We start from the raw sequence: 71,685 nt of genomic DNA, 5'->3' as shown, positions 1-71,685 counted from the left end.
GAGAGAGAGAGAGAGAGAGAGAGAGAGAGAGAGAGAGAGAGAGAGAGAGAGAGAGAAGTGTGGCGTGTTGAGGATGGAGAGATTCTGCTTTCAAGGTAAGGTTTTGAACGATCACGAAGTCAACCTTAAAGTATTTATAAAATAAGAGTCGTGTGGATTTAAAAAGCGAAAGGAACGCAGACACAATGCTAAACTAGTCTCAAATGAAATTACCTATACGAACAAAATAGAGGCCACACGTATACTTTGGTGATTCTAATCCGAAAACTCTAACGTTTTCCTGGCCTTTTTAACGATTTTGATATTTAACTTTCCAGGCAGGTAAAATATCAAAGGCGTTAAAAAAAACCGATTTTGTTATTTTATTTTCCAGGCAAATAAAATATCAAAATCGTTAAAAAAGGCCAGGAACACGTCAGATTTTTTCGGACTTTGGTGATACATGCGGACTATGAAGGAAGCGACCATTGCAGACAAAATACATAACCCACGTTAATTTTTTTTCTGCAATGACCGCTACCTTCCTAATCCGCTTGAACCATCAAAGAAAGTATTTTATTGCTTATATTAACATCTTTCTTTTAACATATTAATGGTAAAGAATAAGTGAAAGTAACTAAATTATTGTTAATGTACATAAGAAATAGCAAAGTCGTCTTATAACGTGTTAAAAGGGAATTTGAGTCCGACATCTTCATGGTTATTACGTGCTGTCCGTGATTTTTTTTTTTAGATTGTTTAGGGTCTTCACCAATAGATAAACTGGTTAAAACTGGATCGTGAAGATTTCAGTCCTGTAAGTTGCAAAAGAGCTATGAATTGCTATCAATTTCCGTAAGAAATAGAATGACTCGGCACTTAATGGATGAAAATATTAAGTAAATGTAAATAATTTCACCTAGTCGGCTTATTAAACAGATGGATAGCTCTTTTTTACAGTATGTCCCCGTTTTAAAATTCGCAGTTTATATAGAATGACCATGTTTTCATAAATGTATTCATAATACAAGGCAATTGATTTTCATAAATATGTTTTGTTTTCTCGCCTAGATAAAAAATCTTATAAACTCAGAGCTTTTACTTATTTTTATTCAAACTGAAGAACTTACATGTTCTTGCTGATATTATTAAAGATACATGTAGATGTATTAATTGCAGTTTTAATCCATTAATAGTAAAATAAAAAGCTCACAAATTTGAGCTATTCCAACAATAGATATAATACATGTATTTCAGGTACAAAGCATTGCTTCTGAAAAAGAGAAGAATGATCCTTAAAATCGACAAGCAAAAAAAATCAAAAGAAAAAACTCTTACTCCTGTGTCTGGTGGGGGGGGGGGGGGTGACAGAGGTTGGGGTTTATATATACATGTAAATTCAATTTTATTGTTAATTTCCTTATTTTCACTTTCAGTTTTTCTACCCCCCCCCCTAATAAATGGAAGGACCAACTCCTTGATTTTATATATAAATATCAAAAATATTTGCTGCAAGAAAAAGTTGGGTCCCACTGCGATGCTATGTGCCTGTAGTTTGTTCTGCAAGTACTTCAAAATACATCCGATATATTGAAAAAAGATTGTCTTGTTTTTTATTTTCAAACCTGCATACATTGTGGCCACTATACTATAATAGTGTCCCTTATTTGAAACTTGCAAGATGTCATCAATATTGCATAACAGAATATCAGTATGATGTCCAAATTAATGTCAATAAATATAATCTATAACAAAGAGCTACATACAAAAACATACATTATATGTACAGATCACATGATAAAAATAAAACAAATGCTTGGACCACGAATACGATCCCTGCTTTTCCAGCAGCTTAATTTTCTCTACTGTCTCAACACATGTACACTGATGGGCACTAGTTGGCAGATTAGCGAGTCCACGACAAGGTATTCTGTCATTTTGAAGATCAAGCACAACGTATGGATGAAAGTGCAAGACTACATGACTCGGAATTTATAAAAGTAGCAAAGTCCTTTGCTGAAGTTCCAATTAAATATTAGGGATAGCACATAAACTAGTATGATGGCAATACATGGAAATAACAAGTTCCGAGTGTTCTTCAGATATGGCAGGGCTGAAATCAATCAAAGTACACATTTTGGTCACTAAATGTCAAATTTAATAAAATGAGAAAATTTCTGCCATGGTTTTTGACAAATACAACTCAAAAGGTTTTGTTTTCAATGTACCCACTGATCTTTAAAGATCTAATAAAACCTTACCACTGTATCCCAGAAAGGTTATGTAAATGTAATAGGTCAAGGCCACTAGCCACAGTGTGTTCCCAAATAACAGTCCAACATAACTCTCTCCATTAATTACTGAAAGACATCAAGTAAATTCTATAGTGGTTTTGCATTCACAATGGGTTTCTCTCTAATATAGCAAACAATGTAAGTAATGCAGATGGTGAAACAAAATAAAAATATAATGGTCATTTCCTGCATAATTTACCTAAACAGAAGGGTGAGGACAAGTAATAACTTTTTACTTACAACCAAGAAAAGCCAGTTGAAACAAATGAAGAATCATAAGTAAAGGATAGAAAGCATTTAGATGAACATCAAATGCATATCCCCACTCCACATCCTGGCCTCGAGGTGGGGCCTGAATCATGTATTTGTTGGAGAGAAACCTGAAAACATAACACATCTATTGTTAGAATTCATTTACCATTACTGGTAGATGCAGCAACATAATGTGAAAAACTCAGTACATTAAAATTTAGCCCCCACCTACTCCTTTTGTTGGCAGCGATAGGAAAGGGGGTTTACTTAAATCAGACTGCAGATTTCTCATTTCATATACGGTAAATGTATCATGACTCATCATTAGCTTGTACTAGCGAAATGACTATCTGACACTGCAAGTTATTTGAAACCAATTTTAAATACATTTTTTAAACTTGAAATTAGATTTAGATACATCTACCAAAACTTTTACAACCATTTTATTTCTACATTTTGTGGGTTTCAAGACAGAATTTTTATTAACATAAAGCTGCCTGGTCCCATTTTTTATCAAATTTTGTGTATGTATTTAAATGATGGTTTTGCTAAGAATGTGTATAACAATAGTCATTGCAGTTTTTCTGGTCAATTAAGCCATATTTCATTGAGAAAATGATGTACACAGTTTGTTTACAAAACAAACTTGACATAAAAGGTACCAAATTATTTCTACTTATCATAATTTGATCAACGTTGAAGTGGGTTTGATTGAATTAAGACTTTGATATCCCTAAATAAATTCCTAATGTTTTTGTAAATCAAAAATAAACCAGTGTACATTGTACACTAATATTCTGAAGTTTGTTTTGTTTACAACCGATGCATAATATGGGGGTTGAATAAACCTAATGTAATTATTGGGGGACTAAACCAAACAATTCCCTTTTCTAAACATGCCCATGATGCATTTTGTTTGATTTTTGTGTTCCAATAAAGAAATTATTTTTATATTAACTTCAAATATTTCCAACAGTGAAAGGAGACCGATTCTGCTGGTATACATAGGCAAAAGTTTATAACTTTCTAAAATAATTGGTTTGTATGGAAACTTATTTAATACTGAAATAGCCAAAAAATCTGACCATGCACCTTTAACCAAATAGTTGTCTCACTTACCAGAAAAATGTAGCTATGACCACACCCACTCCTATGCAATCAACAAAAACGACCCACAATATGAGTTTAAGGAAACCAGAGAAATGGATGCCGAGTGTGAAAGAAAATCCAATGGAGGAGACTACAAAAATGAGAAACACTTTGTAAATGCATTACATTGGTTAAATATCATTTAAAGAAATAAGAAATGAATTTGGACACACATACAATGCATGATTAAAAAGAATATTCTTGTTAACATAATTCTTGTGTAAAAGGGTTTAAACATTCTAAATTTCTTACCCACAAGCCAAAAACTAAGCAACACTAAAAATGCTGGATCATCTCTAGCCCACTGGTCTTTTGTGTCTGCAAAACATCGATGAATTTGTCAATTTTGATGTATTCCGTTTTTTCTTGTAAAATAATTCAATGTACATTATACAAAATATATAAATATTGATCATTTGTATATTTTGCTAAAGTCAAGATAAGTAATACAGTTTTCCCTAAAATTCATAAGCTCCTGTCTACTTTTGGGATTCTGAGTTTTAAAATTCAAGTAACGAAAACAGTAAAGAGATATTGCATAATACTCACATTTTCTGTATTGAAAATTCCTATATCTAAAAAAATAAAACATGATAGATAAATATCAATAAAGTCAAAAAATGTTTATGCTTGAAATAAAATCAGGATTTTATGTATAGCACATGCAGACTGATTTTTTTAGTTTTACCCTAATTTGTCATTATATCTATAGGTGGCATACAGTTTTCAGTGTAAATGGACAGTGGATTATAATTTGAGTGTACAATACATATAATATTAAAGGAAACATTTAATCTCAGATGAGGTTTGTTGCAGAATAATTATATTTGGACTGACACCTTCAAAGAAGACAATCCTTTACAACTTCTGTCTGGAAACTCTGTTCAAACAGCACTCATGAATCAGTCACAAGTCTAAGTGAAAATATCTGTTACTTACAAGCTTCAATTTTGCAGCTCAACATCCTTCTAATTGTTACCATTTAATGTGCATTTCTCACAATGACCTCAGGGTTTTAAACAATTTATTCAGCTGGTGTGTTGTTTTGATTTTGATTTTAAATTTCAATGCATATTTTGTACTTGTTAGAGCTGCACAATTGAAGCAGGCATGACACTAAATACATGTATATTGGTTTTAACGACCAAATTCTATCATCAAGCCACAGGATTAATTTTCAGTTCAGGTTTTGTAATGATTGAAGTGTAATCCAGACTGTGATATGATTAATGTGTAGGTCTTCATTAAAATGGTTTTAAGGTCATAACACACTTTAAACTCAAAATAGTTATAACCAACAGACAGTAACACAGCTCAGACCTGGTATTGGGTTCATTCGCCCTATCTACCAGGTACCTGTTTGTCTAAATCCGTTCACCCACGTTTGCTCTAAATGTTTGCCCTGAAACTTGTTTGCTCCACCTAAACCTCGTTCATAAAATCACATCATTTTAAGATGAAAATGTTTCTTTCACATACTCTTTTACTTTTTAAATAACAAATTATATTTTACTTTTATATCAAATTGCTTCACTTCGAATAACTGTTTCTTATATTTAATGATTTTTATTTCTTCAAAAACACGTAATTGGTACAATTATTAGATTTTAATGCCGTAAATTATTGATAACTAGGGCAAACGTATTCTAAGGTGAATGGAGATACATTCCTCAGACCTTGCAAACCAAGTATTTGTATTCATAAACGTTTTTTTTTTAGTTTAATCCTTACACTTTCTGTGGTGATACGAAGAGATAAATCATTTGCCAAATGGCATATTCAAAATCCATCTGTTTGAACTTCAGAAGTCGTCTGAGATATTTCTGTCGTTTGGCTGTTGCTGTCAATCTCGTCTCCTGCTTGCCCTGGGCTGGATCTCCATTACTGAAGGAGGAAGAAGTCGGGGAGGCTGGAGGGGACATCCTTGTGTAATTACTCATTTTTTTTCCTTATAGTGATCAATAACTGCAATGAAAATAGTATTCTTGTTAATTACACATGAAACATTCTCTAAATATGTAACAGCTATGTAACAGTGTACTGCTAGCATAAAAGTGGATTTTTTCTGGTCAACTTCAATAGCTTTCTAACATGTTTAGCTTTAAATGAAAAGTGGAAATGGTCGTCATATATCATTTATCTTAGAAAAATACCTCAAGACTTTGTTTGTAGAATTCTACAAACAAATCATCACAGCATTTCGATGAAGCAGATCTGAAAAATCATAACACTTTTCCTCTACAGCGTCAAACTTGCGCATGTGTCAACACACTCAGGGTTGATGGGATGTTTGAAAATCTTTGATGTTCGCTTTGATAAAAATAATCTGCCCCGTAAAGACTTATTATTTACTGAGTTGCAATACAACAGAAACTGTTTTAATCAACTAATTCTTTGATTAAAAAATTAAATAAATATCATGGTTCTTATAAATAACGTTGATCCTATTTCCGGAAAAAAGGTTTCTATCATTAACGACTCTTTGTTATTCAATATAGTGTCTGAGTTTACAAAACGTTTCAAATTTTAGTAGCCAAAAGTGTATTGCAAGGGTGTAGTACACAGCCAGAGAACTTCAGTAAGCTGTCTGTTTTATCATGATTGTAAAAGCTGTAAACTAGGCGTGAATTAATCGTTTCAAAAAGTGTAATTTTCTGCATGCATCTGATTTACGAGACTTGTAATTGTGATCTGACAGTCTTATGCAACATACACATAAATTATGAAAGGTTAAGACTCAAAGTAATACTATGTTATCTAGGGGGAAAACATTTTTTTCTCCAAATTATTAATTCATATAGCTGATATAACCTTTATATTTTGATGTGATTTACTTGAAACATTTTAAATTGTATTATATAATAAAACATTGACTTGGTAAAAAGTAAACTCACAACAATCAAAATAGACGTGTGTTTAAAAAAACCAAAAAAAAAATGACAAAGCAAACATCAAGAAAATTTCAGTCTATCTTATCATTTTAAAGAATTGAAGTATTGAAACTCATTCTTTATGTCAGAATTTTTATATTTAAGGATGAAAATGGGATTAAAAACAAAACAAAAACATCAGCGATATTTTTTGAAGTTCTTTTGAATTGGACCTTTAATTCAACACTCCTTATAAAACTGTTCCCAAATGTTCCTTAGACCAATAGATTTTCTAATTACATCTTCAAATTTATCTGATTGAAGGTCCACAATTTAAACATTAATTTAATCATCTACCATTTTCTTTCAGTACTGAATGTGTTATCATTTGTAATGACCGAAAATAAAGAACAACAGGAAGATGAACTTCTTGCACTTTCGAGTATATATGATGACACAGTGATCTCCCTTGTTCAGGACAATAATGACTGTGGGGGCCAGTTCTCGGCCAGATTACACTTTCCAGAAAATTTCCAGTTGGCTGTGATTACTGATAAAACCGATGGTAAACATTTTTATGAAAATAAATTGAATTATGGTGAGTGTATCATTGTTAAAATTTATGAAAGGAAAATGATGTACTCTTTTTTTTTACTTAAGGAGATCGCATGTACTTTGTGAAGTTTCTGGCATGTGTATTAGGCTTATGGCTTTGGGATGTCTGATATTTGAACTACCGGTAATGCTTATGAACTGAATTTTGCAATTAATATTTCAGATGAAATTAAACCCGAAGAATTTCACACCTTGAAGCATCTTCCTCCTCTGATATTAGACTTCCAGTTACCGCCTGATTATCCATCTGATAATCCACCTCAGTTCACACTGTCATGCAAATGGCTTAACAGGAAACAGGTAGGGGATAAAGTATACTAGAGTTTGTTAGAATTATTTCCTTTACAATCTTTTTGCATTCTTGATAATTCAGTTTTATAAACCAGTAGAAATACTCTTTGTTCAGAGATGCATAAAGAGGATTAAGTTAGTATATATAAATTTTTCAAGAAAATATGTACTTTTTTCAGCTGTCCTTGTTGTGTGCAAAGCTTGATGAATTATGGGAAGAGGACAAAGGATCAGTGATTCTGTTTACATGGACAAACTTTCTGTTGGACGATTCTTACAGTTTCTTAGGACTTGAAAACCCATTAATCATTTCTAAAGATACGAACAGAAAGGATTCGGCTTTAGACTCTCGAGCCATTCAAGACATCGCTTCCTATGATCGCCTGCTTCCAGTGATATTGGAGTATAACAAACAAGCCATAAAGCTTGATTTTGATAAATCATTTTTTCCGTGTCAAGTTTGTTTTGGGGAAAAGTTGGGCTCCCAGTGCATAAAGTTTCTAGACTGTGACCATGTGTACTGTAAATCTTGTATGAGGGACTACTTCAATGTACAGATTAACGAAGGCAATGTCAAAGGCCTTATCTGTCCGTATGATAAATGTGAAACTCAGGCCCACCCTTGTCAGGTGAGGAAATAATTGTGTACACTGTACATGTTCTTACAGTACTATACTGTGAATTCCAAATATAACGTGATTACTTAAATCCGTGACACTGCTGTTTTGTATGAAAGCACAAGAATAATTATTAATATTCTCAGAAATAATGGCAAGATTTAATATCCAAGAGGGGTGCTTCTCACGATTTTACGCGGAAATAAATTCCTTGCGTTTAATTAGTAATTTACAGTACTCATTACTATGTGTATTAGAAATTATAAAAGTTTTTGCATCAACATATAGATCTTTATAATTGATATCAATGTAACTACAATTTTAACACCTTGTATTAATCATATGCATCAGGTACAAGAGTTGGTCAATCAAGAAGTGTTTGCTAAGTATGACAGAATGTTACTGATGACCAGTTTGGACCAGATGGTGGACGTCGTGTACTGTCCCCGCCCAGCTTGTCAGTACCCCGTCTCTGTGGACAAGGAGAGCAACTTTGGCAACTGTCCGTCGTGTAGATACGTCTTCTGCATTCTCTGCCAGTTAGTTTATCATGGGTTATCTCCCTGTAAGATCAAATCAGGTAATTCTCCTTGTACAACCGGTAGTTTTCATCTCTTTGTTTTAATGTCGTAGGCTCTTCATCTTATACATGCTATGTTTGACAATATTTGCTATATTTCTTTTATATAATTATTAAGCATTTACCAGTAAACTAGTAATGTACATTGTGATGACTTTACAGTAGTTGTAAACTTGTTTTAATTTTGGTCTCTCAGATGGACTGCAAAAACTTAGGGATGAGTATAACAATGCTGATGAAAAGACAAAGAAGTTACTAGAGAAACGATACGGCAAACAAACCATAGAAGCAGCTGTAGCAGAATGCCTCACAAAAGATTGGTTGGACCAGTTCTCCAAGACCTGTCCTAGCTGTGGAGCTAGTATTCAGGTCAGCTCAGAGATATCTTTTTACTTCCAGACAGTCTATTCTGGTTAAATGCAGCAGCAGAGAAATAATCTCTTGAATTATGAAGTCTTTCTCAGTTTCTTACTTCTATCACTGTTTGCTTGATATTTTGATGTGCATAAATACCGATTTCACTGATGATAGGTATGTGTTTTAAATCAACATAGATTAATATAAGAGAGATTGCTGCTAATATTTGCACTAAAACATCTCTTCAAAGGATGACAACAGTAGAGGATTTTCATTAATGATCTCCAAATTGAAATGTACCATTTTCAAGATAAATTGCCCAATGTTGATCAACGCTTTGCTTCTTTGTTGTAAAGAAAATCGATGGTTGTAACAAGATGACATGTATGAAGTGCCGCGCCCACTTCTGCTGGCTGTGTGAAGAGTATCTGCCCCGAAACAATCCGTACAGTCACTACAACACACTCAACAGCCCCTGCCGAAACAAACTGTTTGAGGGAGTGAATGAATTTGACGATGAAGATGACTTAATGTGGATGTAGATAGCCTGCTATACTGTGTATAGTGTTCAAAATTAATGATTTTATGATATTAATTGCGGTAATTTAATGGGTTGTTCATTCTACAATTGTTATTCTTTATGCATTCTTGAATGAGATTCATGTTAAGCAGACTTACCTATTTATAATTATGATAATGATTTATTATATAAGAAACATGGCCAAGATGCGCTATTTGTGATAATTTCTAAATATTATGAAGATGTAACTATGTTACATATGTACTTAATTTTATTGCTGTTTGTCAGGAATGAAGAAACTCTAATTAATATAATATTTCTATGAAATAAGCATATAAATTGTTAATGCAATAGAATTGTGATAGGAATTTCTAGAACAAGAGGAAAAATTGTTTGTGATTGTTTGAGATGTGCTTCGCAAGTAGCTGAGTGAGTGAATTTATGTGTGTTGAATGATTCAAATTATCTAATTATGGAAATCCTTATGTTTTAAATATATATGACTGTACATGAATTAATGATCAAAGTAATTTTTAATAAATATTACCTGCCACTTAATTAAATACCAGTGAATTTTAAATTCTTTTTCCTCGGTATTTTGCACTTTTATTTTAATCTTCACTGCAGAACAAGAAAATGATAGGGTTAGGATTGGTTGTTTGTATTTTAAAGAGGGGAGTGGGGGTTTTATCACACCACAGATAACCCCAAATAATCAAAAGATCCCAAATGGTGCATTCATGTTTCTTATGAACTCGTTATAGACCCCAAATTGTACTAAGAATAAACAGTAATTTCCTCTAGATAAATCCGAATGTGATTACAAAATCTTAACAAACTGCAGTGATGTAAGCAATAAAATGTTTTTTTAACTGTTTTATTCAGGTATAAAGTGAGCATTTAAAAAGAAAATGCCTGTACAATTACATACATGTGGTAATTAAGCACTGAATGCTTTTTTTTTTATGTCGTCTTTCCTTTAACACACTAAGGCTGTGCAGACAAATTGAAGACTGCGCATTAGCTCATGCGCAGTGAAAAGGCTTAAGTTTATTCACAGGAAATTGAACGTTGCAGATTTCCAATGCAAACATGAGGGGAAATATACACTGAATGTAAATATATAGCAATGATATTAAAAATGCTTTCTTTGGTGATACATGCAGGGAGTGAGAACTGTAGATTCCTAATTTGACGCGAGGAATTAATTCCACGTAAAATCGCGAGAAGCGGTTTTAAAATCTCGCTTTTATATTTCAGAAAGTTTTGAAATATAGGAAATTATAACCAAAAAATTGGTGATCGCGATTTTATGTTCTCGCGACTTGATACAAAACTGTGGAAATGCAGAATTATGTTCTCGCATAAAATAAGGAATTTACAGTATTTGGGAGAGTTGAGTGAAAAACTGAGTTAGTGAATCACTCTACCTCTATCTTTCACTTGCTCACCCCATTCTCCTCCTCTTACCTCTTTCACATCATTTCCACTCAATCTCCCTCTTCTCCCCCCCTTTCACTCATTTTCTCACCCAACTTACTCTCTTCCTCTGCTCTCCAAGTGGGGTGAGTTAGAGGAGGGAGTGTGTGTCTCTCTCTCTCATCCCAAACTCTTCCTCTCACCTTTCTCCTTCCCACCCTAGTGGGATGAGGGAGAAGGGTGAGTGAGTATGGAGTGTGGGGAGACAATGTTATTGGTGCACTTTCCCTACTTCCGTTCTCACCCCACTCTCCTCCTCTCACCCTACCTACAGGTATACATTTCCATCCCCGTGGGGGGAGAGGGAGAGAGCGGGCTGAAAGAATAGGGAAAGTGGGATAAAGTGAGTGGGGTAAGAAGGAGGGGCGAGTATGTCAAGGGGGTTGGTGGAGTTGGGTGAGAAAATAGGGAGAGAGAGAGTGTGGGTGAAATAATAGGATAGAGTGGGGTGAGGGGAAAGATAGAGTGGGGTGAAAGAATTAAGAGAGAGGAGTTAGAGGGATGAGTTCATAGACGAAGAGAAAGAAATTGGAGAGTGGGGTAAAAGACCTGGGTAAGATAGTAGGGTGAAATGGTGGAATGAGAGGGTGGGGAGATAGGGAAAGAGGGTAATGACAGTGCCAGGTAAGAGTGAGGGGTAAAAGAAAGAGGTGAGAGAGTATGTGTAGAGAAAGGGAGCGAGTAGGGTAATAGAATTAGTGATAGAGTGGAAAGAGGTAGAGTTATGTTAGAGATTGAGGCAAAAAACAGATGAAAGATACAGAGAGATAGGGGTGAAAGAATAGTAAGAGTTTGGGGTGAAATATAGAAGTCAAAGAAAGTCAGAGAGTAGGGGTAATAGTATAAAAAAAGAAGTGAGAGAGACAAAGGTAGAATGTGGTAAGAAATTTGCATTGGAGTGTAAGGAGAATAGGGTTGAAGGTTGAGAAAATAGTTAGGTCAGAGAATGGGGAGAGAGTGTGCAGAAAGAGTGGGGCAAGGATGAAAAAGTAGGATGAGAGTGTAGGGAGAGTTGGTTGAAAGAGTGGGATGAGAGTGAGAGAAAGTCGATCGAAATAGTAGAGAGAGTTGGTTGAAAGAGTGGGATGAGAGTGAGAGAAAGTCGGTCGAAATAGTAGGGAGAGTTGGTTGAAAGAAGGGGGTGAGAGTGAAAGTCAGTTGAAATAGTAGGGAGAGTTGGTTGAAAGAAGGGGGTAAGAGTGAAAGTCAGTTGAAATAGTAGGGAGAGTTAGTTGAAAGAGTGGTGAGAGTGAGAGAAAGTGGGTTGAGATAGTAGGGAGAGTGGTTGAAAGAGTGGGATGAAAGAGAGTGGGTTGATATAGTAGGGAGAGTAGAGTATAAAAGTGAAGTAAGACTTGGTGAAAGGGTAGGGTTAGAGAGTGGTGTGAGTGGATGATGGAAAAGAGTAGGATGAGAGAGAGAGAGAGTGGTGTGAGAGGGATAAAGAATGGGTTGATAGAGTGGGAGTAGAGAGTACATGTAGTTGGAGTTAAAGAGAGAGGGAGGGAGGTGTGAGAAGGATGAGAGAGTTGTTTAAGGGAGTGGGAGGAGAGAGTTTGTGCAGAAAAGGGTAAAGTGAGTGGGTGAGAGAGCAGGGTTAAAGAAAAGGATGATTGTGGTTGAAATTGATTTTTCAACAAATTGGAATAAATTTTATTAGCACACACCTAAATCATGTTGTTATAGTATTGCCTTACCTGTGACTTTGTCATTGATCAATGGAAGCTGCATCCCGCCATATATTCTTAATTTCATTTTAAAGGAAAACAAGAGGTCCATGGGGCACATCACTCACGTGAGCCACAATAGCCATTATAAAATCAGCTTAATGGACTCATATACAATATATCTAAACAATGTAGTAGAATAGATCCTGAATAAAAACATTTTCATATTTTCTCCAGATAATCTTATTTAAAACATTGAGCCCCTTTTGTAACAGGCTGATGTTAAAGTCATATTACATTTTAAGCATTGCAGTTCTCAAGAAGATGATTTAAACAACTGTTTATATAATGTAAACCTACATCAAACTTTGAACCTCTTGTGGGCCCAAGAATTGCCCAGGGGTCTCTGTCTAAACAACTAAGAATACAAAGTATGTGAAAAAGCCTTATGGAGTCATATCTGAAGATTCGACCCTCTAATACAGCCCTACCATACCCCTGAAAATCATGACTCTGACAAACTCAAATCTACACTATCTGAGGTTGCTTTTTTAAATTTGTAGCTTCACTGACCCATTGTTTTTTTTTTAGAAGATTTTGTTCTCTATATATTTCTAAGTAAAATACAACCCCCACCCCACCCCCACCCCCATTGTGGCCCTACTCTACACCCACGGATCAATTGGCATGAACAGTCTTGAATCTACAGAATCTGAGGATGTTTCCACACAGGCTACAGCTTTTTTGACCAATTGCTTTTTGAGAAGAAAATTTTAATTTTTAAAGATTTTTCTTGATATATTCCTTTGTAAAAATTCGATCTTCATTGTGGCCCCTCCCTACCCCTGGGTATAGTGATTTGTACAAACTTGTATTTACACTATATGCGGATGCTTTCCAAACACGTTTCAGCTTTTTTGGCCAACTTGGTTTTTTTTTTCAAGATTGTCCTATATGTTCCTATGTTAAAATTCGACCCCCCCCCCCCCATTGTGGCCTAGTACTGGGGATGATGATTTGAACAAATTTGAATCAACACTATCTAGGGATGCTTCCACACAAGTTTCAGCTTCTCTGGCCACATGAATTATGGAGATGGTTTTAGAAAGTTTAGATAGAGACCGACAAATTTCCAATATTTCTTAATTATCTCCCTTTAAAATAAGGCGTGCGTGGCCCTTTATTTTAACAAACATGAATCCCCTTCACCTAAGGCTCAGAAGAATGAGAATACTGCAGAATGCTACAGAAGAATTTAGTCCAAAATGTAAAAATTTTACAAACAGACAGACGGACAGATGCCGGACTAAAAGTGATCAGAATAGCTCACTTGAGCTTTCAGAATTTTAACGTTTCCCTATACATGTACATCTAATTTAATATATGGCTGTTCTTTTCAAGAGGTCAGAATATACATGTGGAAGTCCGATAATTTTAAGTAAATATCGATCCAATTCGCAGACACCAAACTTGCCGATGTCTCTATGATGTATAAAGCGAACTCATATTGAGTGTGAATACATGTCTGTTGACAAGCTTAACACAAGGCCCTTCGTTTTAACCACTGTGACATGAACATTATGTTTGGTTTAAAATGATTTATTAAGAAACAAACATAATTTTTCGGGATTTTGAATAAACATAAAAAAAATCATTCATTTCAACACGATGAACTGCATTTAATTGTCATTCTAATACATTTCATCTAGATTTCTACATATCAAACACATCTAATACATTCAAAACATATCAAGTGAGATTACATGGTCAAAACAAATCTAAACAAAAATCTACATGCAATCATCATTTACATTTTATTCAAGAACATTGAAACATGCATGGTCACAAAAAAACCCCAGTCAATTCTTCACAAATGAGTTCGGTGCGTCAACGTTTGATGCCATCTTTAGTTGGTAACGTGGTCCTTTCAATGTTTCCGACTAAAGTGGTGTTGACAGGTGCGCAAGCATCCACAACTCTTACGTGGTGTGCGTGCCGTCAGAACGGACGACCGTCGGTAAGGGTTGGTGGGGCAGTAACTGACGGTGTGCGCGTGCTCGCCTGTGGCACCACACCACGGACATCGGTACCGGAACAACACTGGACACGTCACGCGTCCGAGGGCATCATGCAACTGATGGCTACCAAACACTTGTCGAGACTCCCCGTTCTTTTTACAGAAGTTGCATGCAGTTATCCCGATTCTTGGAAGGGGACTCCATACGCCGCTGTCGACCGGTGGCCTCGGTTGGACACTTTGCTGCCCGGGGGTCGCTCCTGCGCTGAAGGTGTCCCAAGTGTTCATGAGCTCTATTAGGCGACTCAAATTGTCTGTCACGACGTCCTCGCTCGATGTAGCTAAAGTTCTTTCAGTTTCCAATGTACTCTTTATTGCTCCGTTGGTTAACTCCTCCATTTTGTCTCTCTCCCTCTTTTGTCACAAGACCGTGGGAAACTAGCTACAGATACGCTGAACTTTTGCCCCTGTTCCATATTTAGAAATTGACTCCAGCAGCAAACCGATTATGTAACCCAGCAACAAATCTGAAACGACGTGGCTTGGTGTAAGAAGCTGAACTGGAACCTCCACTTTGGAGGGTCAAGGGGTATATATTTTGGTATAGAGCTCCACACCCAATCCTCCCTAATTGGAGGGCCGAGTAGGCGTTTTACACCAAGCCGTTTTGTTACAGGTTTTGCGAAGTTGTGTAATTTCTTAGATCAGGTTTTTAAATTTATATTATATTTTTAAGAGACTTTGATTTTTTATATTGTTTTAAATATTTGTTTAGATATGAACTGCAAAACTTGGCTCTAACCTAGTAAGTACTAGTACTTTACTCGTTTCTCCTCCAAATCTTTTGCGAACTTCCTAAACATGGCATGGTGCACACTAGGTCACGTGATAGCCAACCGTTAGTAGCTAGCACTCGTTTATAAAATAAGCGTGTGTATAAATGATTACTGCACTGTAATGTGTACAACTTTGCATAATGTAACCAAATTACCAAGTACTATGACAATGTATACATGGAATCATCTTCGATTTATTTTATTTTTTGGGATTACATGCATTACACATGTAATGAATGCTGCTGTTAACGATTTAAAAAGTATCACTATGAATTGTTTACTGGTCGATAATTGTTTCATTTATAATATAATAACAAAGGTATTTGAAATTTTGACATTTTTGAATATAAGAACATGTTCTGAAATGTGTAGCACGGAATATATGACATTGTGGGTTGTGTCTAATTTTTCCAATGGACGCATTTGTTTTAATCGACTCGGACAGACATATCGTTTCTTTCACTCAGGTCATGATTTTGTGACCACGTGATCCCATTCTGTGAATACATGTATTTCGCTTTAAACCAGTGTCATTTTAACGAAAGTTCGAGGTCTTGTTAAAGCTATTTTGACGCGTTCGCGTCAATAACTTCCGTCAGAGCAGACAAAATGAATAACGCGTGTTCACGTGTTGATGTGATACTTTTACCACTGTTTACCCAATCATGAAAGTTTAGTTACAGAGAGAGTTGTTAGAGAGAACGATTGGAGTAAAACAGTAAAAAACGAGAGAATACTGTTCTCGATCACGAATCATCCTTTTGAAAATTGGGGGGAGGGAGTCATCCGAAATCTTGACAAGCTAAAAAATCCACCACAATCCGCCAATCTGCAAAGTCTTAATCTAAAACTTTCTGGTTCTACATGATTTACCAGAATCCTCGTTAGTTGACGGTAAAATTAAATTCATTTATAAGCCCATTTTCCCCAAGGTATGAAATATAATGTATATTTTATCTGGCGGCCGCCATTGAATTCCTGACTACGTTCGAATTCATTACGAACGCAGGATCTAAATTGACAGCTCCGATCCTGCGTTCGTAATGAACGTAGACAGGAATTCAATGGCGGCCGCCAGATAAAATATACATTATATTTCATACCTTGGGGAAAATGGGCTTCTAAATGAATTTAATTTTACCGTCAACTAACGAGGATTCTGGTAAATCATGTAGAACCAGAAAGTTTTAGATTAAGACTTTGCAGATTGGCGGATTGTGGTGGATTTTTTAGACGTCATAGTTTCTGGCATCGTCTCAAGCCACGGGTTTTCAGACGATGAGTTTCTGGCGGCTCAAATAAATTTCAGGCGGCCACCAGATTAAATACTTTTTAACATGGTGATACATGGCACCAACAGTCTTCCTTAAAAAAATATGGGTACATATGGCGTTGTGTTTATTCAGTATTTGAAATAGAAATTTAGCCTTTGTAGGGATATGATAGTCATAGCGGTATGCTGTGATTAGGTTGCATCATTAATCTGCGAGCTACTGAAGTGGAGTAAGGGACCTCATTTGAATTACATTATTTTAAAATTAAATATTGTACTATTTCGGTTATTACTTAATTCAAAAAAGTGCACAGATGACTTGTTATTGTAAATAATTTATTTCCAAGAACAAGCAAATTAACAAGATTAGGAAGTTCCTGCTTTTTCATTGTCCAGCTGCAACTGACGAACTTCCTCCAATAATTCATCTTCATCAATGTCTTCATCAATATCATCATCGTCATCATCCTCATCATCACTGTCATCAGATTCATCTACATCAGAAATGACAAAAATTTTAGTTCAAAATTGAAAACTGGCACTTGATCTTTAAAAGTTGATCTAGCACTGAATAATAGTGTACAGATATGCAATACATGTATATGCTTTGAAAACAAGTGGACAAATGGAAGTTTTTCCCACCTGACAGTGAATTACAGCAAACACGTGCACAAAAAAGAGGGGCCAGCACTTTTACTTATTTTTGGCTATAGGCTTATTTCATGTATTGAAAAAAAATATGTCAGCCAACTTTTTTGGAGAGTATACACATGTACTAGCATGAGGCTGCATGGTTATTGTGAAGAAAAGCAGAAATGAATCCTCACAATCTATGACGTCTGCTTTCACCCCGCCAAAGGAGAATCCGGCGGCCCCCTGGAAGTCGTACTCCTGATAGCTGAACTCGTCATCCACGTAGTCATCAGCCACCTTCTGCCTGCCATACTCATAGGACCGAGCTAAAAAAAACCCAAAAAACTAGTTAAAACAAAGCTTATGGATCATATTTTCTAAACCCTTCCTAGAAATACTGGTGAAACAGAATCACAATCATTTAGTTCTACTACACCAGGAATATTAACTGACTGAAATCACCTCTTGGTCGACTCCCACATATGATGTCACTTTATCTTACAAGACCATCGGTGACTTTGTGAAAAACATGGCATGTTGATTTTAATCACATTGATGAGGTACATGTAACATACATTTTCATCAATATAGAATCCTTGGACTTTCAGTAGGATGTAACTACCGGTATCTATTTCTTGCGTCAAAACAAGTTAAAATGACACTGGTTTCAAGCGAAATATACACCGATTACGTAGCCTTAGCTCAAAAGTCAGCCAAATCTTGTTGATTTCAAAGAGCCATGACTGAGTGGCCAGCAATGAATTAGACAGGACTACGTCACATTGCTGTTTGACACAACTACCCAAAGTCCAAGCTCTTGTTAAAATGGTTCTAAGTGAGGTAAATTTTAGACAAAATAACTGGTCTTACTGTTGATGCTCATTTCTTTGGTCTCCTTGGTTTCCAGGCCACACTTGGGGCACGGTATGGGTTGACCTTTATTGTACTTGACCCCTTTTCTTCTGACATGATCTTCACAGAAACAAGTCTATATAAAAAGGTAAAAAAAACATCCATAAAATTATGTTCATTATATACAATCAAAAATATATTTTTTTTAGATAAAATCTCACCTTTTTAACCATACATCATTAAAGGAAGTGAACATGAAAAAATTGTAAAGGGCTCAAATTTGTCTGTTTGATGTGTATAATGATATCTGAAAACCGTTTAGACGTGGCTTTCCTCAGTAAAAAGATATACCACTTAGAATAACTTGTTCTTGCAATCCATGAGCGCTGCCATATTGTTAAAATCATTACCTCCCTGCTGGGTTATCTCTAAGCATCTAAGAGAGGGCAGCACTGATGCTGCCGTCAGTGAGACACATTGCATTTTTACACACGTTTAGTAACAGAGATTAAATGCCATCATCAAAATGTGAATGGAAACTTGAAAGGAATGTAAAGAGTTGTCATTTTAAACAGTGTTTATGGAGGAAGATTTTGGATCTCAGAATGTTGCATTCCCACCAGCAGTTAATGTGACATGTAACTAGAATGGAATGTCCGTGGATCAGTGTTATTGTGACCTATTTTTTCTTGCACTCGGGAATTTCTTGTTTATGAGTTTGAACATTATGTGTGCTACATAAATTGGCACACAAGGTGCATTGCACAGCATCCTGACTTTTAAAAAGTGTCTTAGTCCTGTTATTCTTCTGACAGCATAAACAGAACCGGCCTACATATCATCAAGATCTTATGTATCAAAAAAAAAACAAATCAGAAAAATTTTCAGGGCATTTAAATAAAAAGTAACGGTAAGAATTAAACCCCACAAAGAAAATGAAATTACAATTTCATATTAATTTAAATTGAAATCTAAAAACAGCATTTTATTACATGTAATGTAAACACTGACTGCCACATGCATCTCCGTACAAACATCTGGAATGTGATGGTCATATATTTCACAAATTAATTTATCTATATTCATTTTTTGTACAAATCATAAATAGTTATCTGAGGTTCATTTATAGAAATGTACTAAATCCTTGTCATCTCATGACAGTACACAAAATTTTTCTTCACATCAAGGCATATTTTTTCTTCGTAACTTTTATCAACTTTGTACATAAACACTGGCCTAGTTCCAACATTGACCTAGTCACCAGCAGCAATGTGGCTTATCTACGTTAGAGAACAGATGCATGCTGGGAAATAATGGATTACCTCCATAAACCTTTCACTGAGAGTGTTAAATTGATAAAATCTCTTGATAGAAATAAACAAAAAGGTAACAGACCTCATTTTTAAGTTTCAAAAGGCTTTTAAAATTTATTAAGCAACAATTATTTTTTTCATGTTCACTTCCTTAAAAAAAAAAAATTATTTGAAAACAATGACATAATGGTGGTACTTTGTTGTATATGTAGATGTATATGTGAGACAAATATTTAGTTACCTTACACCTAAGGCAGGAGTACTGTCCAAGTCTATTGCAGGACATACCTGAAAAAAAATTTAAGTACATGTATGTCCATGTATGTCCATTCCGGGAGGAAGAAACTTACTAAAAATAAATTTTTTAAAATGCTACATAGTGTTTAAAAAGATTTGTCAAAGTTAAGGAGTTTGCAGTTGATTACATATCCCTGATACTAGAACACAGTTGTCATGTTCAGTGTTTTAATTATAGCTTACATTTGAATGTCTCAGAATCTAACTGCTGGCAGCTTGCTTGGTGCTCAAACTGATCATCTTCACATAAAAACTTCTCACAGTATGAACACTTGAAAATTCTCCCACCTAGAGGAAAAAGAATAAACAGGTTCACTTATGCTTTTAAAAATATATCCTATTTGTTTATTACGGTATATATAAAAAAAGAACACTTTTTTCCAATACGACTGAAATACATGAACAGCCATAGTGTTTAAAGATAAGAAAAAAATGATTGTGTTTGATTTTCCATGGGGCCAGCATTGATAAGTTATGTTTGATGTACTCCGACCCAAATTTTTCATGGTGGGTAGGGAGGTAGGTAGCTCTTCTTTTTTTTTTCTTTTTTCTATTTTCTGACTGGCACATTTATAATCTGATAATCAAACTTGTTTTTTCTTCTACACAAATTCAACATTTATTGATTTAAAAACAAAATTGAATTGTGTTTTATAATATATGACATTGACAAAAATTATTGTATCGGGTAATTTTGATTGGTCGGTCGAAGTACATCAAACAAATCAATTTTTAATTTTGGCCTGATATGCATAGGATTACATAGAACTAATCTGCATCCATGATCTGTATGAAAAACTAAAGGATCATGCAAATGGTTGCAGAATATTGAAACAAACATAAATATCTTTAGTCAATGTTTAAGTCATACCTTGATCCCATACCCCCCGCTTACACTCGCAGCACTCTGCATCCCTCAGGGGACAGGAACAGGCATGGACAGACAAACATTTGGTGCCGTGACAGACCCATGCCTCACAGAAATCACAAATGGCCCCCTGTAACGAAATGAAGGACATTTACGCATATCAGGTTACACCATCTAGTGTAATTTAAATATCGTATACATCTCATTTACAGCCCCTCCTCATTTTGGCAACTTCAGTTAAATATATATGGTTGATAAAGGATCAATTATTGTTTTAATATTCCAAGATGTGTATTGGTACTTTCATATCTTTTACAATACTTTTATTATAAGGTCCTTTTCCCAGAAATGACATATTTAGGGATCTTATTCTTACCACCATGGCTAGTCCAACTGTGTTTGTCCCAGAATGTTTTATGCAACAGTCTCCAAATTTGGCCATGCATTTTTGTTTACCTTCAAAAGAATCACAACATTGCCTGCACAGTTATCAGATTTTTCTTCTAAATATGGTTCATAATCATGGACTAAATGTACTTTTGCTCATTTAATGGCTTACATAAATTAACTGTCTTATGACACTAAACTTTACCTTTCTTTGGTGATTCGTGCGGGATATGAAGGTGGCGACATTGCATAAAAATACATAACAAGCATTAGCAGGTTACCGTATGTAAATTTTTCTGCAACGATCGCTACCTTCCTAACCCACATGAATCACTAAGGTAGCAAAATCGATATCTGTTAACTGTGATGTTAATATGTCATCAAAAGGTAACATTTCCAACAATTTGATGATGCAGTGCTGCAACACTTGATAAAACATGAGAGTTATAACAGCAAAATGATGTATCAATATAAATTAACCTATAAATATTATTTTATCACTTTGGACCATGATCTTACTAAGAAACTTCACATTGTTAAAGCTAGCTGTCTCCATTACTATGAATATTAAATAATTTATCAAAAACCAATAGCTGGCATTTTATCCGCATCTTTTACATACCACACTGTGCACACACAGGTAGCCTCTGTAAGGACGAACAAAAGTAGCAAAATGCTCTGTTCTTCTGTGTTCTGTAAAAAAAAAAAACAAAGAAAGGTTTTAATTACATTTTTGAAAGAATAAATATATGTACAATAAAACATAATGGTTAAAACTGGAATCAAACCGATGACATCTGTAGTCAGATACTTCACCACTGGGCTATCCACTATCAAGGCTATTATCCATGGTCTACAGAGTTAGTGAGAGAGAGAGAGAGAGAGAGAGAGAGAGAGAGAGAGAGATCTATTACTTGTTCTACAGTATTTTCTAGGGTAATGCTAATGAATGTCTTATTATAATTATGGTAGAAGGTTCCTTACCGTTTACATTGATCACACTCCTAGAATAAAAAAGACAGTTTATTTAAAATTATATTGAGAAGAGGGGAAGTTCTCACACATTATTCAATAGATTGAATTGTATGTCCAAGTTATAAACAGTTATGAAAGGTGGTGTTTTTTTTTTTTTTGCTTCCTGTGTGTAGGATTCAGCCAGTCAATGATAAATTTATGATATAAATTAAAAATGTTTCATTATTTATGTAAATATATGTACGTATGCATATATCTCATTTAAATAGATACACATTTTTGTAAATGATAAAATCAATATTTTCCAATACATCAATAGTTTCAAAATACAATATACACCACATGTACAATATAAGAGGAAATTCGAAATAAACACATGTACGACACGTTGACGTATTCACATACCATCAGAAAATTACTTGGTTGCTGAGCCAGTGATTTTTCAGCATTTCTTAGTTCCTTTTGTCTTTCCCGTTGTTTCTCCGCCTTTTTTCGCTGTCCTGTCTTTTTCTTCGGCATGTTGAAGAAGTCCGAGTCAGTTGACAGATGCAATGTACCGTCAGAGTTACTTCCTCTTAGGTCAGATTTATCATGGAAAAAGCGCATAAAGTTAAAAAAATTTCTGTGTAATAATCGTGATATAAAAAGAAATATTTTCAACGACAGACACCCGTGCTAAAAAGTATATAAATACATCATTTTTGAGAATTGTAGAGGAATTGCAAATCATATTTAAAGAAAATATAATATATTCAGTGTATATCTAATGGTGTGAGAAAGGGGGATACTAATTAAGTAGTATATATTTTTAACATACATAATAACATTTATTTTGTCTGTGTTCAATGTTTTTACTGCGAAAAATAATATCGAATTTTTAGATTAACGTAATAACTGTTTTGTAAAGGGTTTGAGCATATTTTATTGAATCGGAAACAAGTTGATATTAAAGTCTACCCCCCTCCCCCCCCCCCCCCCAATTTGCTTTGTACACAGGGCAGAAGAATTTTATTGCACATCTAAGCCAAAAAGTTTAACTCTAATGATTATATATGTTACCTTGAAGTTGAAGCATAAATTTTGTAGAAGGTATATATTAATTAAGTTATTTCAAGTTTAGACCGTGGCTTTTTTTTATTCTTTTAGTCTCTTTTTGATTTTTAATGTGACATATTGATAAAAATCGTTATTTATGCCAGTCTCTGATAGAAATGATAAAAAGTTATGAAAAGTGTGTTTTTCTTGTCACGTTAGTGAAACTTGGTGAATATGATAAAGAGGATGTATTTTAAAAAGTATTTTTAATCATTTATCAATACAAGTCAAATCGTTTTATTTTTCATACATTTTGTTACATCAGCTAGTGTTATTTATGTCTCTCATATTTTGACAAGTAAATGGAAAAATCTTTTTAAAAGAGATTCTAGTATTTATCGAGACTTAGCAACAACGTTTAATTACTAGGACTGATATTTCAATATATATAGTCAACACACAAGTGTTGCTCTGGGGCGATGTTACAATTAGTTATAGGGTTAATGAAACTTTGTTCTCTATGGTTCACCTTTTCATATAAAAAAATCTGAACGTTTTTCGCAATGTACTACACTTTATATATTTATATCTATTTAATAGTGCCATTAGCAACTTTAGTAATGTATGTGATATATATTGCATCTGTTTTAAATATGTGACCTTTTACTATGCTTTATATTTTTGTTAATAATTTTGTAGGGAGAGGGCTTAATAAGTTATGGAACTTGTGCCCAATCCCATTGTGTAAATATGCAAAAATATGTTCAAACCAAAGATTGCATTAGGAATAAATATATATCAAAACTGCAGTTGCATCGCGAAATACAACATGTAAAAATGCGTTTATTTGAAAACAGATTACTTTTTCGATATAGAAATGGCTTAAGTAGATTTCGTATTGTCTACGATTAAAAATTCAACTGATCTTTTCATGAACAAGAGCTTTCACTTATCACGCTTACAAATAACTTTTTTTTAACACAAAGTATTTGGGGGGACCCTTAGTGTCGAAGTTTTCCTGGTACGGTTTAATTAATTCTGTTATTCTACGCATGCGCAAATCTTTAACATAAACAGGAAGTCGTCCCGATATGAAAATAGGCTGAGGGGTCTGTCAAATATTGTTAGTTTGCAACATCGTGTAGAGATAGATGAAATTATGGGATTGGAACCTTTGGAGTTTGCTGAATGCTTGACAGACAGTCCTTCGTTCAGAGAAAAATTGCATGATCATGAAAAAGAGCTTGAGAGGACGAACAAGGCCATCAAGTCTCTGGTCAATGATGGAAAGGAACTTGTCACTGCTGCAAAACGTAAGACTGCTCGGTCATGATGTATGTAAAAAGCATATGTATATACTTGTATGGTTTGAAATATGTTGCATTTAGTACATAGGCTCGGAATTTTTTAATTAATATTTATATCTATAATTTTACTAATTAGTTGCTTCAGGGGTCGGCAGTAAACCTACAAATTTTAATACTGTATATGATACTAAGTATTTATTCATACACATTGTAAAATCTGCTGCAGTATCTTGTGCTTTGAACGATATACTTTACTTAATATATCTTTACTGTGACTGGTGCAAAGTATTTGAAATCTTCAATGAATCTGGTGACATGTATACATATCATGATCAATGTTATCCTGCCCACATCATCTCTCAATAGATAGTGATTTACTCAATGACAGAATGGTTAGAAGTTGGATATTAAATGATTTAGATGAAGTAGTGTGTTTTGCCTATTTATATTAGTCCCATTAAAATCAATTCAAATTTTTGCAATGAATCATTATTAAATTTGACATTATCCTTTTGGTTGCTTTATACAGGCATGTAGTAGTTTTTTCCCCATATAAAATTGTTATCATTTTTAACATATGCATAATGCAAGCACTGTGAATAACATGCCAAGAAGAGAGGGAGAAAAAATAGAGGAAGGAAAAAGTATCAATTTTACATTTTTCAAACAAGCAGCACTGCTGCAGCAGCAATATCTGCAGTTTTGAAGCACAGACTTAAACTGGTTTGAGTTCCTCTTTAAGACCCCCCCCCCCCTGAAAAATTCCTAGATATGTTCCTGCCATTTAAATAAATTCCTTTACGACAGACAAGAGACCCCCATCCTCCCACTTAACGTCACAACATAAAAGTAATTAACTGAAAAGTTACATTAATATGTATTAAGCAGAGGTGAATTTTGTTTAATTTTATCAAAGATATTTGGTTGATGTAGGATAATATTCATGAAAATTCATGTGTAGCTTGAGGTTTGTGTTTCCTGAAAGCATAGGCATTGCTTTTTGTACTGTTGAATAAAGATTTGGATAGATAGTTGATTTCATATGGATATAACTCTGAACTTATACACATATTGTAAGTGAATGACACAACTTGTGTCTAGAGATTTTGAGAGTTAAAGCTTCCTGTTGTAATGTACTTGTCTACTTGAGATTTTGATATTGGATCATTGAACCTTAAATAAAAAAAACACTCGCTCTTTTGTGTGCATTTTTAGTGTTATTAAAAAAACTTTCAATTGTTTAAACAAAGGAACTTAAATTGTATTTAAATTTTAAAAAATATCAACTGCAACGATTACATATATGTTAAAAAAATGTTTTCAGCAATGGATACTATATATAACAGTGTTGAATGAGGAAACAAACCACATTATCTTCTGATAAAATGGCTTCATTTCCATCAGTGGTTAAGCTGTTTTAGCAAATTATACAGAATAGTACATTGTCTGTTTGAATGCATTGTGGTTAAAACCACAACGGAAATGACATCAAGTACTCTAATTCAATGTGCTTCATATAAGAACGGATCATGTGCTGCATAAATTGTTTCCTCATAGATCCTAATGCTTATCTCTGCTTAATTTTATGGGAAATACTTGCATTACATTAATTTATTGTCCCCTCTTAACAAAGCATTGGGGGAGGGGGTCTTAACTTATATTTTAAGGTGAACCTGATGCACAGAATATACAAATGTCATTGGATGGCTTGCTTGTGAATGATAGATAGTAGATACATGTAAAATAACTGACTAATGTGCATGTAAGAGAGAGAGAGAGAGAGAGAGAGAGAGAGAGAGAGAGGAGAGAGAGAGATAGAGAGAGAGGTCCATTTTTTAAACCAAGAAGTTGTATGGAATTACAAATGATTGAAATTGACAAGATTCAACAACAATGTACAGAAGATATCAGTTTGATTTCTAGCTGTTGCTTGTAACTATGAGATGATAATACATGTAGTGATGTGTAGCTTTATGACAATCTTATTATGTTTATTTTTCAGAAATGGGTAGGACATGGCAGAGTTTTGCCCAGAAAATGATGGATTTCAATTTCGAATGCATTGGAGAAAAACTTACTGATGATGAAGAAAAAATAGGTAAATTGAAAGCATGAAGCTGAAAAATGTCATTTACATGAAGGAAAACTAAATTACATGTATTGACATTATCACACCCCCCCCCCCCCCCCCCCCCCGATATGGAAATTTTTTGAAAAGTGTTATGATTTTAGGAAAGAAAAACAACATAACTGATGTCATTACGTGGATGATTTTATTTCATTTTATGTATGTTTTATATATATTGATTGTTTGTTGTATTCATTACAAGATGCCAATGTATGATGGTGCTGTCAAAAAATGAATTGAAAACAGAATTCAAATGTACTAACTGCATGCACGGATCAATGATAATTGGGAATTCTTCATTTGTTTTAATTTACAATTGAATCAATAAAATGATAATTTGCGCATATTTTAATTTAAGCTGGTTCCCTCAAAGAATTTGGAAAGCTGATTATGGGAGTGGAAGAGGAGCGAGATAGAATGGTATGTTGATCCAATTTTTGCTCTTTGTAAGATAACAGATTGTTTTAGATAACAACAATTACATCTATTAAATTCCTATGGATGATGATGGATGATGAGTTAATAATATTTATGTATGAATATTTTAAGTAAGTGGAATATACATGTACTTTTAAGAAATAAACAGCAATTTAAAAAGTTCACCGGGATATGAAGTTGGTTGGTCACGTGATCAAATCCTGTGAAGCATGAAGGGCTTCTCAGTAGATGTGATCACGTACCAACAAACTTCATATCACGGTGAACTTTTTAATATTGCTTTTTATTACTTATATTTACGTTTGAAAAAGACAAATCGTCCAGAACTGTTCAAATTACCAAGATTTTAAGTTTACAATAATCCAAGCAATAAGCCTGTGCTATGATCATTGTGACGTCATGAATAAGTCCATACAGAATTGAATGTTTTCGCTATTCTATAGGTTCATATAAGGAAACATATTTGCAAATGTAAATATTTACGGTAAGTATGAGAATATAATCTTACACACTGTCTCACACAATATATATTGACATGAAGGAGAAAAATCTTGTTCATTAGAAATCATAGATGTTCAATTTTTGTAAATTTATTTGGTTTCCCTCATTCACAAATTTACATAAGAAACACAGTGTATTATTCTAAAAGCAAATCCATGACATATCCCAATGATCAACAATTCACAAAAATTGTCTCCACAAGTTTAAATAATTAAACAGTTTAAAACTTGGATAGATAATCATTTAATTAATCTTTTTCAGCTTGCCAAAGTAACAGACTTCTTTCAGCAGTTGGACAAATTCAGAAAGGAGCAGATTGGTTCAGTTAAGGTAATTCATGAAAGTATGAAAATTAAAAAATTACAAAAAATATGATGACGTGGACTTTGATCGCAAATATAATTATAAACTTACTAGATTGGATATATAGTTTAGTCTACCATTGTGATAGATATTTTCACCAGAAAATGATTATAAACTTTAATGTGGATAGATTGAATGTTTATTCACTGAAAGGTATCGTCAAATTCCATTCTAGCCAACTATGCATAGAAAAGGAACTTCTTTCCTATGAAGTTTGAATTGAAGTCCAAACTTTCAAGAAATTAGGTCTACGATTTTTATTAATGAAGTGTTTATAGCCTATTTGACCTATAAGAGCATTAATGTTTGTTTTTTTCTTGGTTATTTTTAAGGAGGAGAAGAAAGCCTTTGATCGACACACTGCCAAAATCTGTCAGTCATTGGAGAGATATCTTAACCTCAAGTCCAAAATTAATGACAATACTCTACAAGAGGTACCCACACATTCTAATCATTGTCAAGAAAAAAAAAACCCACCAAGAATTATATCATCAATTTTGTGGAACATGTATATTTTGAACTTTTTATAATTCTTAGGCTGATGCAACCCTTGAAATGGAATTTAGAAACTTCAGAGAATGTTCCATGAAATATGTACTCAAATTACAAGAAGTTCAAGAAAGAAAGAAATTTGATTTTGTAGAAACTGTAAGTATTGACTGATGGATTACTGCAAGATTCATTCATTGGTTGAGCATAGGAAAGAGATGACAGTAAGATGTTACTTTTACTTTCAGATTTTAGCCTTTATGTACAGTTTGTTCACATTTTATCATCAAGGTAAGTTCATCAGTATAAAAATATTAAAAAAAAAGTTCTTGCAAAATGTATTGCTGGCTATAAAAGTTACCGGTATGTTATTTCAATGTCAGACATGGTATATTTATTACTGTGTTTGTGATTTAGGATTTGATGCCAGCAATGAGCTGAAAGAGTCTTCTATGCACCTCCAGAAGATACTTCAAAAGGTTAGTGGTAGCACAGATATTTGATTTATCTTAATTAAAACAATCAATTTAAGGAAACCAGCTATTCATGTACATTAAACATGAATTGTGCATTGTTATTTAATTCATTTGTTGTTTCAATTTGGTGTAAAAAAAATTGAAAATAGAACTGTAGGCATCATTACCAGTTTACATGTGATGTTTTAATTGCAGACCAGGGAGAGCTTTGAGAGTCAGAAGGAGTACACAGAGTCTCTGATGTTCAAGATGCTGGACAACCGGGTAAGTACATGTAGGTTTTGCACTGTTTAAAAAACTGTGTCTTATACCAGGAGATGGAAGCATTGACTGTTGTGCAAAGACGATACCTTATAAATCAGTACAGTATGTTGGACACAAATATTACAGTAGGTCATGAACAATGTACATTTAAGCAGGAGAAGACACGTGTAAATGATGAATAATCTCTATTCTTTAACAGATAGCAGTTTCGGAAGTGGTATTTATTGCAACAACTTGATTTTTAATTTGAACCTTTGCATGTACAGGTCAAGATATTGTTGTTTTTGACTCATCTAAAAAAATTTATTTGGTTTTGAATTCTCTCCTCCATATTGTTTGTTTTTTGGTCTAATCCATATCAGACACATACATGTTTTTTTGACATGATATCAAATCTATTCTTTGTTTAATATTGTATGTGGTTTTTTTGGTTGAACGTTTCCAACAGGTGCCCTTTTATTTGTGTTCTTTTATGCTAAATTTTATCAATTAAGAAGGTTTTGTGATAGGAATACCAGGTAAACACGACTGTACTCTTCAAACTCTTTTTTTGTCCGTATTTCATCAAAATGAATATTAGGCATGCATTCTATACAAAGAAAGTTATTTAGAAATGCCAAGGGTTTTTTTTTCTCCCTCTCTTTCTCCCACACTTGAAGCAACTAGGGTTTGACTTTCCCTTTTTGAGGTACCGTTTTAGACTCACAGTTGTTTGGTATTCAGGTAATGGCAGTCACTCTTATAATTAACTATTTTAGTCCTCGTTATGGGTGAGTATGAGTAAGCACATTGCACAGGGCTTCTTGGTGAAATTCTGTATTTTTTTAACAATGTAAATACATGCAGTAAAGTGTATTTATACAATTATTGACATATACTTGTAGTTCTAAATAAATAACATTGATACTTCTGATTATAAACATTATTTACCTGTAGATCAATTGTGCTGCTAAATTTTTTTCTGCTAGTACATAAATCACAGTTTTCTATGTATCAATCACATTCTAAAATTAATAGTACATGTAGTATTTATAGTACCTACCGGCAAATATTTTTATCATAGCTTTTTCAAATGAACCATTTGCAATTCTGTACTTTTTTTATTACATTTACACATGTATGTAGTATTTGTAAGTGGCATTGGCGCATGCAAGCATTACACTATGAAATGTCCCATTGTCAAAGAAGGTGGAGTTTTGTGTTGCTGATGGCCATATTATCAAAGATTGGCTCCTTAAAGAATTTTGTAACTGTATCCATGTATTGAAGAAATCTCAATTACAAGTACATTGTATTCAAGCATTTTAGAAACCTGAATTACCTGTATCCAGGGGGGCTTTAAATAATATGTTCAATTAGAACATCTTTAAGAATTTAAAGAAAAATATACATTTGTGCAGAAATTTTTAAGTTGATCTCTATGCCTATTATCAGATTAATACTTGATTTTAATCATCCTAAATTCTTGATTATAATATAGTGGCATTGGTGCAAGGTGGTGGGTTTGATGTAGAGCTGAAGTAAGTTAGTTACCATTTGGGCAGATAGCATGTACTAGTTATTGCTATAATTGATAGTATCTGTCAGTGAGGAAGTAAACCTTGTAAGCTATTTTTGTAGATTTTTAAAGTTTAAAATCTGGCCAGAGGCAGATTTTTCTGATGAATATGAATGCGGTTGTGGTGCACCTACATATGTACATATACTTATACTAAGCATATTGACAGGGTGTATTTTTGCTAAACACTGGTACATACATGTATTTTATTTTTTATAGCTGAATTGTTGTTTAATTTACAGAAACCTCATGGGCTGCTTAACCAGAGCAACAAAGGCTGTACAAAGGAAGGTTACCTTTACCTGATGGAGAAAAGTGAGCACATATCAATGACACAACAGGAAGGGAGTTAACTGCCTTCTTGTAATTGGTCATTACATGTATATGTAACAGTTTATGACTTCCTCCTTCATTAAAAAAAATGCAAATTTTGCAATATACATGTACATGTTTTACTGGTACTTGCCATATTGTCATTAAGAGTTATTCTTCCACCTTCATGAGTTAAAAAGAAGAAAATAGACCCATTTAAAAATAATTTAGATACATGTAGTTGAATTTATTTTTTTTACTCAAAACTTTCAAAAAATTACATGTTTATTAATAAGTTGAAGTACAAATAAACATATCAATACAAACAAAAGATATTTTTTAAAAAATGCCTTGCATGGATATTTTTTACAAATTTTGGATCATTGCAGAGGTGATGGGTACTACCTGGACCAAACATTACTGCTGGTACAAAAAAGAGGGCAAAGTATTCCACATGATGCCATATAATCAGGTCACAGGGAAACTGGTGAGGACCTGTTTTGCATTGATATTTTATTTGTGATCAAAATAACTAGAAAAAAACCCAGTTTTTAAACCATGTTCTAGACGACATTACTACAACAATATTTTGATTTCCTACTGCTCTAAACAATGAATTATCCTTTTCTCTCCACACAAGTTATTATTAAAAAACCTGAAATATTTTTAAAAAATTGTTTATGTGAAGTGTCCAAAGTGATAAAAATTAATTGGCGTTCAACCATTTCATTTTCAGAGCCAACCAGTAACAGAAAAGTTTACCCTGAAATCATGCATACGACGGGCTTCCCAAAGTATTGACAAAAGATTCTGTTTTGATATCACAGTGGTGGAAAAGTGAGTCTGCTTTATCTTCTATAATTAGATAATTGAGGATTAGGACAAACCCCCTAATTCCTTTCTGTATTATCTGAAATACTGTTCATGTGGATTAATTTTGTCTTTTGCAGGCCAGACACCCTGACATTCCAAGCACTGTCGGATGACGACAGGAAGTTGTGGATGGATGCCATGGATGGCAGAGAACCAGTTTATACAACTCCGAACACTTCCTCTGAAGACTGTATGTATTTGTACGACTGCAGTTTAATATGTGCAACATTGATTAGATTTATTGCTGCGTGGTGATTTACTTTGATTTATATAAACTATAAATTATACTGAACAGCTTACTTAAGATCTTTTTTTATTTATTATTTTCATAGCCTCCCTGGATGACATTGGATTTGCCTTCATCAATAGATGTTTACAAGCAGTAGAAACAAGAGGTACAATGTAGACAGAACAGCCATTAATAATCATTGTGTCTGAAAAGTAAAGGATAATGAGAAACAAACCAAAAGACATTTCTCTTATTTTTATTATTTGTAAAGTTGTTTGATATTCATCTGTGGCTTTTCTAGTACCTTTCATGTACAAGTGTATATCCTAATGAAATAAAATTGTCTGTTTCTGACTAGTAGAAATGTGACCATTGAGAATTAATCTTACTAAACATCTTTGGATTTACAGGTCTGCAGGAGCAAGGCCTGTACAGATTGGTTGGAGTGAACTCCAAAGTGAACAAACTCATGTCACAAGGACTGGGTAAGAACTTGATTTTAGTTACTGTCTGATATTTAAACTATTCATATGATAAGATTATTAAATGTGTAACACATTAATAAGGCATTAGTTTAAAATATTGAGGTAAATATTTTTTACTTCAATGCCTCAGTTAATGGAAATTAAAATGTACTTCTATATATCAAATTTCTGATTTAAACAGATCCAAAAAGAAAAGACAAAATTGACTTTTGTGACCCGAGTCAGGTTGAAATCAAGACGATAACAAGCGCCGTTAAGAATTATCTCCGGTAAGACATTGCTTTTGTCAATCAGTTAAATATAGATGTTATAAATACATGTATATGTATATATAAACTTGTACTTCTCTTTTTCATAATACATAATATTATATACAATGCAAGAACTTTCACTTTCAGATCACTGCCAGAACCATTAATGACCTTCAAATTACATAAACCCTTGATAGCAGCAGCTAGTAAGTTTTTGGTGACTGTGACTTTTTTTTTAAAGGGGAGACAATTGATCAGTGTGCCTTTGAGTCAGAGTGGTTTATGAATGTTTGACTTTGTTAATGCATCTGTGTATGATTTCAGAAACTCGGGGTTTGGAAGGTAAATTTTACAGGAGTCTAGAGCTGAGTTTCTTCCACAATACTCTTTTATCCTGCCAACTTCTCTGTTTTGGGGAATTTGTAGCATTTAACCAAAAATCTGACAGTAATATAGTGATTAAAAAAAATAACCATTGATAGTTTGTTGGGAAAGGGACACTACTAATTTTTTTTTTAATTTTAAACTTTTATAAATAATACAGAAATGATAGTACAAATATAATACATGCTACTACAGTAAAAAGTAACATGTACATTTTAAGAACTAAGATTGTTAAGTCCTTATTATATGAGTAAAAATTGTGCTATGATTTATTTATAAAAAGAAATTTTTGGCTTTTAAAGTCTGCTTATACAACCCCCTCCTGTGTGGTAGAATTGCCTACCACTCAACTGTATTGGCTATGCATTTCATCATTTCTGCAGCTGTTATCCGTCATCCATAAATCCAGCTTTAACTAAAATTCCCATAAATTGATCTGTACCATATGATCATATCCACCTTACCATCCCATTGTTTATTTATATTTGAATGGAAAATGATCAATCATATTTTACAGTAATTCCCTTTTTGTGGCAAATATCATTAATTGTGATCTGACTCAGGTTGAAAATAAGTCTCCCAATCTATGTAGGGTTTGGTCTTGAAAAATAATTATTTTGAATATTAATCTTCATAATTTGTTAAGATTTCATTTATTTTACATTTTTATGAATTTAAAAAATACAGTATATGAAGTCAAAATAATTAATCTCCAATGATATTTTTGCATAATGTGTGTGGGATTGAATTTATCATTTATCAGAGGAATACTTTGGGAAGATGGTTGTTTGCAAATTCTGTGATGATTTGTTATGAAACCAAGTTTTTTAGCTGTTGCTAAGGAGACATTTTAATTTTTTAGAACAAGAATCAAAGACCCTGCGTATCCATGACATCCACACGCTCGTTCACAAACTGCCCGAGGCCAACTTTGAAATGTTGGACCTGCTGATTGGTCATTTAAGAAAGTAAGCTGAAAAGTTTATTTTATAACATTTTCAAGAAGTTTTATGAATTGCATTGGTATTTTAAAGAAAATTATCCTTACATAAACTGTATTCATAATACAAAATGTCTGTTGAAATATGAACCTAAGTGTGAAAGATGAATTGATTTATGTCTTTGAGACAGACGAAAAAATAAAATTCTTTTATTTCTGGTGTCTAAAACTTCAAAACTGGATATTTGAGTTATTCTTGTTATTTTTAGAGATATGATAAAATTGATGGACATAGCAATGCATGATCTAATGATGTGGTGTCTGAGAAACTAAAGATCACCTTTGGGGTTTTATCTGAGTTCTTTTGTAATCCCTACACGAATTTCCATTTTCTTGCTTCAGGGTAGCAGAGTTGAGTGATAAGAACCTGATGACTGTAGCCAACCTCGGTGTCTGCTTTGGTCCTACACTAATGAGAGCAGAAGAAGAGTCTGTGGCGGCCATTATGGACATCAAGTTTCTGAATATAATAGTAGAAATCCTCATCAACAATTATGAAAAAGTGGGTTTTTGTTGCACATGAAAATAATTTTATAATTAGCAAAAGTTCCTACTTTTCATGCATTTAAATGTAGATGTACAATAGTTTTTAAACATTTCTCTGTATATTTAGATTTAAAATATAGACATTTTTGTATATCTTTAAAAAGAGTTCTTCTTGACAGGGAGATTAACTTAGTCTGAAAATGGGCATGACCATTCAGCCCTCTTAACTTACATTGCAGGAATAGTTTCTAGGTGAATTACATGTATGTTATCGCCGAATGCTTTTTGACAGATCTTCAAAACACCACCTGAAGATGCTGACCCGAGTGAAATTCGTTGCCCCCTTCGTAGTGCCTCCCAACCAGTGACTGACAAATTTACTCCTGGGGTCAATCACACTTCATTAGATGTGTCTAGTCAAAACCCGCAGCCAGTGTACATGAACAAAGCCCCATCTCTCCCTCCCTATGTCCACCAGAAACCTAAACTCCGATCTGTCGAGATTTACAACCCAGCCACCGAGCGTAAGTAGAAAGCTTTATAGGAGAGTCTGTGTATGTATTAAAACCAAATAAATTCCTTTGATAAAACTTTATTTAAGAGAAAATGAGATTTATAGGTAAATGGTATCTATTCTTTTGAAAGTTACTTCATCAGTTAAAAAAAAATGATGTTTATTTATGACATAAAAATGAAGGTTTTTTTTCATTGAATTATGGTGTAAAAATGTAATTTTTCCAACCCATTGAGACGATAGATGATCTCAGTTGAGACTTGGGCTCCCGTTTTGGGCTGGACAATTTTTCTATGAGTAGTTCAGCGGACTTTTTGGTTTGCAGGCTTTGAGACCCACGGAAGTAGCAGTGATAGCTCCGAGTCGCTGAACTCCAGCCTGTCCACTAGTGCCTCCGCTATGTCCTCGCCCCTCCCTCAGTTTGACTCCCACAAAAAGCACGCCGCCCCGGCCGTCCCTGGAAACCCCCAGCTCAGCAATGTTTCAGGATTACGTAAGCTTCTTCTATTGCTACACACTGATTGTCATAATCTTGTCATTTTGTTAAACATGTAAAGGATTTCTGTTGTGAGTGATGTGATCAGATTATTGGGCAATGAAATTTTTTTTTTAAGTTTTATACTTGAGCCATGTAGAAAGAATAGAAAATGAAGGATATGATGATAGGAAAATTAGATCACAATGCATTTTTTTATCACATCGCTATCATGTTTATAATGTGATTAATTTGAATTTTTCCTATCTGGTTATTTAAGTGACTTTTATCTTAAGTTTGAAAAGATACCAAAACTTGTGTATGTACACATGCTCTGATTGAAATCAAGTATCTATAATGTTTCTAAAGTGTGGATAATTTTCGAATGTATGTTATAATTTAATATTAACATTATGACATTTTAAAGATATCTATTTGCAGCAAACAAGTTTATGAATGACAGCTCAGATGCTCCAACATTGTAAGTGGGTTTTTTTCTCAGTATGTTTAATTCTTCTTCTAGTGTTCTGACCCCCCTCTGAGTGTTAGCACACTGAGTTGTTGACCCCGTGGCACCCTGAGTGTGCTCTCTTATCCATTTCAGAAGTGATCTACTCCCCTAATATTGGTATATGTAAGGCAAATTCAGGCAAAGACTTTAAAAACTCTGCAACGGTCAGAAAATTAACTTTCAGATAAAATGGGGGGGGGGGCAAGATGAGTTTATATTCGATGTAAACAGGCTTTTTTTGCGTCAAGTTTTTTACGCAATCAACCAGCAAGACATTAGTTTGCAACAACTTATTTATAACCATAAAGTGATTCTAGTGAGGTTGGTTAACAATACTTTGGGAGACAATTCCAATGTGGGGTATTGTCTAGTATTTATAATGTTCAGTTATATGATGTAAGTTTGCAATATCAGTGTCATTTCAATTAATGATTACACCGGGAGAAGAAAAGTATGTGATGGAATACTGTTTGGTGTTGTTAATGTTCTGTTGTCTGTCAGAGACCAAGCCATGCGAAGATCCCTGTGGATTTCATCCAAAGTCAGCGTGTTCGATAGGTATATTGTAAACGGAATGTAAAATTTCAAGACTCTTTGTCTCTATGAAAGACTAAAATCAAAGCAACCCAATGGGAATGAAGTAAAAAATTAACAAGATTTGACATGCCTGTTGTCAGATTGACTGTTAGTCTGGAGTAAGCCTCCCTCCAGAGCGTCCATGGCTGTTGTCATAACAACTTCCAATGTGTTGGAATGTGAGAGTATGTTAAATTGTCATGAAAAGCTGTCTGGTGACCATGATGGCCTTAATTCAAGCTTAATACGGTCCTGAAATGTTTGTTAGTAGTGAATGCCTTGACAGCAAGCAGAATTCCCTTTGCATCTGGAGTTTGTAACTAACCCTCACTATATAACATTGACACTTCTTTGTTCACCTAGCACACATCATTCTGTTCCCAGATCCTGGTTTGTGTCAAATCTTATTAACAACATTGTTTTACCATGAAGTAAAATAGTAACCATTTTTTTTCTTGACCTTTTCCCCCTTGTGGCTTTAGTGAAATTCATTTCTGCTTACTCATAGAAGTATGTGCATCAAACATAGTGAAGAAAGAAGTTTGTAGGGAGTTTAGAAATATTATCATCATTTCAAAATTCCCCTTAAAAGATAATTGAAATGCCTGTTCACACATTTGATAACATTTTTATTAAATAAGTTGAATTTGATACATGATGAGCTTTAAAGAGTTCTTTCTCAAAACACAGTTTTGGATCTTGTGGAAGTTTATGCATGAGATAAAATCAGACAACCAGCCAAGCTGCAACTGCTTGAAAGCTTCAATTTAGCATTTACAGATCCCAAAGTTTAGGATTAATCCTAATGTGCATCATGCTATTGCTTGGAGATGAAATTTTTGTTCTGTTTTGCGTAGTGGAAGCATCAAGAAACGTGGGTCCAATGATTCTTCCTATGCAGCATCAATGTAAGCTAACCCTGGCCACATGTAACCAATCAGTACCAGTCTTACTTGTAGTTAATCAGTGTTATGTATGTTAACCAATCAAAGTATCTCTTACATGTAACCTTTGTGTCACTTGTTGGTAATGCTTATATTCATGTGTATTGTGATCAGTTTGTAGTGTTCTCCTTTGGTGTACAGTGGGTTTTTTTTATTCCTCACATTGAATGTATGATACTTGCATGCACCTTCAACTGACTAGATATTACCCTGGGGCACAGAGGATAGAAAGACTGTGATAGCAATGTATTTAGTTATACCCAACGCATCGTAAATGTAGTCATCCCCGTAGTATATCAGTACACCATTAGTATTTGTATATGTCCAAATTATTTCATTCATGTACACATTTGATTATTTTTAGTGTAAATATCTCTGTACTTTATGTATTTAACTGTCTCTCTGAAACAGGAGGTTTTTTATTCATAGTTATTTATATAGTATTATCAATATATGTATTTATGCAGATCAAAATATAGATTATATCTTTATTGTTTTGCATGTTTATTAACAATGAGTTCTATTCTTTATGATACTGTTTTGCTAACTGAATTGTGCATGTTCCACTAAAAACAAAAATATATCCATATTTTTAGTTATTTTCTATTTTCAAATTGAGCTTTCATTATAAGCTTCCCTTTCAAATACAAGTAATAAAACAGTATTAAAGAATAAAGAAGGCGGAGAAGGAAAAATGAATTTTTGATTTCTTGAGAATTAGGATTTAAAAAGACAGCCATTATATTAGACTTGATGCTGGTTGTTGTAGGTCCTCTTCATTGACGGGAAGTTTGTCTGGAAGTCTCCAAATGGTGGGGAATAACTCTAACAATGCAAACAAAACAACCAAAAAACGGCAAGTCCCCCCCTCTCTCTCTCTCTCTCTCAGTAATGTTCTAAGCAACAAGTGTACTACAAAAAGTTTTTTCTTCAAAAAACCTGATTGTTGAATTTGACTTTTGTGCTGCCGTTACAGGACGGCTAGGACACTGTACCAATGCCAGGCAGACAATGAATCGGAGCTGTCCTTCGAGCCAAATGTCATCATCACAAATGGTGAGCCCCTATTGCCAGATAATTAACATTGTGAACTCGGGAATCAAATGTTGCAGCCTTTGGTCAAAAGATTTTGTTTTAAAAAATAATTTTTACATATGTTTTCGTTGGGATTAGGGATTTTGTGTTATTAATTTATATTTATAGCTGTATTAAAAGAAAAAGCTAAATTTTGTAGTGAGAGAATCCAAAGAGCCGGGGTGGTTGGAAGGATCACTGAATGGGAAGAGGGGCCTGATTCCGTTGAACTATGTGGAGTTTGTAGACTGACAAAAGTAGGCTCGGTGCCCTTGTGATTTGACCACCAAAGATGTGATTTCCCGTGCTACAGATGTACAAATACATAATGTATATACGTATATGTAGTACTTATACACACTATTTACATACATGTACTTCATTGATCTTTGATGGTGATGGATTCTCCCAGTTGTGGGCACTGTGCTGGACATGGTGGGGGGAGGAAACAACTTTGGATCATGTGACTTGTCATGTGACAAGTTGAAAGGTCACAGGTTTTTTTGTGGACCTAATTAAAGATTGTTTTCATTGGCATGTACATTTGAATGCAATAGTCAATCCTGTGTGTGTTATTCTGTACAGTATTGTGTAATTTGACTTTAAACCATATTTTTGAGCATGTTATACATGTATGTCTTATTTATGTGAAAAGTCTAGAAATGTTGATGGAAATAGTTGGGTTTTTTTTTTATTAATGAGTTTACTTATGACTTTGTAAAATATTGATAAGTTCCTCATTCTTATGATGTATTTTTAGTTTTCAAACATACAGTACTTAGAAGAGATGAAGTTGTGTTGGACACTGTTAGAGCCTTGACACAACAACAATTAGTTATTTTCACAGTCTGTCTCACTTTGCTCACATTCCCTCTCTTGCATCTTTAGTTGCAAACCTTCAGCATTCACAATGACTTTAGACTTTGAGTGGTTTCTTTGTCATGCAAAACAGCACAGCAATGTGCACCCGTTTTTACTGTCTCCTAGAATATCCTACACACCTTGTTTATTTTTTTCTTCCTTGTCTGTATATAGGTTTTCAGTCAAATTTACATGTAAGTTGGATGTATATTATTACATAAAACACAAGTGACCAGCACACTTTTACTTTAACATAAAGTTTTTCATTGAGCAAAAAGCACTCCAAGTAATTTTTGTCTGAAAAATTCTGAGATGTTCTGTGCTATTTTTTTTATTTTAATTCTCTGTTTTTGTATTGACCAGTATCCATTAATTGAACAACATGGCTTCCTTTTATTGGTTATATTGTTACTACTGTTTTCCTCATTGCATAATATGCTCTTATACACAATATTGCATGTTATGTGTCACTGTAGTACATTGAGAATTGTGTAGAAATTTGACTATGTTGATGAAATTGTTGGTGAAATGCTCCTAGTTATTTTTTTGCATGTATGAGTAATCTATGCAGTCAGTGTTGTAAGATTTTGTTGGTGTTTTTTAATTTTTTTTTTGCCAGGATTTGGGTAAAGAAATAGCTTTTATTAGACAGACCCATTATAGTGAAAGTTTTTACGCAGTGTTTTGTTGCTTTTTGTTTCCCTTACAGAACACAAAATTCTGATATTTACCAGGTTCTCTTCATTCTGTCATGAATCTTGTTCAGAACCTTACATGTTGAATAACCAGTTCTTATCAAGTGAAAGAAAACTAGTTCATTTTTTTCTTACAACAATTTTGTATAGAATATATACTTGTATATAATAAAGTTGTTGATATTATGAATTGTTAAGCAATTCAATTCTGTAAACTATTTATTGGACTTATGACCAAGTGCACCATATAGCATAATTTAATATCAAATACTTATGTACACACTTAGTTCAACTGCTCTCCAGTCACTTATATCAACGACTAATATATTTATTCAATAATTCTTGTGTATTTTCAGCATTCATTCCCAAATTTATCAATATTACATTTATTTTTATTGTGTAATATTTATGTTTTTTACTTGAAAACATGATTTTTCTCAGGTTGAGATTTTTTGACAATTTTATTTATTGTAGCTATAAGAAAAAAGAGCAGATTCCAGGTTTTTTCCCTTGTGCAATGTTTTGGCTTTCCGTACCCTCCTATAGCTTGCCATTCTGTGTCCAAGATTTGTATATACATGTATGTATTGTAATAGAATCATGTTGGTAGAAATCAAGTCTTCTTGTGTGTGCAAATTTGGATGTGGACCATTTCATAGGCCATTGTTTTAAGATGGAATGAGAAAACGTCACGTTGAATTAAGGTAAAATGTTCGTTAACAGGTGTCAAGGATTAAGATTATTATTATAAAGTGATACATGAAAAGTGTCATTACACAGTCAGATTGATATGTAAAGTAACTTTGAGAATATTTATTATATCTTTCTGATGTGTGTTCAGTGTTTTACTTGTAGTGTATCAAGAGCATGTATGGCTTGTGTCAGCGTCTGTCACTTTAAGATGAAACGGGGGCCTCTTTGCTTAGAACTTTAGTCAGATAAAGTAATTCTTTTGACATAGAATTTATGAAAAGTATGCATTTTCTTTTGAAATTTTGACACCTACCAGTAGTAATTTTCCTGATATGGAATTCTCGACATGATTTTGTGAATGAAAATAGTTTTTTTTGTCAGGTTAAATTTTTGCAATTTCCTTATGATAAAGTTTGAGCATGTAATACAAGGAACTCTTGGTCAAAGTACTTTATATTGATGCAGTTCGTGTAAATGCAGTGAAATTTATGTATTTTAAAAATTATGAAATTTGCAAAAGGTACTTACATGTATTTGCTTGTCATACAAGAACATGTTGACTGAAGAACATAAAGTGTAACTAACGTTTGTTATTCTGATTTGAATTTAAGTAACAGAGATTGCTTCATTGGTATGACCATATGTGAATTGTTAATTTCAACAACGTTTTTAAGTGCACTGATTATGGAATTTGCTTTAATTATGATTAAGTGCTTTGGCATAGTTCAATGCATAAACAGTGGCTACACTCATGGTGTTTATTTTAGACAAGCCATGCTTTCTATGATAACATGTGAAGTATATTGATGTAAACTTTCTCAAAAAAATGTCTAATTCTTTTGTAATATGTATCATGACTTAAGGTAGGCTTGGGCTTTAGCTTTTTGAACTTATGTGCAACATGTACAAGATTTGTGTTCTATGTAAAACTTTCATTATTAATTGCGGTGACAAAATTTATTGCCGTTTGATGTAATAAGTTGTGTGACATGATGCTGACATCGTGGTTTGTGACTCATAAGGCACCAGTATCATCGTATGGTAAATGTTAAGGAACTTGATTTTTTTGTTATGATTTGTGTTTGCATTGTTACTGTTATATTTTGTATGTACTTGTGGTACTTCACCAAGCGGTGGGTGTCTTTACAGAACAGGAGAAATATTCTACCAAGAATAAAACAGTATAAATACATTGGGTTCTTGTGAAGTTTTCTTTTTGCACCTAAGGAGGTTCGGTGGCCATCAAAATTTCCATCAGATCCACCTCATATTTTAAAAATGATTTGTTTAGCTATAAACTAATATTTAGTAAAGATAGAATGTCATTTTTGTTAACTTAAAAATTTAAATGATTTCCTATCCTGTACATAGAGCTCTTTTTTAAAGGAGATTTATATAGTATAAAAATTGTCATGTAAGACCATCAGCCCTCTTATAGGTGAATCTAAGAATTAAAAAAGATGAACACAATGTCTGTATATATATAACAATGTTCCTTATCAAAGATGGATCAGTTTTGGGTTGTATTGCTGTAATCCTTTTCGTCCGAGACTTTCTTCATATTGGCCATTCTACTCCAACATTTCTTAATCAGAAACATCACACAATTTACTAAAAACTCGGCGATTTCCAGTAGGGACAACAAGCTTGCTCCCATAAGGAGTCCCATCTGACCGCCAATGTTTGCTGCAAAAGTATCGTTCAATTTTATTACTGAACAGTTCATAGGTATTCACCAAAATGATGTGTTCAAAGTAATGTGGTAAAAGTGAATACATTATTCGTGTTGTCTTCACAGTATCTACTACGAATATGAACACAACATTTTTTCCAGTCTTGTAGGTCTTTATTTATCACATATGGATATAATTTTGTTTCAACACATCATTTTCCTTTGCAAGCCAAGAGATAGTAGTCCACACAACTCTCAATATTAACATTCCATTCTTGATAAATGAAGATTCCTATTTATGTCTGAGAAATCTACTTTAAAGGGGCTTGGAGCTCAAAATCTTATATTTTATTTTTCCATTTTTAATGTTTAAAATGGATAATATGGGTATTTTTAATGCTTGGTCAAAATTTGAAAGTCAGATACTGAGTTTTAAGCAAGACAGAGCTAGAGTTCTTTGATTTGTTAACAAAGCTCAAGCCTTGTTAATGTTTACATAAGTGTTTTATTTGTATAAGTTTTAATTAAATGTTGCATCTTCCATTGATTAGATATTTTATAATCACATTGAATAGGTTTGCCTTGTTTCCCACGAGTTAGTATGTCAAAGAAATGGTAATTCATTTGTAAACAAATATAAGACTCGAGCTCTGTTTACATAACAATCAGTTCTTACCTTTGTATCTCTCTTATAACTTAAATTCTAACATTCAAATTTTGGTCAAAATGTGCAAATAAACCATTTTATATATATAAAAAATTTTGTTCTAAAATCGTGTCGAAGTCCCTTTAAAATGCGTAGAATTCATTGTGTTATTGCTAATATAAGTACAATGTATACGTAATAAGGATTTGACGATATATCACGAAAAGGTTATTTGTACATGAATTCAGGCAGGTATCGCCAATGACAGTTATAAAAATACTCACACAAGATGTCTTTTTCGGATGCGTACACAGGTACTTGCTTCACGTCATGAACTTTGAGGTAATCAAAATAGATGTGAAGTTCTATAAAGTTTTCCCTATAAAACGAAATTGCATATTGATTTTATAGAGCATGGTCGATATCAATTATTAATGATATGCAATCGTTAATGACTTGAAAAGTGCTGTCATCCTTAAACTTTATTGTTCTCCTTTGAGAGTTGAAAGGCAGACATGTCAGTTATCCCCCCCCCCTTTCAGAAAATCCAGAGGGAGACATGATGATGAGAATTTTTCTTTTAAATGGTCTTTTGTTTGCTTGTTACCTTATTAAGCAAATAGAATTGCATGACGACATCAATATTGAATGCAGCAATAAATTTATCCTGAAGATGAAAAACAAAACTGTTCAAATACAGAGAGTGAATTACTTGACATATTGTTTCGAGAATCCAAATCTACCATCCAAAAAGGCGGCTGCTTCCTCTGACGGGTACAGAGCAGTGGAGACTTTGACGTCATAAGTTGTCTGTTGACATGGCTGCGGACAATTACAAGATTTGGCTATACTTGGAACCGTCGTGTCTGTTTCAAAACGTACAAAGACTTTGATAGAGCTCAAAAGCTGAAAGAGCTTTCCCATTCAAATTTACACTCGCTGGTTATAAGTATGGGTTTAGGTATCTCACTCCTCACGTTTTGATTTCATAGCACAGGTGATCACTATATTTTGAATGAATATGATTTTATTTATCTAATCACCACAGAAAGATCAATATTTCATAATTACACAACGTTTATAAAGATAAAGAAAATTCATATGAATTAAAGAAACAACAAAGTTTTTTGGGGAACTATTTTTTTTATGCTGAAGGTTTTTTTAGACGAAATTGACAGAAACAAGCAAGTTTATAAATTTTCAATATACAAGTACTTTTCTTTTCATTATACTTTATTCATTATTCACAATTTTGACAGTTGATAGGTTTGTAACATATTCTATAGGTACTGTGTGACTTGTTTAAAATTTAACCATGAGAAGGTTATAGACGTTTAGCGTAAAATCTTGTATATAAAATGTCCAAAAAAATTTAAGCCAAATTTTTCGAGAATTTTACCTTTGAAGCCCTTTATCTAAAAATCACTGACACATATTTTTATTATGTTTAAATGATACTGAATACATATTAAGGCAAACTGGATAAATCTTATAAAAATTCTTTGTTTTCAAAAAGTTTTTATTCGAAATCAAGTTTATGCAGCCTCATGCATAATTTTTTCGTAATCCCTCTATTTAGTGTGACCACTAGGCATGTTTAAAAACAATATTTGAAGATATAAGTTTGCTTAATCTATGGTGGCATAGATCTGCCACCACTTGTCAGATAATTATGTTAACTTCTCATATGATAATGTCGACTTGTCAGATATTTATGTCAACTTGTCAACTCTTTATGTTGACTTGTCAGAAGATAACCATAGTGACTAGAAACTCAATATTTTGTTGTCAAAGCGTGTTAGTGCCACTAACGACCATTTGCTTGTCATCATAATATTATATAAGTCGACAAAAATATCTGACATGTTTACATAATCATCTGACAAGTCGAAATAAAGATCTGACAAGTGAACATAATTATCTGACAGAAAAAATAATATGGCCACTGATATCGACCATGCTCTATAAAATCAATATGCAATTTCGTTTTATAGGGAAAACTTTATAGAACTTCACATCTATTTTGATTACCTCAAAGTTCATGACGTGAAGCAAGTACCTGTGTACGCATCCGAAAAAGACATCTTGTGTGAGTATTTTTATAACTGTCATTGGCGATACCTGCCTGTATGGTGGCATAGATCTGCCACCACTTGTCAGATAATTATGTCGACTTGTCAGATGATCATGTCGACTTGTCAGATGATTATATCGACTTGTCAGATATTAATGTCAACTTCTCAGATCTTTATGTTAACATGTCAGAAAATAACCATATTGACTAGAAAATCAATATTTTGATGTTAAAGCTTTTTAGTGCCACTAACTGCCATTTACTTGGCATCATAATATCTGACAGGTCGACATAAAGATCTGACAAGTTAACATAATTATTTGACAAGCCGACATAAAGATCTGACAAGTTAACATAATATATCTGACAGAAAAAATATTATGGCCACTAGTTTAAAGAAAATTATCATTCATATTGTAAGTCGACTTGTCAGATAATAATGTTGTCTTGTCAGATGTTATGTCGTCCTGTCAAATAATTATGTCGACTTGTCCGATAATTTTGTCGACTTGTCAAATAATTATATCGACTTAAAAGATGATTATGTCGACTTGTTAGATCGTTATGTCAACTTTTCAGAAAATATTATTTCAAATTGATTGCACAAATTAGGCCTGGAAAGTATGGTGGCATAGATCTGCCACCACTTGTCAGATAGTTATGTCGACTTGTCAGATGATTATGTCGACTTGTCAGATATGTATGTCAACTTGTCAGATCTTTATGTTGACTTGTCAGAAAATAACCATATTGACTAGAAACTCAATATTTGTTGTTGAAGCGTGTTATTGCCACTAACTGCCATTAAGTTGACATCATAATATCTGACAAGTCGACATAAAGATCTGACAAGTTAACATAATTATCTGACCCAAAAAAATAGTATGGCCACTAATTTAAAGAAAATTATCATTCATATTATAAGTCGACTTGTCAGATAATGATGTTGACTTGTCATATGTTATGTCGTCTTGTCAAATAATGATGTCGACTTATCAAATAATTATGTCGACTTGTCAAATAATTATGTCGACTTAAAAGATGCTAATGTCGACTTCTCAGATCCTTATGACGACTTGCCAGAAAATATTATTTCAACTTGATGGCACGAATTGGGCGTGGAAAGGTAATATAGGTTAAATTTTTAAACACGTGGATAAGTGACAAGTCGACTTAAAGAACTGACAAGTCCACATAATTATCTGACAAGTCGACATCAAGATCTGACAAGTCGACATAATTATCTGACAAGTGGTGGCAGATCTATGCCACCATAGGAAAGGTTAAAAGTGTTGAATTCTTAAACACGTGAATTAGTGACAAGTCGACTTAAAGAATTGACAAGTAAACATAATTATCTGACAAGTCGACATCAAGATCTGACAAGTCGACATATTTATCTGACAAGTGGGGGCAGATCTATGCCAGTGTTGAATTCTTAAACACGTGAATTAGTGACAAGTCGACTTAAAGAATTGACAAGTAAACATAATTATCTGACAAGTCGACATCAAGATCTGACAAGTCGACATATTTATCTGACAAGTGGGGGCAGATCTATGCCACCATATTAATATAAAAAAACTGACAACAAATCCCAATCAGGTTAAAGTTGCATTTAAGGTTCAAAAAGGTCAAATTAAATGGGACACATCTCAGAGAGATGAATACTGCATGACCCCCCATTATCTTCGTATTTTTAAAAGTATATTTTGTTTACTGATTTCAATGATATACATTTCAAGAAATCTTGATACAACAACATTGAGGAGTGGGGTATCTTAAAGAGGTATTTCAATTTTTTATTATCTTTGAATTTTTAGTAATTTAAGTTTTGGTTACAACGCGCTTTCTAATTGGCTAAAAATTTAATTTATATCGTATAAAGAACGTTGCCTACGTTATAGTAAGACTAACGTCAAAACGTATTAATCCACCTGAAGTTTCGTTTGAATTTTGTACAAGTTTACCCCAGTTTAAAGGTCAAACGACCTTTCTTTTATTATAAGCAATGAATTCAATATTTATTAGTTTTATACGATATAATATGGTTTGGAGCAGTTAACGCTTTTTTGTATACCGCTTCGCGATTTATTTAAAGCGTAAAATGCCCCAAACTATTTTATATCGTATAAAACTAATATATATATATAGAACTTATTCCTTAATTATAACTAAATTTTAGTCGGTTATAATTTTCCAGAAAATGCATTATATCGAAAAAGGGAGAGAACTTCACATAGAATCTTACTTTGTTGGAAACTTCTGTTAAAATAGCACTGGTAGTATTGGTAATGGGAACAAATGGTGTAATTTCCTACTGAAAGAAAAAGTGTAATGAAGCATTTAATTTACACCCACAACGGAAATTACTTATATTCCTTATCATGATGTTTCGGCTATTGTTTCATCAATCATTGAGAATGTTTTGATATATAATGAAATTAAAGTTGTTACATGTATACATTATGTGTACTAGTGAATAAATTGCGAGATAATGATGAATAGTTCAGAGGAATATTTCCATAGAATATCAAAGATCAAAGAAGTTTTGTTTAAACTATTCAATGCCACCGAGTTTTATTCTATATTAAAATATGAAACGGCACTGATTACATATTTAATATTTGATGCAACTTTATTTGGTTGAAGAGACAAACTTCCGAAGAAAAATATCAACAAAAAGTTCGGATAATGATATATTCTAATATTCGAATAACAAAAATGTATGACACGCCAAATTTACAAAAATGTGCTACACATAGTTTCCCATTTGATGAATTGGGTTTATAGTTTACGAACTGCAAACTTAAGTTAACGATTCGTTAACTATACTTTTCATCTGTAAAACTATATTTAACGGTTGTAAAAATAGTGAACAAATGTTAATCTAAGTCTATATGTCTGCAAATTACATTATGTTCTATAGATTTTGCTGATGAATAAGATTCACACCTGTAAACTATAATTTACAATCGTTAACTATAGTTTAGAGTTGTTAATCATAGTTTCGCAATCGTGAAACTATATTTATGATAAAAAATATGTTTTGTCATCGCAAATGGTTGTTTGCAGTGTATTTAATTATAGTTTTACACTTCTGAAACATAGATGATCGTGTTAACTATGATTTACAGATGTGAATATAGATTATCGTCGTTAACAATAGTTCTTTGTCTGTAAACTATAGTTTACAACCGTTAAACCTAGTTTAAAGACTGTGAAACTATGATTAGCCCATTTTTGTGAATTTGGCGTGCCATAAAAATGAGATATACATTAACACATAAAACTAATAATTTTGAATAGTTAGAAAATCTGACATGGATGTTTCTTGTAAAACCTTTTATGTTCGAACGGTAGTAATTTGTGTTGTTATATTAATGTACACCTAAATATCATTATTCACAAGTTAAGAAAATCAGTTTTCCCAAATCTTTGCATTGCACCTTAACACTGATTTGAAAATATCATCTTATCAATGCATAAAATTTTAGAAACGTTCGACTATCTGACAAATTTTGCAGCCAACTTAAAAAAATACTTCATTTTTTGAATCCTAAAAATAAATATCCGTTACGTCACTGAAGTTTTTTTTAAATAAGGATTAGCAACCTAATAAGAACGATTACAAAAATACTTGACCTATGGTCCCAAGTTGGACGCAACCACAGAGCTGGTATATGATATCAGCTTCACACTTTTTTTGGCATGCATTGATGCTGTACGGAGAAGGATGTACAGGGTTAACGAACTCATCAGAGGCTGTGTCCAAGCAGTACTCATCACCAAAGGCTTTATAGGGTGTACCAAGATAGGAATGCTGCGGAAAGAATTAAAATTTCTTTGCTCTATAGTTCACTTTTTCTAATGTTTCAAGTTCAGACTACTCAGCATGTATCAGTGCTACTTTCATCGTTTGTTTAAATAGAAATCTTGTAATGATAAAATGTCAGAATACTCTGTATATACAAGAGCTTTCCTTTCATTCTTTTCTTTAAATCTTACAGTTGTCTTTGAAATTGTTGCCAGTGCCATTCTTCCTGGTGGGACGAGGAATCCATTTACTTCTATTGCTGGATGTTCATTTGGATCATGTACAGTTGCCTTCAAATCATACATATCAACAATTTATCATCAAGAAGAACAAATGTTAGTGCATAATTGTTTTGTACTTGTATATGTATAAACGTTCTTTACTTTAAATCCGTTGCTGCAGTCTATACTTTGATAGTTCTGGTCGTTGTTCACGTTCAAAAGGGCAATGAAGTTCATGGAGTTTCCAGTAGAGGTCGTAGTGACTGATCCATCAGCGTTCCACGTGTAACACATTCCATATTTGGTAACTTTCTCTTTTACATCACCTGTTACATCTAGCCTGTCAAATGTAACACTCCTAATGACCTGCGATTTGTCCAAAGCTTCGTAGACAATGTCACTTCTGGTCCTTGGTCTGAAATACCCGTTGTCACGGTAATAAGGGTCTGTCCAATTGATTTCACCAACTAATGAGCTCAGGCGGGAGATAGCCATATGATAGTCATTGTCTCTGGGGTCGGGAGCAACCTTTGATCTGTTGTGGGGACTCATATTACAAAATGTAACGGCCGGGAACTCGATGGAAGAAACCCTTTTTACGGAGGCCGATGTCATGAATGGATATTGTTTGAATATTATCCATTCTTCATGAAGGAGGTAAACAAGATATCCAAAGGAGAATCCAAAAGCAACAAACCAGATTAACCTGAAGCAACAAGAGGATAGTATATAGACATTAGAAAAGATAATACAGACACAATCAACCACCTATAAAGCACCAACTTGTTTTAAATTTTGTGTTACAACGATTTTCCGATGGAAATCTAAACCAGTCTACATGTAGTAATTGAAATGTTCTTAATTGCAAGATGCTTTGAAGGCCGGGGGTCAATTTACCTTTTGATTTCGCATTTCTAGAAGAATTGAAGTTTTAATCTAAGTTAAAGTTTCATGTCTTAAGGTTATGCCTTTCATAATGAGGGCGAGGTTTGACAATAATAAACGGTCTTAACGAGCGAACAGAGACAAAGTGGTTGAATTGTCCCCTGAATGATATGCATGGGATTATGAATAATCAATGGTAAAGTAGACATGCATCAATGCATTTTATGATTTTAAAAGCATGCATCAATTTTGCATCATTTTAGGTACTAGTAAGTCATTTAAGACTTTAACTTTTGACATCTATACAACGTCATATTTTTATAAAGATCAACTGTCCTTTTTTTCCGCAAGGGTAATGAAATTTACAATTTAGGCATATCTGATTTTTGTATATAAATCTTAATGTATATATGTATATAAATACATCCACCAAGTATGATTCCCTCTATTTCTTACGGAAATTGAATTACAGGTATTTTATCGCTCTATAGTAACTAACAGGACTGGAATCTACACGATTTAGTTCTAACCAGTTTATCGATTGGTCGAAAACTTCAGCTATCTAAGAAAAATCCAGGACTACACAAAATATTCATGACGATGACAGACTCAAATTCCCATAAAAAACGACTTGACTATTTCTTCTATCCAACGTATCGATGTATATTAACAATAATAAAGTTCCTTTTACTTACTCTTTACGATTAATTAATTGATTTGTAAGAGAAAGATGTAAATTTATATAAACAATAAAATGCTTTCTTTCATAAATCATGCGGGCTACGAAGGTAACCATCATTGCAGAAAAAATTAACAAAACCCGCCAGCGCGGATTTTGTATTTTTTTTTCTGTAATGTCGCAACCATAACATCCCCCATAATCGCCAAAGAAAACATATTATTCTTTAAATAAACTCTTTTTTAAAATATGACCGATCTTATAACTTTTTATTTTACGATTTAAATACTAGTATGGAACATATGGCTCTGTGATATTGTGCAACTGGGAAGTAATTGAAAGGGTACATATTTTAATTTTCCTTAACCTATAACAGAACCTGAAAAAATATATTAGTTTAAAGTTAAAATGCAAAATCTGATATTGATTCTTAAATAATTAATAAAGATGGATTACAATAGATCAATGCCATCAAGTAATATTCTAGATACTTTAGTAATCAAACGAGGTTATTGAAATGCTTTAGGAAGTCATTTCTAATGATCAAATAAAATTTGAGAGTCAGTTGTAGAGTTATAAGCAAGATACAGGGATCACAATTTTTTGTCATATAAACAAGACTCGTGCCCTGTTTTTGTTAACATAAGTTTAATACCAGAAAAAAGTCTTTTTCAAGCTGATTTGTCTATCTCCTTATTCGTTTTAAGCATAAATAAACAGGCAAAATTAATAAAAGTGTTTCTCTTGGAAATGCTTATGTATTATATTTATGGAAAAATTTGGTTGACAAAAAAGTCTTTTTCAAGCTGATTTGTCTATCTCCTTATTCTCCATAAATAAACAGTTCCTCTCGTTTAACACATTTATTTTAAGTCTAAAACTTCAACATTCAAGATGTAAACAAAAGCTTGTTAAATAAATAAAAATTAAATTAAAATAAAAGCAAATTAGTCAAAACGCGTTCCTGGACACCCGTTCTGGAAAATAAATTCTTTCGATCAAAGCTAAAATTGCATCAAATTGTTCCACTTTATTAAATAACTTAATTAGTCAAATCGCGTTCTGAAAAGTTTGCTAGCTTTATCTATCGAAACTAAAATCGCGCATTCAAGAAACGAATTGCTTTATTTCATTTATTCAGCATTCGTCAAATCTTAACTTTTGTGTACAATCCAAGTACGCTCCTCATAAATATATTCACTGTTAACGTAATCATTCAATATTATTTCATTGCAGGTACATGTATTTATTTTAATGCTCACTCCCATTGAATTGGATCCTCCATTTTGAAGCGTGTCCACCACCCTATTCTAATTTTTGCTATTTCGATCTGATTTGTATAATATAAGAAGGTTTTTGAATAATTATACAATACACTGTAATAACTTATGAGGTACAAGTAAATTAAAAATTCAACTACAGATCACGTGTTGAATTACCAAAAGTGTAAGCTGTTACTCTGGGGCAGGCATTTTTTAGTCAATTGGCAAAAAGTCTTAATTTATTAGTATTGATGTATGGGTAGCTGTAAAGGTAAATAAGACGTTGGTGATAAAAGGTATCCTACTTTGTAGAAACGTTGTGTAAAGCTTCTATGTTTTTAAAAAATTGTTCGTTTTGCATCAGCGTCTTTTTTATCCTTTCCGCCGCCAATGAATATGAATTTTTAAAAAGAATTCAAGAAAGTTTAATAAAAATTCATTTGGATAACACAACATAACATTCTGTCTGCATAACTAAATTTTAGAGAGAGGATTTCAAATTCTTTTAAGTGTTGTTTTTTACTAAATAATGCAAATTTATGTCTATTAATCCATTTAATTTTAATTTCTACATATAAAACAGGGCCTACAAAATATGACTCAACTATATCGCATATCAAATATATAGTGCATCTAAAATTTATTTAAAATTGCATTATTTTTATCACTTTTCAATGTAAAATACTTTGCAAAAACATATTTCCCCGAAAAAGTTATTTTTTAATTGATTTTAGAAGGAAAATATGTATGAATGTTGAGCATTAATTACTTTATAATCTTTCCTCGTGAATTAAATCAATAAAAGTTTACCTGTTTTTAAAAAAATAATTATCATATGTGCCATGAACTTAAAACATGAGAAGTGGGATACCTTAAAACATCTTAGTTTTTCATTATCCAAAAAGATTCTTTACATTTCAGTCACATGACACCATCCAATAAAGTTAAACTAAATTAGTTCAGCCTGGGTATGTAAAGATTTTGGAGAAATAAACACTTGCCAAAATGGTTACGTATATCTTAAGATAAACATTTCATTAATATTCAAGGGTATCAATTTTCGTGGATAAAGTTAAAATCACAGTTTCAAAGATACGTAAACTCGTGGGCAATGACCCTATCAATACAACATGTTAAAAGAAATTGCACTTCAATTAACATTTAATTTCAAGGATGAATTTATAAACGAAATCCACGAAAATTGGTCTTCAACGAATATTGATGAAACCACAGAATACGAAAAAATGTTTAAAATATTATAGGGTGTATTATTACCTAATCAAAGAAATTTTGCTGTTTTATTAACTGCCGGTCAATAGACTGCGATCTATTAGACCGCCGGTCAATAGACTTCGATCTATTGGACCGCCGGTCAATAGACTGTGATCTATTGGACCGGCAACCTATTTCAGAACGCGGATATGTTAATGTTACATCCTTTCGATAGTTCTCAGGGAATGTATATTCCTTTACTTGGACGTTGTTTTTAGTACTTGATGAAACCAAATTCAATGTTATCAAAATGGAGTATCAAATAATCAACAGTTTTAAAGCTTTATATAAATTGTAAACCCCGAAAACTAAAAAAGGAATTAGGTAATAAAACAATTATTTAATGCTTGAACAGTCAATAGACCCGAATTTTTCCCTTGGTGCAGAGAACAGCTCAGTATGATCTGTTGCCCTCGGCCGTTGGCCTCGGGCAATAGATCATACTGAGCTGTTCCCTGCACCTCGGGAAAAATATTCTGGTCTATTGACTGCTCAAGCATTAAATAATTGTATATTACAAAAGTAGGTACCCGGTAACTATCCTGAAATATGAAGATTACAGATTAAATCTCTAAAATTAAATATGATTACTATCATTAACTTATCAAGGAGTAATCATTATTTTTATTAACAAAAAGTCAAAGGAATATACTAGTACCCTGTACAAAAGAATTTTTTTCATTAATGAATTCAGTTTAAGTTTTAAAAAACACACATCATACATTAGAACAGACAATAGCGAAACCACAGAATGTTTATACGTACCCTCGGAAGCAGTGTGTCAGTGAAACATGACCAATGCCATGCAACGTGCAACTCTCTTTAAAATTGCACCATAAGTCCACGAAAGTCGTTTTTTTCTCCTTCTTCTCCTTCGAATTCGCTTCTTTTAATTCCATTTTGCCAGTCACACCAAACTTGCCCATACGCCTAAGAAAAACCTTGCAGAAATTTTATCATTAATACAATTTACCAACAGTAGTTTTGATTTTTGCGCTGTGCTTTTGTTTATTTAGTCATTTTAAATGGTTACCTATCAGTTAGTTCGGGTCAGCGTCATTGATGAACAATATCTAGACAACATTAACGGTTTAATTCATCATTTAAAAGTATTTGTACCATTCTCTACAGCACTTCGAGAGATTGAGAGAGATAATTGTTTGGTTTTAGAGTTGACTATCGATATATAGAAAACCGCTATTGATTAACCCACAGTCTCTGTTTGCCTAGTTAATTAAGTGTTGCTCACCAACACACTCAAATACAAACAGGGGAAAACCACAAGCTTTAATATGAAATTTAACGATATTAGATTGAAAGCCATTATATGTGCATAGAGCATTGTTAATGAGGGGATATATAATTCATGATTTGTCTATGATGCATTCAACTAGGTCTGTGGAGGATATAAAGGGTTTAATATTTATCACAGTTAAAGCACAGCTAATAAAGTATGAATAAACAGATTCAAAAAAAATATTCTCAAAATAAACAGGGCTATAGAAAATACCTGTATTGTTTAAATTTTTATTAATTGTATCATTATCAGTCGGATTGGCCTTAAAACAAGCTCAGACTTTTTTTTAAATGTAATATTGTTATATCTATATGTATATCTACCTCCCCTTATCAAGTTCGATTTGCCGTTCACTCTCGGTTGGATGATTTTTAGCCATATTCGGATACGTATGCATCCAATGTCTATGCTTGCCATCACCTACAGACATTAGGTAGAATATCCATTTACCATCCTTTACGTTTATCAAAAGTTGTCTTGCGAAAGGGGGGCAATTTTTCTGGCAGCAAAACATTTTCTTACACACAAAAGTTTTGATTTTGAAGGAGTTGGTATCCCCACTCTATCAGAGTATATATTGTGTTTAAATAAACATTAGTATAAGACACTAACCCCCCCCCCCCAAAAAAAAACCCCACACATATCAATCAGTAAATTGAAGATTGGCAATTATGGGGGGGGGGTGGGGTTGTTTTTTTATCTATTTGTTTTTTCTTGTCAAAATTTTGAATGATGCTACATGTACGTGCCTGGGATTGGCGGTAAGAAAATACCAGACTGCAGAAAATATCTGCGTCCACATTAGCAGCTTACGTATTTTTTATGTCATGAGTGTTCCTTTATAGTCAACAAAAACAACAACAAATAAATAAATAAATAAATACATAAAACGGATTTTTTTTTTATAGGTATTTAATGTTTTTACGATAATGCAAGGTCAGGTTCATGTATTTAAAATCCTGTTTCCAGTATGTAAAGGTACTTCATAAAAATTTAAAACAAAACATTAGTTCTGAACTTCGCAAAACCTCTTATAAGCATACCAATCTAAGCAAGCTTTAGCACAAATAGACATAACAGAATAAATAAATTGATCTGTTACCTCTATCACTGACCAACTCATCTGACTGAGTTGTTGAAACTGCGGATTTCTTTATATGACTTTAATGTTCAGCGGATTAAATATTAAAGATAAATATGAAAACTTTGCCCAAGAAATGCCAGACACATATGTGCGCTACTGTTTGTGATAAAGACATAAGATGTTTTATATTGAAAATATTTTAACGACATTGAACAACAAACAAATCCATATCCTTACTTCGGCGAACCAGCTTAATACAACAAAATCAAATATCATGAAAACAGCAAGATTAAAAATGAAAAGAGAGCCTTGTTCCTAAATTCAAGAATATATTAATACATGGACGGCTGATTTTTCACAAATATCTTATAAATGTATCTACGATGAATAATGGTTCACAGTTTAGTGTACCTTTCAGTATAAAACCATGTCAACTGTGATCAAGATTATACACGATAGGTCGGGGGAAATAATACCGGGAACTCGAGATATCCAAGGATTCAGTCCGACAAATTCATGTTATTTGAGACGTTCTCTGACGTTACCATCAAAATGAAAAACCACATAAATCTCATTTATAAAAACTTTCATGTTTAGTAAAATACGTCATTACTAAGATAGGCTTTGGCTTTAGTGGTTTTTTTTTAGCTTTTCAACATTATATATAATAACTTCATATGCTTAGTAATTGATCTTAATGCAATGGAAGCCTTAATCATAAGAAAATAAATGATTTGTAGTTTCTAAAAAATCATGGCATGATGCTTAAACCGGGTTAACATGTTACAAGTCACCAATACCGACAAAATGATCTATTTCGGTAATGATTTGTGCTTTTTTAATTTAATGTATTGTATTTTGGAGAGAAAACAAATCGATCAAGGAATGAACTATTCATTACAGTTTGTTTTGATGTCTCCTAAATTATCGAATAATTAATTAATCTCAGTGAAGTTACAATAGAGAAACAATGGTAGGCACAGAGAATGTTTTTAACCATTTTATTGTAAATTTACAGCAGATCAGTTTTGATGTGTATTACCGTACTCCTTTACTTTACAAACTTTGTTCAAATTGGATAATTTATTCCAACATTTTTTCGTCAGAAGAACCAGACAGTTAACAAAAAACTCGGTGATTTCCAGTAGGGACATCAAGCTTGCTCCCAGAAGGAGTCCCATCTGACCGCCAATGTTTGCTGCAAAAGATTTGGTCTAGTTTTATTATTAACTGATACAAAGTTCCGTCAACACATTTAGATTTGATTTCATTATTTCCTTCAAAGGACTATTTTGGGTGGATTATATTACGATTCCTAATAGCATTCAGAATTTTTTTCTGATTGCCATCATGATAAAATTAAAAAAAACCAAAACCAAAATGCTGTTACTTTACAGTATAAATGTACCTAAAGATACGTAACTTTTTCTTCATTGTTTAGCTTTTGTCCAAATCTATAATTTGGTTTTAAACTTATCACTAAAAACTTGGCAGCCAAAGATTGGCAGGTTTTGTAAACACTGTAATTCCTTATAAGTCAAGAAGATTTGACATTTGTAAAAATTCTTTTAAGCTATGTTAGTACAGCTTCAGTGAAATTGCATTCTTGGAATTTAAGGTTATACAATGTTAGTTCACAAACTCGAAGAGGCCTAAATGCATTCAATATTGCATATATATTTATACAATCTGACAGATTCTTTAAATGATTGTCACCAGAATATTTACCTAAAAGGTCTTTTGAAGATGCATACACCGGCACTTGTTTCACATCATGCACTTTAAGGTGATCAAAATAGATGTGGAGTTCTATAAAGTTTTCTCTACAAAAAAATCAAAACTGCATATTAATCGTGTAACTCGTCAAAATGTGTACAATATAATAATGCTTTATTTTAATGTGACGTGTGATGAGACGCAAAACCACTTTATATCATACCTGAATACTACTGAAGCTCAAACATTGTAAGGGGCGGGCGGTGTTATGTAACCACCTTTTGAATATTTGTTATCCTAATAAGATTTAAAAATTTTCGATACCTATATTTTTATCAGATTATGAAATATATATTGTTGATTACTTTGTGCTATGCTTTCTTAGAATTAGCTGATTGGTTCTAGAGAAGAAGTCAAAAATATAAAGTATTTACAGACTGACAGACAGACGGACGCCGGACAAAAAAGTGTCAAAAAATCATAGTTGAGTCTGCTCAAGTAAGCCTTAATAATGTTGATGATCAAAGATGGAAAATAAATTCAAATTACTTGACATATTCTTTTGAAAAACCAAATCGACTTTCCAAAAAGGATCCTGCTTCCTCTGAAGGGAACAGAGCATAGGAGACGCTGACGTCATAAGTTGTCTGTTGGCATGGCTGTGGACAATTACATGCTCCAGGTAAACTTGAAACTGTCATTCCTGCATCAAAATGTACCTACACTGACAGGGTGTTGTAAATTTTGTATTTACACCAACCCAGTAAATTCAAAATTTACAACATGACATATGTATCAACTATGGGACGTTTTTCTGGATTAACAGAACAAACAGAAGAAAAAGTTTTCAAACAAGACCAAATAAGAATTGACCAAAAAAAAAATTAATAAACTTACTTGACGTGGAGGCGTTGAAAAAACACTGATAATATTGGTAGTGGGAACAAATTGTATAATTTCCTATAAATAGAAAAAATATGTGTTGACAAGATACTTGTACATTTATTTAGAATTAAGACCCTAAAAACCAAATGTCTGACCTATAGTCCCAAGTGGTACACATCCACAGCGCTGATATGTACTATCAGCTCCACACTTTTGGCTACAGGCGTTTATGCTGTATGGACTTGGATGTACAGGGTTAACGAAATCACTAGCTGTTGTATGTAAGCAGTAGTCATCACCAAAGGCTTTATACGGTGTACCAAGATAAAAATGCTGTGGAAAGAATTGAGACGTTTTTGCTCAATGATTTCATTCTTCAAACTGCAAGATAATTACTAATCTTTTTTTTTTTACTTTTGTAGTCTTACTGTTGTCTTTGAAAGTTTGGCCAATGCCATTCTTCCTGGTGGAACGAGGAATCCATTGTCTTCAATTGCTGGATGCTCACTGGGATTATGCACAGCTGCCTACAAAGTACATTACATTTTAAACGCGGATTCCAATTTGCCACGCCCCCCTGAGCTCAGTTAAAACACAATGTAGAATTTGTCTTAGAGGAAAAAAAACGAAGTTTCCCTGTAGTACACTTTTCGCCTTCCCCCTTCCCTTCGTGGTTTCACTGAAGTAATCATCTAACCAAAGAGTTTAACCAAGTGTATAAAAAACGTTATTTACTTTTTTCAGTTTGAAACCCATTGAAAACGAACCTAACCATATAGATATTAGTTGTCAATCAACAACAATTGTTCAAATGCTTAACTGTCCTTCCAAAACAGAATATAAGAATTTTTTAAGGTATGGATTAGTAGCGGGATATGATAATATATAAATAGTGCCTGTTTGGGAGGGTAACAGTTGAAATTGACACCCCGAGAAAACCATTGTCAACCGACGCGAAGCGGAGGTTGACAATGGTTTTCGAGGGGTGTCAATTTCAACTGTTATCCTCCCAAACAGGCACTATTTATTTTGTAATACTGAATGTCTTTTTTAAAATTTTTAAGAAAATTTTACAGCTTTTATATAGGAATAACGTGAATTCTACAGCGAACCGTACGCGCATAATTTTCGCGCATGTAACATTTTTTAATGTTACCCGTTGCCAAGTGCGTTGCTAACGCTGAGGGTAATAGTAAATATTATCAACTGCGTCTTAACCAATCAGATTTCAGTATTTAACATGAAAGTATAACAATAAAAAATATCTTCAAACAATATTTGCCCGAAGGTTGTCTAGTTAAATAAAATCTTTTCGCACTAATTTCACTATTTCTTTTATTTGAATCGCCAATAATATGTTGGTAAGGAATACAATTTAAGGGTCATACACATTCTTAAAAGACAGATAACTTCTTTGAAAATAATTTGATGGGTTTTGTGACATTTTTTATTATTCTTCGGAACTACTTTCAAAAGTTATAAAAGTTTGGTTTTAAGCATTTTAAACATCACATACAATGCACATGATTCACGTGAGGACTGAAAATCGTCGCAGAAGTTTATAAAACTGCTAGTTCGTAAAATATAGATTTTCACACATTTACTACTGAAAGTTCTTCAATGTGACGATTCTTTTCATCCCTTAGACAGGGTGTGACCTCTTCTTTATATTATTGTTATGTTCATCATCATTTTTGAAAATATGAGAGCAGTACGGGGCATGCAAATGAATAAAAAAATTATCACAAGTTATAGTGCTATATAAGACTATAACAAAAATTGGACGAGTTATATAGCAGGAGGTAGCAACTTTTAAAATGAAAGTAAATAAATGACTACTGATGATTAAATGTTGTTTACTTTTAATCCTTTGCTGCTGTCTATGCTTTGGTAGTTCTGGTCGCTGTTCATGTTCAGAAGGGCAACGAAGTTCATGGCGTTTCCAGTAGAGGTTGTAGTGGCTGATCCATCAGCGTTCCATGTGTAACACATTCCATATCGGGTCACTTTCTCTTCTAAATCACCAATTACATCTTTGTTATCAAACAGAACCATCAGAATCATCCGTGATTTGTCCAATGTCTCGTATTTAATGTCACCATTTGTTCTTGACCTGAAATACCCGTTGTCTTGGTAATATGGATCTGACCAATTAACTGGTCCGACAATAGAACTCAGCGGAGAAATTGCCATGTGGTACGTGGAATCTCTAGGGTCTGGGGCAACCTTTGATTTGTTATAGGGACTCATATTGCAAAAGGTAACGGCCGGAAACTGGATTGAAGCAACACTCTTTACAGAGGCAGATGTCATGAAGGGACGTTGATTGTATGCAACCGATTCTTCGTGAAGAAAATATAAAAGATAACCAGTTGATATTCCAAAGGCAGCCAACCAAATTACACTGGAATAGTAAAACAAGTGGCGTTTAGATATCGCAAAAAATTCAGTAGGCACGTGTCGGTTTTATAAGTGTAGGAGCAGACTTACCCGAAATCTTAAAGCTATGTATGCCGTTGTTTATGGCATGTCAAACGTTGCAATATCCGATCTTTCACATTTGTACTGTATAAATTTTCAATTGTATAGTTTTTAATTTATATTCTACAACTTCCGTTTGAATTTTTTAATATTGCAATTGCATTGTATAATTTTCATTTGCATTCTTTAATTTTCCATTTTCATCGTAAATTTTTTCTATTTGTGTTGTAAAATTTCATTTATATTGTATATGTTATCATTTGTATTGTATATATTCTTTTGGTATTGTATAATTTCTATTTGTATTGTAAAGTATTTTATTGTATTGTAACTAATTTATTTGTATTGCATAATTTTTCATTTGTATTGAAATTTAAAGATTGTTTATTTTGGTTTGTTACAAAGGACTTCATTGGTTCAATATTATCCACTTTCGGAATGTATTATACAAAGATGTCTGGATGGTATATACGAGGTCACCCGTCTAAGCAACAAATGAATATTTTTATAATACAAATGGAAAATATAGAATATTGCAACGTTTAGTTTGCCATAGTTGTGTCAACGATTTTTTGTCAAGAATTATTTTCCGATTTTAATGTTTACAATTCTCCAATAAGGCATTTATAATTGTCAACCAAAATTTGAGAGTCAGTGGTCGACTCATATAAATGCGAAATACAAGCCTTTGAATTTTTGGGAGTTGATTTTAATCAACTCTCCTATGTAGTTACACAGACAAACTGAAAGTGAAACAGTGTTTGGACCTCAGCACAAATCATTGCTGCTGACAAGACTTTAGTTCTTGAAAATAATTGATAAATTCGATGTAATGTATGCTAAAGCATTGTTTTTCAAGGAAACTTATTTATAAATACCTTGAAAATAGTCAGCTTTTAAATGGTACGAACAATTTACATATTTTTTGTAGTCGTATGTATTTCTACGCCAGAGTTCAATATAGTCTCGTTCAACTCGACGCTCGGCTGTCTCCGTAAATCCTTGTCGGAGATTTACGGTGTCAGCCGAGCGTTTGGTTGAACGAGACTAGTGTTCAATATAACTTGGATCCATACAATTTTCGAGAAATATTTCTATTACTGATATATAGTTTGATTAAATTAATTTTATCTTTAAATATTATTTAACATGATTCATGTTAACATAATTGGGTTTCTCTACATTCTTGTCGAAAAAGTCCAAAAATGTATATTATAAAAATGTGCGTAATTGAAATTAGAAACCATATGTACTTGTCATGCAAAATAACATATCATTGATTTTAAAATAAATAAAAATCAAGAAAATAAACTCCCGTTAGTTCTTCAGTACTTTGATTTGTGTTGTAAACAAATTTCTTGTTTACATTTTGAATGTTGATAAGAAAATTAAACGTTTAGACCCAAAATACTGTGACAAACGCTAGGAACTGAGTATTTATGTTTAAAACGAATTAGCAGATAGTAAAAAACAGCTTGAAGAAGATGTTTTACCGATATATTGAACCAATGTAAACAATAACATGACACGGGCCTTATTAACGTAACAAAAAGTTGTGAGCTCTGTATCTTGCTTATAACTCTACGACTGACACTCAAATTTTGACAGGTCATTGGAAATGCATTACTAAAGATTCTTAACAATAAAAATAGGGATATGAAATTTGACCACAATCATGAACACTTCACTTTAACGCTGTTTTTAGCTATGTTGGAAACTCCACCAACACTTTATCAGTGCGATGGTCTGTATAAAAAAAAAAACCACCGTGACGAATGTGTAAGGTGATTCAATTGTATTCATTGAAAATTATTATCATTATTTAATGTAGGGAGAAATAAAAATGCCCTTTTGCACATTTATAAACGATTCAAATTTTTAAAAGCGTAACTATGCGCATGACCGCGGTAAAAGTAAACAAGAGGAACAGCAGGGGGAAGAGGAATGACATCAGGTTTGTTTAAAAAAATAGATGGTACAAATACTTTTCGAAGTTGACGAAAAATTCCTTCAAAACGCTCCTTACGAAAAAATAACCATTATCAATAAACCTATAGACAACATTTTTAATTCAAATCTGATCAGAGAAAAGATAAAACAGTATTAGAATTACCACTTTTACCACTTAACTCAAAACATTAGTGTCTGCCTTTTTCTTTCTCTTGTCTACGAATGCGTTAGCCTGCTACCAGCATGCCAACAACGGTTTTGTTTACTTACTAAATAAATGATAATGAATACCTTCAACTTGGTTATTTACAGACTTGGTCGGTCAGTAAAAAATTTATTGGAAATTATATTTAATACATCTAAATGCGTTTGAATTAAATTGTATAATTTACAGAAGTATCTAAGTTATATAGATCATCACACTAAAATGCTTGGGCGGGTTTCCAACATGGCAAAAACAGCTTTTAATACAGCATACATAGCTTTAAAATTTTCCTATTTTTTTCAATCTTAAACAGAATTAAGTTTAAAAAAATGTTAACGTACCAACGGAATCTCAGCGTAAATGACATATGACCTACGCCATGCATTGTGCAGCTCCCTTTAAAATTATTCCACAGTTCTAAGAATGTCGTGTTGTTTTCCTTCACTTTTTTTAGATCCATTTTATTTTCCATTTTGCCAAGGTATACGAATCTACTCTTATACTCAGGAGTAATACGAATTTGGATTTGTCGATGCCATCTAACGTAACTGTGATTTTTCCCCATTAAAAAGTCAATGCAATCATCTTCATCCGAACCTTTATTTGCATAACTGCCATTGATTACCCAACAGTAATGCAAGAGGGACCAGGGTGCCATTATTGCTAGAATAACCCAGTGATGATTCAAGTTGTATTAATGAATTAATTCAATCTTCACAAGTTTTTAAGCCCTTCTCTATAATGTTTTTTTGGTATCTAATGGAGAAGTATCAATGTATCATTTAGTGACTATTGATGTAAAAAACAAATGGCACTTCACCACTAACGCATAGTATATTTGTATTGTTAAGTGTTGCACAGAAATACAATCTAAAGTAACAGAGAAACATCACCGTCACGAGCTTCAATTTGAGATTTTATGAATTCAGAAACAAAGCTTATTCAAGAAGGTACCAGTGCTTTAATTGCTAATGGGTAGATTCGCCTATATATTAAGCAAAGTAAATAGGCTAAAAAAGATAATGAATGCATTCAACAGATTCTTTTACTAAATACAACCTTAGTAGGGGCTTCCTTCTCAGGTAGTAAAATCGCGTGACGAATAGATTTTACTAAAGATGTTCTTTTCTGTGATATTTTTCCCTCTATTTTTTTTCAATGTTATCAATTGCCAGTACTTTGAAGTAGATAATTCGATAAGTTGATATGATGAAAAGTTTGATATGCCTTTTCATTCAAATGTGGTTTTTTTCTTAGCTTTATGTCATATATATATATATATATATATATATATATATATATATATATATATATATATATAATATATATATATATAATTAGTTACATGGTTTGTAGTTGACCTAATATGGTTTATACATGGTCAGTAAATTCCATATGGAATTTACTGACCATGTATAAACCATATTAGGTCAACTACAAAACATGTAACGATTATATCTTACCGACTGCCTTTGTTTTAAAACTATGACAGATATCAACAAAAAAGCAATAACATGTATAACTCAGTGAGAGTAATCTCTCTTTTTAGAGAAACATAGTATATTAAACTTGCTCTGTACGGAATTTAGAGCTTGGGAGACATGTGGAATAGTAAAACGGTTGACCAAGGTTTACGTATACATTGTTAGTGTCTGTTACATTGTAACAGAAGTTTTCAATGTTATCAATTGCCAGTACTTTGAAGTAGATAATTCGATAAGTTGATATGATGAAAAGTTTGATATGCCTTTTCATTCAAATGTGGTTTTTTTCTTAGCTTTATGTCATATATATATATATATATATATATATATATATATATATATATATATATATATATATATATATAAATATATATATATATATATATATATATATATATATATATATAATTAGTTACATGGTTTGTAGTTGACCTAATATGGTTTATACATGGTCAGTAAATTCCATATGGAATTTACTGACCATGTATAAACCATATTAGGTCAACTACAAAACATGTAACGATTATATCTTACCGACTGCCTTTGTTTTAACACTATGACAGATATCAACAAAAAAGCAATAACATGTATAACTCAGTGAGAGTAATCTCTCTTTTTAGAGAAACATAGTATATTAAACTTGCTCTGTACGGAATTTAGAGCTTGGGAGACATGTGGAATAGTAAAACGGTTGACCAAGGTTTACGTATACATTGTTAGTGTCTGTTACATTGTATTAATCATAAACAAAATCTAATAAAGAGGATAAATATAGTTTAAATTGATCCAGTGATTCTAGTTTATTATTTGGCTTGAGGTAAGGTAAATTAAATAAACAGTTTCTGACATTTCATTGCAAAAATTTTGCCTCTTGACAAGATTGTGGTGTGGGAACCCCATTACATCTTCTGAATCAGAAGCATGTTCATTAATAAAAATCTTTGTATTTTTTGTTTTTGTAACTATTATATAGTCTTTTTAAGTTGACTTAAAAAAAATTCTGAGACTAGATGTAAACAAAAGATTCGAGAAATACATGTTTATTGCACATGTTAACTAATGCCAGCATCTTTTACCTTGGAGACATTGGTCAAACAAGCAATTCTATTCCAACATTTCTTAATCAGATATATCACACAGTTTACCAAAAATTCAAAAATCTCCAACAGAGACAATAGACTTGCTCCCAAAAGAAGTCCCATCTGACCGCCAATGTTTGGTGTAAAAGAAGATAAAGTGTTTGGTTATAATAATTATTTGGATAGATAATTGACACAATGCAAACTTATGATACACTCAATGAGATGGAACCTTGAGTAAACAACTGTAAATGTTTATACAGATTATAATTCTTTATCATTGTGTTTATGGTTTTACCAAATGACCAAAAAATGAGTGACTATCTGTAACTGCCTACAAAACGCTTACTACAAATTATTGAAATTAAGATACAATTACCATACCATATCCATATTTTGTTTCAATAGATATTTTGAGTTTTGTTAGTAACAATGCTATAATATGAAACAAAAATTACATGTCTGGGAGTTTCCAAAAACTTGAACTCTTTTCCTTTTTAAATTGCTGTTATAGTTTTCTCGACGAAATAGACATATAATATACCTTACATATTCTGAGAATTAATAAGAATAATTCATTTAATGAAGGGCTGATTTGTATAAAAGGTTTAAAAATTTGTTGACTTTTTCTGTTGGATACATTTCCAAGGATTTTAATTTTAAATTGCAAAAAATTCTAGATCTTCAATAGTAACTCTAATGACTTCGATTCATAAGTCAAGAATGTGTGTTAGCTTACGAAGCTGTTGCATCTTACCCCTTAACACAATTGAAGATAAGATTTGGTCTCATACTTATTATTTATTTTTTGCATGCAAACGGTATGCAGTCCACGCATTGAAAAAATTAACCCAAGTTATCCTAAAGGACATGTGAAGTCGATTGTAAACTACGAGAAATTGTAAACAGACATGTTTCTAATACTTCAGATTTCTAATTATTTGCTAAGAAATTATATTTGCATAAATTAGATTAATAATATAAAAGTTTAGCATTTGTGAATATGTAGTCTTCTTGTGTCGGGTCCGAAATGCTAAAGAATCGAGAAAATAATAACAAAAACCAAACACAATTCATTTAAAGGTTATAATGAGGGTTCAGACGAATTCTACAAAAGATAGTTACCGAATACTCACACAAGATGTCTTTTTCAGATCCATACACAGGTACTTGCTTTACATCATGCACTTTAAGATGCTCAAAATAGATGTGTAGTTCTATAAAGTTTTCCCTAGAAAAAAAACCTGATTATTAATTTATATCTCTTGTTAAATTGATTCGTCATAATGAGATGTAATATGATTATATATTTCAGCAACAATGTAACAATAGAGCACTGCAATACGGTATATTACAACTCTTAACCAAAGCAACGAATGTTATGATTATAGTTTACAGGCGTGTATCTGTATTTATTAGCAAGGTAAGTTTATTGTTAACGTATAATTAAAGACAAAGACACTTAGATCAGCATTCGTAAACTATAGTTTACCATCGTTGAATAAAGTTTTACATATAAAAACTACAGTTAACGAATCTTCCCATGAGAGAAGGTCGTTGATATTGCCTTCCCATGAGAGAAGGTATTTGATATTGCCTTCCCATGAGAGAAGGTCTTTGATATTGCATTCCCATGGGAGGAGGGAGGTCTTTGATATTGCCTTCCCATGGGAGGAAGTCTTTGATATTGCCTTCCCATGGGAGAAGGTCTTTGATATTGCCTTCTAATGAGAGGAGGTCTTTGATATTGTCTTCTAATGAGAGTGGTCTTTAACCCATATCAAGATCTTGAAAAGATGTATCTGAATTACATACCTGCATGTAACCAAACTGTATTGATTTTTTTTATTCTAGTGGATAATGAAGTACTTTATAAACATTGCATTCAAAAGCAAAACAACAACAACATACTAGTAGCCACCAAAACAGAGTCATTCTTTCCCAAGGATGAATAATCAGTGTATAGAAGACCATAAGAAAACTTTAAGAAATATGAAATAAAAAATGTGAATCATTTGATATACTAGTATTCTGTGGAAACATCCAATCGACTTTCCATAAAAGATCCAGTTTCGTCTGACGGGAATAGAGCATAAGAGACTCTGACGTCATAAGTTGTCTGTTGACAAGGTTGTGGACAATAACACGGTTTGGGAATACTTGAAAACGTTGTGTCTGTAAAAAAAAACATGCTCATGCTTAGTTTCCTCAAACACATATTGGTAATTCGTGTAGGCAAAATAATAAATAGTGGTTTAAAATGCCATCATCAATGGTGTCTCTCATTGTCATTTATTACACGACAAATTTATAGCTTACTTGACATGGAGCTGGTGTTAAAATAACACTGATAGAATTGGTAATGGGAACAAATGGAGTAATTCCTTGTAAAAATAAAAAGTGTCACTAAATGCCAGTAGATTCGATAGTTTTTTTTCAATGAGAAATTATTTCATTCATAATGATGATTTGGCCTTTTGATATACTTTAGAAAACTTAATGAATTTTTATAAGATACTGTCACTTTTAGGAAACAAAGGTAACCTAAACACAAAATGTCTGACCTATGGAACCTAGTGGTACACATCCACAGCGCCGATATGTATGATCAGCTCCACACTTTTGGTTACAGGCGTTTAAACTACATATGGACTTGGATGTACAGGGTTAACGAAATCATAAGACGCAGTATCCACGCAGTACTCATCACCAAAAGCTTTGAACGGTTTATCAAGATACGAATGCTGTAGAAAGAATTACATTTTATGGTGTATAGTTTAATCTTTCTGATGGTAAAACTTCAGACTATATAGTATGTAAAAGTGCTACTTCGTTCTTTTTCAAATACAAATTTTGTGATCATACAGTTGTTTTGGAGAGTGTTGCCAACGCCAGTCTGCCTGGTGGGACGAGGAATCCATTTTCTTCTATGGCTGGATGTTCACCGGGATCATGCACATCTGCCTGAGAAGTACACATAGCGACACCTAAGAAGCATATTTTATTGACATAAAACTCATGATTGCTAACGTTTATGAGTAAAAGTTGTTTACTTTTAATCCTTTGCTGCAGTCTGTGCTTTGGTAGTTCTGGTCGTTGTTCACGTTCAGAAAAGCAATGAAGTTCATGGAGTTTCCAGTAGAGGTAGTAGTGACTGATCCATCAGCGTTCCACGTGTAACACATTCCATATCGGGTCACTTTCTCTTCTACATCACCAGTTACATCTACCTTGTCAAACAAAATTCCCTTATAACCCCAAATGGGTTCAAGGACTCGTACTTGATATCGCTGTTTGTCCTTGGTCTGAAATAGTCGTTGTCTTGGAAATAAGGGTCTGACCAATTGATTGGTCCGACAAAAGAGCTCAGACGGGAAATTGCCAAGAGATACTCAACATCTCTAGGGTCTTTCGCAACTTTTGACCTGTTGTAGGGACTCATATTACAAAATGTAATAGCAGGGAACTGCATAGAGGAAACTCTTTTCACTGAGGCAGACGTCATAGATGGATATTGTTTGAATATAACATATTCTTCATGGAGGAGATATACAAGATAACCAGTGTTGATTCCAAACGCAGCCAACCATATCATTCTGGGGGATAAAAACAAAGAATGCATACATACAGACATTCAAGGGACTTTTGCTTTCAGGAATAACGGTCAAATAATAAAGTTACATTTTCCCCCAATTGAAATTTTTGTCTCTTATTTTCAAATCAAACACATGCTAGAGAGTTATATCTTTAAGAAAAATAAAAGTTTTAGATTGTATGCAAAACATTTTCCAAATTTGTGGAGGACCCTAATTTACCGCAGACAAAGATATCTTGTTCATTTTGATAGAAATCTCGCCGAGATTGACGACGTAAAGTATGTTTCACAAAAAAGGGTATAATAATGCTACTCTATTTGTACACGTTATTATATAGATGTATAATTGATTTTGGCAATAAACAAAAATAAAAACAATAAGTTGTATTTTCAGTTTTACATAACTTGCGCTTAAATAAAAACAAAAATAACACGTACCCACGAACGCAATGTTGCGAAGTGACTTATACCATGCATCGTGCAGTTCCCCTGGAAACTGCTACACAGTTCCAATAATGTCTTTTTCTGTTCTTTCGTATTCTCCTTATTCATTTTATTTTTACTTTTTCTTTGCAAACGAGACTCTTGTTCTACTCCTTGGTACACTTTTGTCAATATTACCAGAATTTATCAGTTGTGGTTTAAATACCTTCTAAACCCTTTATCTATCCAATTGTATTTCATTAACTATTCATAATTTACATATTAATCCCGGGATCTATTATTAATGAACATTTAAATTCTGGACTGTAATAATAGTTTAATTAACCATTTACTTGTACAAGTGTTTGTACCTCTGTATAAAAGCGACATCTATATATAATTCAGAGTGAGCATCAATGAGAGGGGGGTCGCTCATTGTGTTTGATTACACAGTTGAGCGTTGCTCACCAATTCATTATAGAAACAGAGAAAATATTTTGTAGAAAATTTGATCAAATCCATTCAGAATCAAGGTCAATAAACACTAAAGGCATTGTTAGTGGGCCTAGATTAATAATTCATGATTTGTCCAGTTAATGCACACTAAATGGGAGCTATATAAATTATGTCAATAAATTCAATATTTAATAACACCTCCCCGTTTCATGTACCGGGAATATTTGTACATACTTTACCTAGTTATAATCGATACCATATATATTCTCAAAGTTTAAGTATCTCACTCTTCAATGTTTTTGTATCAAGAATTTATCTAGAACTATATCATTAAAACATTTAACAAAAAAAAAAAACTTTAAAAATACTAGGAAAAAAGGGGCAGTGTTCATCACTCTGAGTTATGGCGCATTTAATTTGACCTTTTTGCACTTACACTGCAATTTTAGTCCACATACATTGTATTTATAATTAAGCGGAATTACTAAGTCAATTATTTATTTTAATTATACACAATGAACAGATTAAATAGAAAGATTAAGAAAACATTCTGTAAATAGTGCTGCGTAATTTTTTTTTTTCGTGACCTTTTGAACTTAGTATAAAAAAGTGACAACTTGATTTGACATAAAAGATTTTTGAGTGCCGAGATTCTTTTATTAAATCAAGGCAATTTGTCTGGATAAATGCCTTGAATATTATATTGACATAATAAAACATGGGGAGTCAGTGATGTCAAAAACTTATAGAAACTAGTAGAAGGGTAATTAAAGGTAAAATTTTCGAAAGGATTGGCCTTTAAAATGATTCAATGTATATGCATGGTTTATGCATAAAGACTAATAAAATATTTAGATTTGATTTCTACATGTTAAATATTGCCTTCAGAATATGTTCAAAGTTTGCTTGATAAAAAACAAATTTAATATTATGAAAAGTTGATATAAAATTGCATGAATTTTATCTTTTTCGTCTAAAGCAGCCTTTCACACACAAAAAAGTTCCCCGTAAAGTTTAACATCTGGTTATTGATTTTAGATGGATTCTCTTAAAGAATGTTGTGTAAAAATGATGTAATAATCTTTCTGTGTTGATTAAACAAATACAACCAAACACATTAATCATGATCACGTGCGCAATGAACAATAAAAAAAACGTGACAAGTGGAGATACCTTAAAGATACTGTAAACGTAATACATTTGGTTTTGTTTTATATTTAGCGCTTTTGGCGGAGTGCGGCTTTCACTAAGTCAAGTACATCGCCTAGTACCATGTATATATGTATAAGAATAGTCACATTCAGGGATACGCTAATTCAAATCAACGCCAACTTGATCGAAAACCCGCCAAATATCGTACACGCCATATATAATACGTTTACAGTAAATTACTTGTATTTTATAATTGTTATTATTGTGAAGTGAGCAATTCAGAGGTGCTGTGAACTATAACTGATGT

The 71,685-nt window shown here is 33.0% G+C and overlaps 6 protein-coding genes across 10 annotated transcripts; 2 read left to right on the top strand and 4 right to left on the bottom strand.

Moving 5' to 3' along the window:
- Window positions 1–1,575: 1,575 nt before the first annotated feature.
- On the bottom strand, window positions 1,576–5,948 carry LOC105327965 (protein unc-50 homolog). The gene is made up of 8 exons (XM_011428661.4): window positions 5,828–5,948; window positions 5,406–5,639; window positions 4,224–4,249; window positions 3,927–3,992; window positions 3,645–3,765; window positions 2,514–2,653; window positions 2,241–2,339; window positions 1,576–2,092 (listed from the first exon to the last, which is right to left on the bottom strand). Exons 2-8 carry the CDS (start codon window positions 5,612–5,614, stop codon window positions 1,956–1,958), a joined length of 798 nt encoding a protein of 265 aa, XP_011426963.3. The 5' UTR covers window positions 5,615–5,639; window positions 5,828–5,948; the 3' UTR covers window positions 1,576–1,955.
- A 183-nt stretch (window positions 5,949–6,131) lies between these two features.
- On the top strand, window positions 6,132–10,087 carry LOC105327964 (E3 ubiquitin-protein ligase RNF14). 2 transcript variants are annotated; one of them, XM_011428660.4, is made up of 7 exons: window positions 6,132–6,252; window positions 6,915–7,109; window positions 7,323–7,459; window positions 7,630–8,079; window positions 8,419–8,647; window positions 8,844–9,016; window positions 9,361–10,087. In XM_011428660.4, the coding sequence occupies exons 2-7, from the start codon at window positions 6,938–6,940 to the stop codon at window positions 9,544–9,546; spliced, it is 1,347 nt and encodes a 448-aa protein (XP_011426962.3). In that variant the 5' UTR covers window positions 6,132–6,252; window positions 6,915–6,937; the 3' UTR covers window positions 9,547–10,087. The 2 variants fall into 2 exon arrangements, with proteins under 2 accessions (XP_011426962.3, XP_065932824.1); XM_066076752.1 differs by lacking the exon at window positions 6,132–6,252 and adding an exon at window positions 6,382–6,403.
- A 7,028-nt stretch (window positions 10,088–17,115) lies between these two features.
- LOC117681320 (zinc finger protein 330 homolog) lies at window positions 17,116–22,715 on the bottom strand. Its single transcript, XM_034445264.2, has 10 exons — window positions 22,527–22,715; window positions 22,131–22,150; window positions 21,769–21,839; window positions 21,136–21,215; window positions 20,763–20,889; window positions 20,075–20,179; window positions 19,836–19,882; window positions 18,300–18,417; window positions 17,624–17,755; window positions 17,116–17,290 (listed from the first exon to the last, which is right to left on the bottom strand). The coding sequence occupies exons 1-10, from the start codon at window positions 22,638–22,640 to the stop codon at window positions 17,163–17,165; spliced, it is 942 nt and encodes a 313-aa protein (XP_034301155.1). The 5' UTR covers window positions 22,641–22,715; the 3' UTR covers window positions 17,116–17,162.
- Window positions 22,716–24,219: 1,504 nt separating this feature from the next.
- LOC105327963 (rho GTPase-activating protein 26) lies at window positions 24,220–42,235 on the top strand. 3 transcript variants are annotated; one of them, XM_034445257.2, is made up of 28 exons: window positions 24,220–24,469; window positions 26,466–26,561; window positions 26,950–27,011; window positions 27,792–27,860; window positions 28,226–28,327; window positions 28,431–28,541; window positions 28,631–28,673; window positions 28,800–28,861; window positions 29,054–29,122; window positions 29,322–29,339; window positions 30,923–30,995; window positions 31,382–31,479; window positions 31,729–31,829; window positions 31,943–32,055; window positions 32,198–32,260; window positions 32,505–32,579; window positions 32,761–32,848; window positions 32,978–33,036; window positions 33,155–33,172; window positions 34,077–34,182; window positions 34,557–34,716; window positions 34,993–35,224; window positions 35,540–35,707; window positions 36,131–36,170; window positions 36,702–36,758; window positions 38,490–38,576; window positions 38,697–38,776; window positions 38,955–42,235. In XM_034445257.2, the coding sequence occupies exons 1-28, from the start codon at window positions 24,316–24,318 to the stop codon at window positions 39,044–39,046; spliced, it is 2,496 nt and encodes an 831-aa protein (XP_034301148.2). In that variant the 5' UTR covers window positions 24,220–24,315; the 3' UTR covers window positions 39,047–42,235. The 3 variants fall into 3 exon arrangements, with proteins under 3 accessions (XP_034301148.2, XP_034301151.2, XP_065932822.1); XM_034445260.2 differs by lacking the exon at window positions 29,322–29,339; XM_066076750.1 differs by lacking the exon at window positions 33,155–33,172.
- Window positions 41,934–54,725, bottom strand: LOC105327962 (acid-sensing ion channel 3). 2 transcript variants are annotated; one of them, XM_034445262.2, is made up of 8 exons: window positions 54,337–54,725; window positions 49,636–50,179; window positions 49,444–49,542; window positions 49,081–49,258; window positions 47,687–47,755; window positions 44,074–44,227; window positions 43,646–43,740; window positions 41,934–42,729 (listed from the first exon to the last, which is right to left on the bottom strand). In XM_034445262.2, the coding sequence occupies exons 1-8, from the start codon at window positions 54,495–54,497 to the stop codon at window positions 42,554–42,556; spliced, it is 1,476 nt and encodes a 491-aa protein (XP_034301153.2). In that variant the 5' UTR covers window positions 54,498–54,725; the 3' UTR covers window positions 41,934–42,553. The 2 variants fall into 2 exon arrangements, with proteins under 2 accessions (XP_034301153.2, XP_034301154.2); XM_034445263.2 differs by having other exon boundaries at window positions 47,687–47,752.
- A 2,211-nt stretch (window positions 54,726–56,936) lies between these two features.
- Window positions 56,937–64,076, bottom strand: LOC105337752 (acid-sensing ion channel 3). Its single transcript, XM_020071221.3, has 8 exons — window positions 63,531–64,076; window positions 60,414–60,957; window positions 58,982–59,080; window positions 58,709–58,886; window positions 58,566–58,628; window positions 58,218–58,371; window positions 57,681–57,775; window positions 56,937–57,150 (listed from the first exon to the last, which is right to left on the bottom strand). Exons 1-8 carry the CDS (start codon window positions 63,845–63,847, stop codon window positions 56,975–56,977), a joined length of 1,626 nt encoding a protein of 541 aa, XP_019926780.3. The 5' UTR covers window positions 63,848–64,076; the 3' UTR covers window positions 56,937–56,974.
- Between the last annotated feature and the right edge of the window lie 7,609 nt (window positions 64,077–71,685).

The sequence above is a fragment of the Magallana gigas genome, chromosome 2 (genome assembly GCF_963853765.1).
Source record: "Magallana gigas chromosome 2, xbMagGiga1.1, whole genome shotgun sequence".
NCBI lineage: Eukaryota > Metazoa > Mollusca > Bivalvia > Ostreida > Ostreidae > Magallana > Magallana gigas.
Note: the sequence above shows the minus strand (reverse complement) of the source record. Positions and strands in the feature narration are given on the sequence as shown.

Bases quoted from the DNA above. Each gene is read 5' to 3' on its own strand.
- LOC105327965 (XM_011428661.4), bottom strand. From the start codon at position 5,614: ATGAGTAATTACACAAGGATGTCCCCTCCAGCCTCCCCGACTTCTTCC. The intron at 4,250-5,405 runs GTAAGGATTAAA...TTATTTTTTTAG, and splicing joins TTCGTATCACCACAGAAAGT to ATATAGGAATTTTCAATACA. The intron at 3,766-3,926 runs GTAAGAAATTTA...TCATTTTTGTAG, and splicing joins GCTTAGTTTTTGGCTTGTGG to TCTCCTCCATTGGATTTTCT.
- LOC105327963 (XM_034445257.2), top strand. From the start codon at position 24,316: ATGGGATTGGAACCTTTGGAGTTTGCTGAATGCTTGACAGACAGTCCT. The intron at 26,562-26,949 runs GTAAATTGAAAG...TTTTAATTTAAG, and splicing joins TGATGATGAAGAAAAAATAG to CTGGTTCCCTCAAAGAATTT. The intron at 36,171-36,701 runs GTAAGTGGGTTT...GTTGTCTGTCAG, and splicing joins AGCTCAGATGCTCCAACATT to AGACCAAGCCATGCGAAGAT.
- LOC105327962 (XM_034445262.2), bottom strand. From the start codon at position 54,497: ATGGGCAAGTTTGGTGTGACTGGCAAAATGGAATTAAAAGAAGCGAAT. The intron at 50,180-54,336 runs GTACGTATAAAC...TTGTTGCTTCAG, and splicing joins CTGACACACTGCTTCCGAGG to GTTAATCTGGTTTGTTGCTT. The intron at 44,228-47,686 runs GTAAGATTCTAT...GTTTTGAAACAG, and splicing joins TAACAGAAGTTTCCAACAAA to ACACGACGGTTCCAAGTATA.
- LOC105337752 (XM_020071221.3), bottom strand. From the start codon at position 63,847: ATGGCACCCTGGTCCCTCTTGCATTACTGTTGGGTAATCAATGGCAGT. The intron at 59,081-60,413 runs GTAAACAACATT...TGTACTTTGTAG, and splicing joins ACAGCAGCAAAGGATTAAAA to GCAGCTGTGCATAATCCCAG. The intron at 57,776-58,217 runs GTAATTTGAATT...ATTTTTTTGTAG, and splicing joins TTTTCAAAAGAATATGTCAA to AGAAAACTTTATAGAACTCC.
- LOC105327964 (XM_066076752.1), top strand. The intron at 7,110-7,322 runs GTAAACATTTTT...TTAATATTTCAG, and splicing joins GATTACTGATAAAACCGATG to ATGAAATTAAACCCGAAGAA. The intron at 8,648-8,843 runs GTAATTCTCCTT...TTGGTCTCTCAG, and splicing joins TCCCTGTAAGATCAAATCAG to ATGGACTGCAAAAACTTAGG.
- LOC117681320 (XM_034445264.2), bottom strand. From the start codon at position 22,640: ATGCCGAAGAAAAAGACAGGACAGCGAAAAAAGGCGGAGAAACAACGG. The intron at 20,890-21,135 runs GTAAGAATAAGA...ATTTCGTTACAG, and splicing joins CAGTTGGACTAGCCATGGTG to GGGGCCATTTGTGATTTCTG. The intron at 18,418-19,835 runs GTAACTAAATAT...CTTTTTATATAG, and splicing joins ACTCCTGCCTTAGGTGTAAG to ACTTGTTTCTGTGAAGATCA.